The 63,269-nt window shown below is 48.5% G+C and overlaps 1 protein-coding gene across 1 annotated transcript; it reads right to left on the bottom strand.

Annotated features, from left to right (window-relative positions):
• Nucleotides 1-9,283: 9,283 nt before the first annotated feature.
• Nucleotides 9,284-21,714, bottom strand: lipg (lipase, endothelial). The gene is made up of 10 exons (XM_056273139.1): nt 21,491-21,714; nt 17,845-18,035; nt 17,333-17,512; nt 15,835-15,946; nt 11,887-12,105; nt 11,418-11,660; nt 11,042-11,162; nt 10,635-10,859; nt 10,405-10,509; nt 9,284-9,982 (listed from the first exon to the last, which is right to left on the bottom strand). Exons 1-10 carry the CDS (start codon nt 21,579-21,581, stop codon nt 9,970-9,972), a joined length of 1,500 nt encoding a protein of 499 aa, XP_056129114.1. The 5' UTR covers nt 21,582-21,714; the 3' UTR covers nt 9,284-9,969.
• Nucleotides 21,715-63,269: the final 41,555 nt, after the last annotated feature.

Below are 63,269 nucleotides of genomic sequence, written 5' to 3'. Positions count from 1 at the left end.
TAGGCCAGGTGAATCAAAGACATGTAGGCCAGGTGATTCAAAGACATGTAGGCCAGGTGAATCGTCTGTGCTAAATTGTCCCTAGGTGTGTGTGTGTGTGTGTGTGTGTGTGTGTGTGTGTGTGTGTGTGTGTGTGTGGGCCCTGTGATGGCCTGGCGGCCTGTCCAGGGTGTCTCCCCGCCTGCTACCCAGTGACTGCGGGGATAGACTCCAGCATCCCCATGACCCTGAGAGCAGGATAAGCGGTTTGGATAATGGATGGATGGATGGATGGATGGATGGATGGATGGATGGATGGATGGATGGATGGATGAGACAAGGTTCAGGAAAAGATGAATGAATTTGAGAGTACAGGAATGGGCTGGTACAACGGTAAGTAAACCCAGTGTAGATGTGAAACCAGTATGGGGAAAACCACCCAGATAAGGGGATCTCATGTGGCGTGATGACTTATACGTAAAGGGACAGTTTGGTTTCAGGGGATTTTTACTGTGTTCTACTTACACAGAGGCAGACAAGCTCGTGGAGGCCATTTTTACGTCTGGACATGCAGTTTGAAGACATGTTGAATCACGAGTTTAGCTTAGCACAATTGGTAATAGCAGCTAGCATTAATAGCATCTTGGGTACTCTCTCCTAACCCCGTGGTTAACGCGTTTTACTCATTGGCTCAGCGTGAACCAACACTTTTACAAGAACATGCAAAATCCTAAAATGTCTTGCTTTGAACTATCTACGTATAGCCATCATACACATGTCCACTGTCTTCCGCCGCAGAGGGAAACGGGTGTGTATTATGGTAAAAACATGTCTTTTTAAAAAGTTCAAAACTATAATCAAATTTTAGCATACTGCATCTTCTTGTGAAAACATTAGTTAAGAAAAAATGTTAATGCTGGACTAATGAGTAAAATCTATTAACAATCTCCTTGGAAAAAGGTGCATTTCCCTTCTTTTGAGGGGAGCTGCTAATCCATCAATTGTGCTAAACTAAATTAAACTAAACTAAACTAAGCTAAACTAAACCAAGCTAAGCTAAACTAAACTAAGCTAAGCTAAGCTAAGCTAAATTAAACTAAACTAAACTAAACTAGGCTACGCTAAACTAAACCAAGCTAAGCTAAACTAAGCTAAACTAAACTAAACTAATCTAAACTAAGGTAAGCTGAGCTAAATTAAACTAAACAACTAAACTAAGATAAAATAACCTAAGCTAAACTAAACTAAGCAAAGCTGAACTAAACTGAACTAAACTAAGCTGAACTAAACTAAGCTAAAACAAACTTAGCTGAACTAAACTAAACTAATCTAAGCTAAGCTGAAGTAATCTAAACCAAACTAAGCTAAACTAAACTAAACTAAACCAAACTCAGCTAAACTAAACTAAACTAAACCAAACTTAGCCAAACTAAACTAAGCTAAGCTAAGCTAAACTAAGCTAAGCTAAACTAAACTAAGCTAAGCTAAGCTAACTAAGCTAAACTAAACTCAGCTGAACTAAGCTAAATTCACCGTTCAGTGTACCTTCAAACTACACAGACAGACACAGAAAGTGTTGGCCCAGTTTGCCCAGCAGCCATGACACATGGTAGTAAAGCCCAAAAACAGAACCCTGCCTAGCTTTAAGTACTGGTTGTTTGAGAGACAATATTCCCTGGGAGTAAAAAGTTTGTTGCTTCATTCAGTTGTTTGTTCAATCATTTATGTGTTAACCTTTAGTCAACCAGGCAGCTCCACTGCAATTAGGAACTCTTTCCCGTAGGAGACATTTACCGGGTCCAACAATCAAGACAAATCTAAAAGCTGCAGACAGAGGACGCACAGGAATGTAGAAACCGGGTCACATAGGAGAGAGTGCATGGTAAAACCGTCCCACAGCTTGGCCGATGCAGAGCAGCACATTCAAAGGGGAGGCCTGTTTGAATCTGGCCTAAACTAAATAAAGGCGGCTCCTTATTGAGTCTGCCACAAATGTGTGCGGTACCACGTCAGAATCGCTGGAAGGAGCCCAACTCTTGTGGTTTTCAAATCATGTCATTTGATTCTTTTCATTGTTGTTTTTTTTGTCAATGAGTGTTTTGTTTTTTTAACAAGATACAACACACATCACTAATCCAGCATAGCAATTACGGTGACAGGGAACACAAGGGCATCCCCTCCAACCCAGACCCAGACAAAAGAACAAATATGAAACCATCCCGATAATGAATACCATCCTCTCAGTCTTTACCCGCTAACAACTTGTCAACACTGAAACAGAGAGAAAAGGGAACTCTGCTTTCTCTAATTCAGGTCACATGTGCGTCAGTTTCCACAAATGAATATGGAGGCCAGGCAATCAAGAAGAGCTGACATGAGCGAGTCTAGATAAGCGTGGAGGAGCATCCTCAGTATGTTCATGTACAGCGTGTGAGTATTACAGACAGCCATGGACATCACTGCTCCATTCACACACTGCGGGAGACACAAAGGCACGAGGGAGGGGGCACACCGTCAACCGTGATCCCCACCAACACTTCATCACCTCGAACAAAACGGAGCCAGATGCCTGCGGTTTGCCTAATAGATGCTCCAGGTCCTGTTTAAATGAACGTGAGGCTGAGACGAGTTACCATGGCAACACCGAGCGCGTCGCTCCTGATGCTCAGAAATAACCAGGCAGGATTCTGGCGCATGACAGGCTCAAAGGATTACCAGCAACAGTGCGGGAAGTGTAAAGCTGGTTTCAAAAGAGAATGGTAAGACGTGGACTTACATGAGACTACAGATATATACGTATATCTCTATATGTATATGTGGTAAGTATGTATCAAGGCAAACTTGTGTTCTGATGGCAGGAGCTTGTATTTCGACGCTTGGAGGTGAATGTGTACTTTGATGTAGGGGCTATAGCGATGAATTTCTTCAAGTAGGCCAATAAAACATCTATCTCTGCTTTGGTTGTATTTCACTGGCTCTTTTAGCCCCACTTACTATGCACTTTAAGGCACTCTTTGATGTCTTTGCGCTGCATCATTTTGCACTGTGGAAATATTAATCCACTACATGTCTCCATATGGGTATCTATCGATCTATCTATGCCAGGTGATGGGGAGTAAAGTATGGTGAAATAACAGCAAGAATCTTGGATTATGTTGCTCAGATATGAGGCAATTAAGAAATGTAGTGCCTAACAATGAACAAAGTAAAACATGACCCCCTTCCTTCCTTCCTTCCTTCCTCCTTTCCTTCCTTCCTTCCTTCCTTCCTTCCTTCCTTCCTTCCTTCCTTCCTTCCTTCCTTCCTTCCTTCCTTCCTTCCTCCTTTCCTTCCAGCGCATTTGAGAGCGGGCTCCCGGATCTGAGGCAAGGAAAAGGTTGGATGGTGACGTTGTGTTGCATGTCTCTTTAAAAAGCCAACCAAGATTTCCTAACGTGGCTACGCAACACACGGCAGGGATCACCTCTTGGTATTTGGGCCACCAAACAAAACAAAGCAGTGAAGATATTTTGTAAGTAGGCTACGGCACATGGTGTCACATGGTCTGACGTTCATAATACTGTCATTCTTCATACTGTCCCGAGAAATCCCCAAATGTTCTTTACTCAAACAAAAAGCCTTTGCACACAAGCTGGAATGTTTCACCCAAAGATTTGGCTCATTACAGATACGACCTCAATGCGGTCTGTCAAATGTTTAAGGAACACTTGGGTTCAGTCCCCCCCCCTCAAATCCTCAAACTCCGATTTGGAGTCGTTTAACCATGACAGGTGTTTTTGGGGGAGGGGGGCATTCAAAAAAATTCAGAGTTGGTGTGCAAAGGCGTTAACACTAGAACGACCGGGGTTTCACTCCTGCCTAACACGACCATGGGCGGTCAAAATGACAGCTGGTTTTTAAACTGTATTCTGTCAAGATAAACGCCCTGCGGCCTCCGCAGTACCGCGCATGCAGCGTCTTGGCCCACGGCTACGTTGGTGTCAGCGTGTGAAGTTCTTATTCTGATCGTCGATTTCGCTCGGCTTGGAGAGCTGGTGCTGGACTGGCTGAGAGAACTTGGTCTGCTGCATCCGATGGGCCCAAGGACCAGGGCCCTGCCCGGAGCTGCGCCCGAAATGGAAACACCGAGAGCGCTCTGACAGGACGCGGAAGCGGGGCAGGTGCTCCTGGCTGGCGCTCCTTCTCTGCACAGTGGACTGAGTAGACTGTGTTGTACTGAGTGGACCGTGTTGGACTGAGTGGACTGTGTTGGACTGAGTGGACTGTGTTGGACTGAGTGGACTGGGTTGGACTGAGTGGACCGTGTTGTACTGAGTGGACCGTGTTGTACTGAGTGGACTGTGTTGGACTGAGTGGACCGTGTTGTACTGAGTGGACCGTGTTGTACTGAGTGGACTGGGTTGGACTGAGTGGACCGTGTTGTACTGAGTGGACTGTGTTGGACTGAGTGGACCGTGTTGTACTGAGTGGACTGTGTTGGACTGAGTGGACCGTGTTGTACTGAGTGGACCGTGTTGGACTGAGTGGACCGTGTTGTACTGAGTGGACTGGGTTGGACTGAGTGGACCGTGTTGTACTGAGTGGACTGTGTTGTACTGAGTGGACCGTGTTGTACTGAGTGGACTGGGTTGGACTGAGTGGACTGTGTTGGACTGAGTGGACTGGGTTGGACTGAGTGGACCGTGTTGTACTGAGTGGACCGTGTTGTACTGAGTGGACTGGGTTGGACTGAGTGGACCGTGTTGTACTGAGTGGACTGTGTTGTACTGAGTGGACCGTGTTGTACTGAGTGGACTGGGTTGGACTGAGTGGACTGGGTTGGACTGAGTAGACTGTGTTGTACTGAGTGGACCGTGTTGGACTGAGTGGACTGTGTTGGACTGAGTGGACTGTGTTGGACTGAGTGGACTGGGTTGGACTGAGTGGACCGTGTTGTACTGAGTGGACCGTGTTGTACTGAGTGGACTGTGTTGGACTGAGTGGACCGTGTTGTACTGAGTGGACCGTGTTGTACTGAGTGGACTGGGTTGGACTGAGTGGACCGTGTTGTACTGAGTGGACTGTGTTGGACTGAGTGGACCGTGTTGTACTGAGTGGACTGTGTTGGACTGAGTGGACCGTGTTGTACTGAGTGGACCGTGTTGGACTGAGTGGACCGTGTTGTACTGAGTGGACTGGGTTGGACTGAGTGGACCGTGTTGTACTGAGTGGACTGTGTTGGACTGAGTGGACCGTGTTGTACTGAGTGGACTGGGTTGGACTGAGTGGACCGTGTTGTACTGAGTGGACTGTGTTGGACTGAGTGGACCGTGTTGTACTGAGTGGACTGTGTTGGACTGAGTGGACCGTGTTGTACTGAGTGGACCGTGTTGGACTGAGTGGACCGTGTTGTACTGAGTGGACTGGGTTGGACTGAGTGGACCGTGTTGTACTGAGTGGACTGTGTTGTACTGAGTGGACTGTGTTGGACTGAGTGGACCATGTTGTACTGAGTGGACTGGGTTGGACTGAGTGGACTGTGTTGTTGGCCTTTCTGTGTTGCACTGCTATGGGCGGGGGGGAACGGAATTTCGTTTCTTTTGTGTACCTACACAGTAAAACCCGAGTGTTAATTTAACTCTGAGAGTTTCCAAATGGATCCTTTGGGTCCACTTTTACACTCTCAGAGTTAAATTAGAACTCGGGTTTTTACTGTGTACTAGTACATAAGATGAAATGACAAATACATTGTTCCTGGTTCCTGAGTTGAGATATTAATGCAGTGCATATGTTAGTATGTCTGTCTGGAAACGACTGGTACCAAAATTAACATTTTAACAACTATAGTACTATTTTTAAACAAATTAAACTTTGAAGAGGCATGGTCAAACTTGAATAGTACCATTGAAAAAGTGAAAATATTACCTAAAAGACAAAACGGAAAACACATATTGCTAATCTAACAAACGTAGCAAGGCCTATAAAATGTGAAATGTAAAATAAAAATAAAAAATGAAAATAAATATTGAAACAGCCCCAAACAACGACCGGAACTTAAAAACTATTCGTCGGCGTCGGCGTCTCTCGTGTCTAAGGACCCATTCCAAGAGATTAGGCTGTGCTTGAAACGAAGACACAGCCCTTCATGTCATCACGGAGGGCGCGAATCATCTGGATGAAGGCGCAGACATCCACGGTTTTTGCAGCAGAGTAGGTAGGCCATCATGATGGTTTGCAGAGGAGCTGGTGGGAGTGCTGTCTCCATCGATGACTGATGGCTACGTCGTCCCTCGGAATTATTACATTGTCCTCTGCTTTCATTGGTGTTGGTGCGGTCTTGATGGGCCCGTAGATGGCACAGGTAGCAGAGAAGAAGTCGTGGAAGTGGTTCTGGTCTGCATAGCCCTGGATCTCAAGGGCTTTACTTTGCCACCAAGCATCCTTCATGGAGCGGAGTTGAGCTTGGGTGTTTGACTTCAGTTTCTTGTAGTGCTCTTCTTTCGTCTTGGAGGTTCTATCTTTCTCCCAGGAGCGACGAGCTTGATTCTTTGTGCTGATCAGATTGAGAATTTCCTGGTTGTTGTTATCAACCCAGTCCTGGTGATGCCTTTTGAGAATACCAATTTCGGTTTCAGCTACAGCGAGGAGAGTCATTTTTAGGTTTATCCAGTTTGATATGGGGTTGTTTTCGACGAGGGCAACATGCTTCAGGACTTCCATGATGTTATTACGGAAGCTTCTTCTTACACTGAGATCTTCAAGCTGTCGGACGTCGATTTTCTTTAGTGGAATGGTCATGGCAGGGTGTCTAGGCTTGGGTTTGAGTCACAGATGGAGCTTGGAGATGACCAGCCTATGATCGGTCCAACAATCATTAGCATTCGGGAGTGCCTTGGTGACATGGACGTTGGATCGGTCCTTCATGCTTACAATCACAAAGTCAATGAGATGCCAGTGGTGGGATCGCAGATGCATCCAGGTAGTTTTCTGGCTCATTTTGAGTTGGAAGATAGTGTTTGTGATGATGAGGCCATGTTCTGCACAGAGGCCAAGGAGAAGGTTTCTATTTGAGTCAACTCCATGCTTCCCAATGATGTTGCTCCATGTTGTACTGTCTCTGCCAATGCGAGTGTTGAGGTCACCCATAAGGATGAGCTTGTCAGCCTCTGGAACGGTGGAAATAGTTCTTGATAGGGTGTTGTAGAAAGCTATTTTCGCCTCATCGTCAGCATCAAGAGTCGGAGCATAAGTGCTGATGGCAGTCAGGAAGTATCCATTTTGGAGTGGTAATCTGATAGAGATGATGCATTCATTAATGGAGACAGGTGTTAGATTCAGGTCACCGACAAGTTTGGATCTGATCGCAAGGCCGACTCCCTGAATTCGGCAATCCGTTTCTGGTAATCCTTTCCATATGAACGTATATCCGTGACCTTTTTTTTCGAGTTGGCCTTCATCTGCAAGTCTTGTCTCTTGGAGAGCCGCAAGATCGACGTTGAAGCGAGAGAGTTGTTGTGCAATTAGGGCAGCTCGTCGTTCTGGTCTGTCAGAGTCATTCCAGTCAAGAAGAGTCCTAATGTTCCAGGTTGCAAAAGCCAGTAGTGTGAAAACTTCCTTATTTCACCCGCAAGAAATTGATTTCCTACTGAACATGGTATTCCAGTCAGGAGACATGGGAAACAGCTGTTTTAGCCCAAATTTTCAAAGGCCTTCCCCTGATTGGGGGGAGCAGCGCTGTCCCTAAAAAGGGCTGCTCCATCGCAAGGTTGCTGCCGAGTCCACACAAAATCCTTGCCACCAGTTGTGTACCTTTGGCGCTAGGAGCTTCCAGGATGATCAGTCCCTTGTGGGGGGGGGGTAAAGCCATTCGCTAAAGCCTTGATTAAAGTGGTGATCAGGTCGCGACGCTGGTCCACACTGCTTGGCCTGGGAGGATCTAGTTCCATGGCAACACAAGAGTGAAGACGATGGGATCCACCACAGGTTGTACCAAAGTGATGGTCGGATTGGGAATCCGGACTGCCCACTTGTTAGGTATTATGTTTGAAGGATCACACCGTGACTCTGTATCAACGTCAACTCAACGTTCGTTTTACTCTCCATTTCAAAAAACCCTTACAGCAGACTCACCCAATCGATTCAAGAACAACCATAAAGGCATCACATATCGATTGCAGCACAATAGAACAGTGCTGACCCAAATGCAGCGCTGATGACCCAGTGTGCAGACATAACACTAGGCACTTATGAGCCAGGGATGTGTGGGAAAGCTTTATAACCGCCAGTCTACGGTCCCGTTAGGCTTTAGCCAGCTGAGTGCTGCGCAGGTTGCGCCAACTCCGCAAGGGAAGTCCGGTCAATACCGCGAGGAGGGGCCTATCCGGGGTTTGTCCCGCATGCAGGGGTCGGGAGCCTGAACCTTTCAGCCTACATCACGAGACTCCAGCTCCAGCAACCCCAAAACTACTAGAACGGGTTTTAAACTCTATATTCTGTCAAGATAAATACCCAGTGGAGATATTAATGCCTTACATATGTTAGTGTGTCTGTTAGGAAACTAACTGGCACCACATTAACATGTTAACAACTTTAATACTATTTCCCAAACAATTTAAAATGGCGGCTGTCCAACGCCTGTAGATACTGCAGCGCCTCGGCGGTGGTCATGCTGCGTCTGGAGCCAGACATGTTGGACACCATCACACATCAAGTTTAGACTATTTCTCTGCGCTGGAGGGCGCTAGTGTGTTCCTAGGACAGAGCAACGCACTTCACGAAGGAAATGACGCCACCAACACACGTCATAGATACTGACGTGACGCACACCAGCACGCGCAAATTACGAGCCGTCATGGTTGTTTTGGTAGATTTTATAACTTTTTTTTGCAATTGATCTAAAATTCATTTTAATGTAAATATAGTATGTCGTTTAGGAGCATTCAGGGGATCGGCAGGTCTGTATCCCCCGCCCCCACAAAGTTATTAAACTTTGAAACTCCAGAACCGTCAAAATGACGGCCTTGGTCCTTGCCGCTACATAATGGGCGAGCACCAAACACCAAGGGTGCTTTTAGTACCTTCCCGACATGCGGACAAGTCGATGTGGGATACGGTTTAAAGGGAGTTCAGAGATCCTGCCATGTCGAGTAACCTGAGCATGCTACCAAGCACGATTCAAATGGGGGGGGGGGGCAAAATGGTCAAAACATCAAACCAAACACATGGGTAAAAAAACGAGTCTAAAAGCAAGCTAGTACAAATGACAGGTGAATTTTTATTTTCCCAAATAGTTATTTACATTATGTACAGAATCCCCCCCCCCCCCATACAATACAACACAGAAACTCTGAAAGACCATGTGCAACGAGTTCATTTCATATCCTTCAGTTACAGTGTATCAATAATCTCTCTCAGCAGAAAGGCACGCTTCTTGGTCACAGGCCCACTCTCTCTCTCTCACACGCACACACACACACACACACACACACACACACACACACACACACACACACACACACACACACGGGGAAATGCATTCAACATGTGCTTCAGTATTGGGTGTGCTTAGATAAATAGGCTTGGTCTTGCAGTGCTTCCATTCTTCATAAATAAAATCTCGTTTTAAAAATGTACAGTAAAGCGACTACATTTGCTGGTGTATGTCCCACCGACACGGATCTGTAAACTACTTCACTAATCCAAGTTGACAGCTATAGTCCATATAAAAAGGAACATTGTTTGAATCTGCAGGCAATCCAACGCTTTCAGGCCCTCCTCATGTGCCGCCCGCATGCTGTCCCTCGCCGTGCAAGCCCAGAGTCATTGTTACCACGGACCAATGGAAACCGTCCAGGTGCATAAAGAACCCCCGAAATAGTAGGGCCCCTCCAACTGCGTGCTGATCAATCCTCCAGTCAAAGTGCTCAGATGACAGGAAGGCGGTCCCTTCTTGCTGTTCTGCCCCAGGTCCCCATGGCGGTGCTGCGTTGCTTGTTGGAAGTGCTAAAATCCTTACATCGGCAGCCTGTCAACCAAAAGAAGAGGAATCCTTTATTTGCAAACTATGTTCAGGCCGACAAGGAACTTGGTTTGGCACATTACTCCGGCAGCACACAGCAACAAACAAGATAAAATGATAGCAGGAATGGATATCTGCCCAAAATGCGCACCTCGTAATCAAGTGTAATGTCAGGGTGTAAACTTGGTGCATTGCACCGCATTATTATCTGTTTTAGGTTGGGGCAAGAGGGCATGGTGCAAGTGGTGGATGCCAGGAGTACACGGGCTTGCAGAAGTGAGCATATTTTCAGTTTTTCCAGGACGTTTCACACCAAGAGCCAGCAGTGTTAATAATCCCTGCTGAGCCACCTTAGAAACTGTGACATTGTTCGGGAGTGCCAGTGATTTCAGGGTCACAAGCCTCAACAATTCAGTAAAGCACTGTACCGTTTTCTCGGTTTCACCTCCCAGCCATCACGACATTTCACGTAGGTTATCGACTCCCCCGGAGAAATTTCAGTCTTTGAAGGGTCTTGGGCACAGAAGGTAAACCTATGACAACACACGGAGCAGACACTAATGAGAAAGTGGCCTTGCAGACAAACGTCTCAGCATTTGGCGATGGTTCATTGCAGTAATGGAGGGGCGATGACTAAAAACGCAAGCTTCTAACTTACTTTTTCTGTGTTTCTCCAGCTTTTACACGGAGCCGCCGCACCTCCAGCACAGGCTTGGCAGGCGTGCTATTCCAGGACCAGAAGGACTGCTTGAAGTTTTTCCACACAGAGCTCCAGGAGTCACCTGCCCCCTCCCAGGTCAAACTGATTTTCAGCAGGTCGCCAATGTCCTCCTCGGTAAACACCAAGAAGGTGTTGGTCAGATTCAATCTGATGCCATCAGGGCTGGGAGGCAGGAGGGAGAATAACACACAAAGTCAGGGACCAACAGCTCCTTTAAGGCCCATTCACTAAGCTGTTTGACTTCGCCATCCACGCTCATCAGTATACTTGCAGGGAGTACGTGAAGGTAAAACCTAAGACGCGTATGCTCAATGAACAGATTAAAAAAACGTTTCAGTACTCACACGTCAATAAACATGTTTTCCGTGTCGTTATGGCCGCCGTACAATTTGACGTGGAAGGTGGGGTCTGAGTTGTCGGACTGTTTTCTGTTGAACACGTGCATCTTCATCTGGTAGTGGTAGCCTTCAAGATAAAAACAACATTAATGATTCATCCACCAAGTCAGCAGCAGTGCTCCGCAGGGTTGGTTTATGGTGCAGAAGTATGGTATCATAGAATGAAGACAAGTCACCCGTTATCAAAAAAAAGTGGTGATCCAACTAGTATGACTGTAAAAGCTGCTTATCAGCCTTCCCCCTCAGAAAGCAAACACATTGAAAGGATAATGATAAGGCCAACTCTGAACCAGCACACTTCCTTCTCCTGGCCTTAGCTCACCTCCGAAGGGAGTATCTGCACGTGTCTTCAGGTACATCTTGCTGTTGCGCCTCTTGCGCATCTTTTTGGCATTGTAGCCAATGTTGTTGCAGCGGTTCTTGCGGCAGCTGAGGCAGATGCCCTTCTTGAAGCGGTCGGGGCCGGTGCACTGGAAGGCAAAGCTCATGTGGTCCTTGTTCATCAGGGAGTCCACAAACAGGTGCACGGCACGCTCATGCTCGCACTTGATCACCTCCATGAAATCTAGGAGAATGTGTGGGAAGATTAGACGGGCTAGCCCACACAACAGTAGAAAGTAGAAATTAACCCTTAACGCTGGGTTGTCCAAATTTCATCTCTAGAAAAAGAGGAACACATTCTAACCTGGCAAAAAGGATAACGCCATGTAAGCTAAAATGCATGAGTCTCACTCCTCATTCAAACTCCACAAGCTAATAAGCAGTGAGGCATTCATTTCTTGAACACTTACTCCCCGCCATTGCAAGCACATCCCCCAGTGTACAGCCTGGCTGCACCTCGCCTCCGTTAGGATAGATATCAATGTCCCCAATTGGCTGCTGGATTCCAATACTCATGCCCAAGGCCTCTCGGGTGTAGGTGTGCAGAACATCGACAAAGTCCGCATCATCTGGGGAGAGTCGCCTCTCCTCCTCTACACCTTCAAACATCGGCCCCGCTGGGTCCAGACCTGCAAGACAGTCAGCTATCAGTCCTAAGGTCAAACAAAGGGTGACAATTGTCACTCAAAACATCAGCAGTTTTTCGATATAAAAAAAAGGCACCATTTACGACACTTACTCCCCCCCCCCCCCTCTCATCGTTTTGGCACCAATATCAGTGCTAAAATGATAGCGGTGCCTAAATGGCATCCCCTTTAAAAAAAGCAAATGGGGGGCAGCCACGGCCTAAAGGCTAGAGAAGTGGGCTTGTGATTGGAAGGTCATCGGCTCGATCCCTGGACTGCAGAAAAATGTGAGTGGGGGGGGGGGTGAATGAATGGCACCCTCCCCTCCCTCAATACCCACGGGCGACGTGCCCTTGAGCAAGGCACCTCAACCAACTGCTGCATTGGAGCTGCTCAGTGGCCACCAGTGAAGCCGGCGGTTGTGCTGGGCAGCTCCCTGGTGCCAACCTGTGGCACTGGGAATGTGTAGCAGAAAAAGAGCATACGTGCTCAGTGTACTGCCCTGGGCAAATAAATAATATTGGGAAAAAAATGGCGACAAAAGAATGTCTTATTGCAAAGGCAAAGAAACTGAACAATACCAACTTACATTTTATCCCTAAATGAATACAAAACCTCATCATGTGTTGCGCACTGTGTCGTTAGAATCATTTTGGGTAAAGTAGCCACACTTGACCGTTTTGCACTGGCATTTTTTCTTTCCTTTTTTTTTTAGATCCCCCCCCCCCCGTTCCCTCCCCAACTGTATCCGGCCAATTACCCCACTCTTCCGAGCCGTCCCGGTCTCTGCTCCACCCCCTCTGCTGATCCGGGGAGGGCTGCAGACTACCACATGCCTCCTCCCATACATGTGGAGTCACCAGCTGCTTCTTTTCACCTGACAGTGAGGAGTTTCACCAGGGGGACGTAGCGCGTGGGAGGATCACTCTATTCCCCCCAGTTCCCCCTAACAGGCGCCCCGACCGACCAGAGGAGGCGCTAGTGCAGCGACCAGGACACACACCCACAGCTTCCCACCCGCAGACAGTCATCCTCATAATTGTGGACGTCTCTTGATATGTACCAGGTGAAGGTTCCCCCCGTGTGCTGGCCGGTGCAGGTGAGGGTGTGTGGGCAGTTGTGTGGGGCGGTTGACATGTCTCCGTGGTCAGTCTTGCAGGCATCGCGACAAACATGCCATTGTCAATAGCACACGCCAACAAACAGGAAACTGGTATGACCGCTCCAGTAGAAACAGGAAGTCAATGGACTACAGTTATGCACAAAGTCGATTGTGTCTGTAGGGACGCCCGACCAAGCCGGAGGTAACGCGGGGATTTGAACCGGTGATCCCCGTGTTGGTAGGCAACGGAAGAGACCTCCGCGCCACCTGGACGCCCTTGCGTTGGCAATTTGACAGAGTTTAACACACTAGCTAGCGTAACGGCACCTGCCCTTTCTTATCGCTGACAGACCGCGAATGTGACGTGAAGCCGTGCAAAAGGTTAGTGTGTGAAGCGCGGCTTCCGTTTCCGGTACCTTCCCTTTAGTGTGTGAAGCGCGGCTTCCGTTTCCGGTACCTTCCCTTTAGTGTGTGAAGCGCGGCTTCCGTTTCCGGTACCTTCCCTTTAGTGTGTGAAGCGCGGCTTCCGTTTCCGGTACCTTCCCTGTCAGATTACCAGAAGCCGGTTGGAAACAGAGTGGCCATTTCAATCTGCACCTCGGGCTTGTATTTTGGCAATATAAGGCTACGGTCACGCATGCGCGAAATTAACATTGGCGAATATTTGCCTCCCGTTCACATCCATTCTATGCGAGCAAAGGGGAGAATAAGACATTCGCTTCCGGTGGTGAAAGACATGTGCATCTTTGCTTCGCGTGTTCAACTTTGGTGAACTTTGACCATGGAAGTATTATAGTGACTCTGACTGGCAAATCTGTAGCCAACCAATACCAAAGAAGTGGGTGTGGTTGACCCCCACTTGGCTGTAATTTTCTAGTGGATGGAGGAGGGTTGATGCTAGATCCAACGGGGTGTAGGCACGGAAGTAGACGCGATTGGTTGTTGCGTCGGCCAATAGACAGCGCGGAACGTCGAAGCGCACTGGCTGCCAGCCCGACAGACAGAGCAATAGCTGGGGCGAATTAAGTTAACGTTAGTCAGCTAGCGATAGCAACAGCGGTGGGGTTACGGTTGGGGTTAGAGTACGAGCTGGCCATGTTAAGGTCAGTTGTAAGCTAGCTAGCTAAATGTTTCAGTGCGCTTCGAGGTTCTGCGTTGTCTATTGGCCGACGCAACAGCCATTCACGGCTACTTCCGTGCCTACACCCCATTGGATCTAGCATCAACCATGGAGGAGGCTGACTGCTGCCTTGTCCAATGCTGCCTTGTCTAACCAGCCGGTATTGGACGACATTGCTCGTGAAACCTGCAAACTGCCCCACAAGAGCGACGCTGCCTGGCTGGCAGTGAGTCAGGAGACGGGCACTGAATGTCAATAAATGGAACATGTATTGACAACATCAGTTCATATCATGGTATACAAACTTGTACCCCAACGTTCTTCCTCCGTATTTGTCCATAAAACTACAACATGTACAAGTGAGAACATTGATCTTGCTGTGGGTTCAGTGTGCATTTCCCCGACGCAAAACTAACCACCGCTCGTGTGATCAACAACCGCAGCTATTCAAAGGGACTACAAAGCAGCAAACTCCCATGTGCGTCACATATCACTATATAGAAATGTCACTGCCCACATTCGGGCGACGGTCATGTGACTGCATCTGCGCATGCGTGACCGTAACCTAATGAGGCAACAACATATTGTAACGACCATGGATGACTAAATTCGCTAGCCCTTGGCTAACGGGCCGGACCCTTTAGTTGACGGGTTGGCCCGTGGTGCGGGCGACCCGGGTTCGCTTCCCGGTTGCGGCGGATTCCCGGCTGCCTCCTGAATTCGCTACAATATTGTAACGTGCATGGATAAGTAGACACGTTAGTCCTTGGTTAACGGGCCGGACCCTTTAGTCGAGTGGTTAACGTTGTCATCCGCGGTGCGGGAGATACTGGTTCGCGTCCCGGCTGTGGCGACAGTTCCCCGACTGCCCCCCCTGAATTCGCTGCATTGGTGTCAGAAGTGGGGTGGTGAGACCGTGAGGTCATCGGAAGCGCGTGCGCCCAGAGGCGTGAGGGAGCTGATATGCTGATGCGCTTCCCAGGGGAGGGGGGGGGTAGTGTAACATGCATGGAGAGGTAGACACGTTAGCCCTTGGCTAACGGGTCGGACCCTTTAGTTAACGTTGTAGCCCGCGGTGCAGGAGCCCAAGGTTCACGTCCTGGCTGTGGCGATTCGCGGGGACGCGCATCCCGAAGGAGGGGGATAGTGTGACGCGCACGGATTTACAATATTGTAGCGAATTCGGGGGACAACGCCATCCCACTTCTGACACCAATGTAGCCGGGGACAACGCAACCACAGGAAGTGCCGCAGCCGGGAAGCGAACCCGTATCGCCCGCACCGCGGGAGACATCGCTAACCGCTAGACTAAAGGGTCAGACCTGCGAGCAGCGGCCAGCGTGTCTACTTATCCATGCACGTTACAATATGTTGTATTTCGGTCCGGCAGGTATCGGCTGTACAGGTACCGGTGCCATAGTGGTACCGAGTTTTGGTACCAGATCCTATTTAGGAGTATTAAAAAAAAGCAGAGGCCCAAAGCAGAGCTCCCACTTCCGCTTTTACTTACCGGTGATCCTGCCGATGGTCCCTTGTACGAATGTTCCTGCGTAGCCTGCTACATGGGCCCCCAGACTGTAGCCAATCAGGTGCACGTTCTCCAAGGGTAGCTGTTGCTCATCCTATCAAAAGGAAACAGACCCGACACTCACATCAGCAGCTGCCACCATAAATGCCAGCCCACACCGTACAACTCCGAGGGCTCAGTCAGCAACAAGCTGCCGAATTTGCAAACAAGCCAAGCCCAGTTAAGACGATAACAAGCGAAGAATATGCGCACCACTTCCTTCCATGCAACAGCACCTCCACCATCTGTCTCAGTTTTGTCTCCATGAAATACGTTCTTTGTTAATGCTTACAACTGTGTGGCGGTTCGCCCAAATCCCCTCTCCGCTCACCATTCGTGCCCTGGCCCAATTTCGTGACAGTACTCCTGAATGGAATTGTTGGCTTTGTCCCAATTGCGCCAAGTAACCCCATTTTGCTACTCTGTTCCTTCAATGTGCACCGAGCACTGATTTAAATGCTTTTGGGGGGGGGGGGCAAGAACAGACCATATCCCAAGTTTGGAAGAATAACACACATCAGATATAGATAAGGATTTTCAACACCAAGTCATTTACTGGGGGGTGGGGGGGGGGCATCGTGTTCAGCTAGACCCTGTCCTCCTGTATGCTCTGATGGGAGGGTCCCTCAGTGTGTAATCGATGTCCCGAGGACCCCCAAGCACTCCTGGTGACATTCACCTCCTGTTTTACCTGAGCTATGGAGAGATGCTAATCTGAACTCAGCAGCACATACATGATCGCTTCAACTGTGGTTTGGATTTTCAAATATTCAAGTCATCCTACCACCAGAGCACCCCCCCCCACCTCTACTTACTAAGCTGCCAAGATGGCTCAGATCACCACCATTAATCATGTATATGCCCTCACCGGCAAAATCCGCCTTGGACTGAACCAAAGGGGATTCATTAGATCTGTGTATGCAGTATTAATTAAACACGAGTGCAGTTCGCTAGCAAAGGATCTTCGCTATCTCAGCTATCAGAGCACGCACCTGCATGAGGCGGCTGGCGCTCAGTGTCATGTTGCAAAGGAAGGCTCGGTTTTATCAAAAATCACACAACGCTGTACATTCCGACTTTCTAACATGGCAAAATAATGCAGCACAGCCAGGGACGACTGGATACCGGTTCTAAATCATCATGTCAGCCGCCTGCTGCCCAGTGACTGCTGGGCTAGGCTCTAGCATCTCCGCGACCCCCAGAGCAGGATAAGCGGTTTGGATAATGGCTGGCTGGCTGGATGGATGGATGGATGGATAATGGCTGGCTGGCTGGATGGATGGATGGATGGATGTCAGTCATATGTGAGCTCTCCAATTTAGCCATGCAGCCAATTTTCATCAAGTGTCAGGAACAAATGGAATTTTTTTAGAATTGCCAATGTAAGCAATCAAGTCTAACAAACTAAGACACACACACACACACACACACACACACAAACCTGAAGCCAGTTGAGCATTAAGGCAATGCTGAGGCCGACGCTGTGGGTGTGGTTGACTGCATCGGGGTACAGCTGCTGTGCCAGGGGTATCCAATCAACGACCACCACATTGGCCTCGCTCTCCCGCTGCATCACTGCAGAGACCAGTTTGTACATCCAGCTCTCGAACATCCCACTCATCTAGAGGAAGAGGACAGGAATCAGTCAGTCGTCCTAATCACCCACCCCCCAAAAACAAGAAGCCCACACCACCCCCACATGCACTGTCTGCTTTTACCTCTCGACCTCTGTCACCCCAACACACTTCAAACTGCGACACCCACATGAAACATTCCACCAACCAGAGAAGTCCACACGGCAGGAAGCACGTGAAGACATAGGGGAGATGGAGGTGTACAGAGGAGGAGATGGAGGTGTACAGAGGAGGAGATGGAGGGAAGCAGCGACTGGTGTGGACGGATGAGAATAAGTGGGGGAAACTGGTCAAAACGCAGCGCTGTAGTGTCCTTTACCGTCCAGCCGTGGATGATGAAGATGGTCTTGGCTGTGGCGTTGAAGCCACACTCCTGCAGACCCTCCTTGTTGCCCACTTGCAGGTAGCAGCCTTCCTGGTCAAAATCCAGACTCTTGCGCATGTTGAACTTGATGTGGTCTTGGACAGATTTGTTGTCGTTCGACAGTTTATTCAACCCATCCTCTCCATCTGGAAAAGAAAAGAAAAGTGGCATGGGGTGGTTGTTAATAAAAATCATGAGGGGCGTGTCGTCGGGCACAATTCCCCGATTATTAAATAAGCTGTGCTTCCTTTCCCGGGTCTACCCAGGCACTGGGATCTGAGCTGCAGCCGGTAAACTGTGCCCAAGACAAAACGCTGGCTTACGCGGACCACCTCAGGAGGACTGGATGGCAGGAAGGCCTTTAACCTGTTAGTTCCAGTTCCGGTTAACACATGTGGACCGTCTGCTGGCCGGCCTCCTCCGTGGTGCCGCCACAGCTGACAGCTGCGTATTGTATAAGACGTCATATTATTGGAGCCGGCTTTGCCAGCACGAACCGATGTGACCTCTGTAGATGGGGCAGATGCTAAGTATTGCAGTGTCCTCGAGACTGCTGGGGTGGGTGTAGAGGGTTGTTGCATGGGTGTGGGTGTGGGTCTTTGACACAGTGTTACTTTCTCATCCTGTTACGAGAATCAGAAACTTTAGTCGTCCTCGAGGGAAATCGGGTAATCAAATTGGGCATCATTTTGCAAGTGTACGGGACAGAATTCTCTTGTTCATGCACATTTGCCCTTTAAAAGAGAGACACTTGGGGTGGGGGGGTGGGGGTACACTTTAACCACTTTCTCTGGGCAAGTTGATTTAGAGACGTGGCTCCTTTCACCTCCTCTCGTTTGCAGCGTTTTATGGGAGGATTCTAGCAGCTGTTAACAAGCTCCAATCTATCAGGCTAGCGCTCTCACACAGCTCCAGGCAGCCCCAGACGTGCCAACATGGTTTTGGGAGTCGGACCAAGTCAGCTTTTTGTATTTCCGTCGGAGCTTCTTTTAACCTTCACATCTCGGATCACACTAGTGAGCCACGGAGCTGCTCGCCGGTCACACTGAGCCAGGTCCGTACTATATCTGAGCCTGGTCAGTGCTATATCTGAGCCTGGTCAGTACTATATCTGAGCCAGGTCAGTACTATATCTGAGCCAGGTCCGTACTATATCTGAGCCAGGTCCGTACTATATCTGAGCCTGGGCCAGGTCAGTACTATATCTGAGCCTGATCAGTACTATATCTGAGCCTGATCAGTACTATATCTGAGGCTGGTCAGTACTATATCTGAGCCAGGTCAGTACTATATCTGAGCCTGGGCCAGGTCAGTACTATATCTGAGCCAGGTCAGTACTATATCTGAGGCTGGTCAGTACTATATCTGAGGCTGGTCAGTACTATATCTGAGGCTGGTCAGTACTATATCTGAGCCAACCAATCAACCAAGCTGCATTTCCTCCAGCGCGTTACATATGCCATCCCCACGTGTTGTTCTGCCAGTTAACGTTCGGATTGATGATAAATGGCCGTGATTAAAAGAGGATGACGTGGACCCGGGCAGAACCGGTTGTCCAGCCACCATCCTGCGCTCCAGCGTGCAGCACAGTTAACTACACCCGATCGGCGTAAACCGGATGCCAGAGCCTGGAGAGCAGGAGAGTTCGGATCCTCCAGCTGAATGTCCTCGGGAAGTTAAGGAAGGAAGTCGGTACTCGGTATCTGCCGGCGGCGGACCTAAGCGGCGACACGCGGATTCAGCGGAACTCCGGTTCGACGTGGCGCTGTCCGTTCCCATTCATTGGCGCTCTTCCGTGCGCGCCCGCTGCCCGGCTCCTCCGCAAGGACACGTAATCGGTCCCAAATCCAGCCACGCTACTCCGTCCCCCTCCCTCCCTCCCTCCCTTTAATCCACACCAGCTCACATCTGAGACGCCATTAAAACCAGTTAACACCGCAGAACACGCCGCTGAGCGCGCCACCCCCCTCCCCCCCCCGCGTGAATCAGGAATCGCTCATCTAACTGGACGGAGGAGGGGAGGCGCACTTACCCAGCCGACACATGTAGGCTACATCATTACACGTAGCCGACTTCATTACATGTAGGCGACATCATTACGTGTTGACTACTTCATTACATGGAGGCTACATCATTACGTGTAGGCTACATCATTACGTGTAGGCTACATCATTACACGTAGGCTACATCATTACGTGTAGGCTACATCATTACATGTAGATTACATCATTACGTGTAGGCTACATCATTACACGTAGGCTACATCATTACGTGTAGGCTACATCATTACGTGTAGATTACTTCATTACGTGTAGATTACTTCATTACATGGGGGCGATTTCATTACATGTAGGCGACATCATTACGTGTAGACTACTTCATTACATGTAGATTACTTCATTACATGGAGGCTACATCATTACGTGTAGGCTACATCATTACACGTAGGCTACATCATTACACGTAGGCTACATCATTACACGTAGGCTACATCATTACGTGTAGGCTACATCATTACATGTAGACTACATCATTACGTGTAGGCTACATCATTACACGTAGGCTACATCATTACGTGTAGGCTACATCATTACATGTAGACTACATCATTACGTGTAGGCTACATCATTACACGTAGGCTACATCATTACATGTAGATTACTTCATTACATGGAGGCGACTTCATTACATGTAGGCTACATCATTACATGTAGATTACTTCATTACGTGTAGGCTACATCATTACATGTAGGCTACATCATTACATGTAGATTACTTCATTACATGGAGGCGACTTCATTACAGGTAGGCTACATAATTATATGGAGGCGACTTCATTACATGTAGGCTACATAATTATATGTAGGCTACTTCATTACATGTAGACTACATCATTACATGTAGGCTACATAATTATATGTAGGCGACTTCATTACATGTAGACTACATCATTACATGTAGGCTACATCATTACATGTAGATTACTTCATTACATGGCGGCGACTTCATTACATGTAGGCTACATAATTATATGTAGGCTACTTCATTACATGTAGACTGCATCATTACATGTAGACTACATCATTACATGTAGGCGACTTCATTACATGGAAGCGACTTCATTACATGGAGGCGACTTCATTACATGGAGGCGACTTCATTACATGTAGACTACTTCATTACATGTAGACTACATCATTACATGGAGGCGACTATGTAGGCTACATCATTACATGTAGACTACTTCATTACATGTAGGCGACTATGTAGACTACTTCATTACATGTAGACTACATCATTACATGTAGGCGACTTCATTACATGGAAGCGACTTCATTACATGGAGGCGACTATGTAGACTACTTCATTACATGTAGACTACATCATTACATGTAGGCGACTTCATTACATGTAGACTACATCATTACATGTAGGCGAATTCATTACATGGAGGCGACTTCATTACATGGAGGCGACTATGTAGACGACTTCATTACATGTAGGCGACTTCATTACATGTAAGCGACTATGTAGGCGACTTCATTCCAGCCAAGATGCGCAGAGGGAATGAGCCATTAATGAGTAGCGGGTATTTTCTTACCTTTCAGAACCGCATTCTCTCCGAGTCCGGACGCCAGCAGCACCAGTGCCCAGTGCAGAAAAATCCACAATGAAAGACGGGTATTATTCATGTCTCAGCCTCGAACCGGAGCCGGGGAGGAAAGGTGGGATTTGCAGCTGTAAGGTGGGCCGGGAGTGTTCGGTTCCCCCTGTAGGATTGTAGATCCAGTCAGACGGGCGCAGCCGGCCGCTGTGTTCCGTGTGCGCGCGGTAGGTTGTGTGAGCGTGCATCAGGAGTGTCATTAGTTTTAAATAGTTTCTCCTCTCAGTCATCTGATCATCGGCTGATCTACCCTGCACGCCATTGGTCAAGCCCCCATTTTGTTTACGTTTAAAAGGCGTGGCAAAGCTGAATGAACTGGTAGTAAAGCTTCTCACGTTGCGCCTTTTCTTTTTTTTCCCCCAGCCCTTCCCCTCGCGCTTGTTTGGGGCGTGTGCTGACGTCACCAAGGACCTGAGGCGGCTCCGCGCCGAAAAGTCAGAAACGAGCTCGCAGCGTCCGTCTGTAGAGTCAGAGGTCAAACTTCCACGTGTCTCACCTGTAGCCGACTAGAAAGCCCCGGAAATACGCAGGTCGTTGTGCTCCCAGCTCCCATTAGATGGATAAATCAATAACCGTCCGGATAAAAACCCAGCCGTCCTCCCGCACCACGCGGCCTCAGATGACGCCATGCCTCACACCGCAGACTCTACCCCGCATGGTCTCTTCACAAGATCGCATCGTTGCTAATCTTCTGGACACTTCTACACACAATTTGTACAAGGAAATATATTCAATTTGGCCCCTTATCAAACGTGGGAAAACCCCCCCCCTCTCTCTCTTTCACACACACACACACACACACACACACACACACACACACACACACACCCCTGCAAAACCATGGGAATATATAAAGGAATCCAACCCATGTAGGGGGGTGGGAGTGGGGGGGGGCTGCCCCATCCCCTCCGTGCGGCAGAATGCGCTTGTCCCCTCCGCCTGGCACCCAGCCAATACACCAGCTTAGCTTCGCGGACCAGTTTTCAATGGACGAGATGGAGAAGAATGGACTCACTCACGCAAGCTGTCGGCCACAATAAGTCCTCTGTTGGTACACACTTCCTCATGAGGACATGTCACCTGCAGCTCCCCGGGCCACTTTCACTTCCCATCTTCTACTGCCTCCCTTATCGGGACTCTGCCACCGCCATACATACATGATGGGGCCTCGACCGCTTTACAGGCTCCACCACTGGATCAGGTGGTAATCACAAATAACGAGTCAGTGACCACCATCATAAGGCCAACCTGCCGATACGGTCAAGTCAAGTCAGCTTTTCCTGTCTGCCGAGCAAGTTGGCACACCATCCACCCACCCATCCATCCGTTATCCCAGCCGCTTATCCCTATCGGGGTCTCAGGGATGCTGGAGCCTATCACAGCAGTCATTGGGCGGCAGGCGGGGAGACACCCTGGACAGGCCACCGGGCCATCACAGGGCCCACACACACACACACACACACACACACACACACACACACACACACACACACACACACACCTAGGGTCAATTTAGTAATGCCGATTCACCTGACCTACATGTCTTTGAGTCACCTGACCTACATGTCTTTGGACTGTGGGAGGAAACCCACGCAGACACGGGGAGAACATGCAAACTCCACACAGAGGACAACCCGGGACCACCCCCAAGGTTGGACTACCCCAGGGCTCGAACCCAGGACCTTCTTGTTGTGAGGCGACCGCACTAACCACTGTGCCACCGCGCCGCTTACAAAAATGTAGGACATAAAGCCACGTTGCAAAAGTAGTAAAGACGTTACAAACAAGTTTGCAATAAGGGAACGGTGTCTGCATTGTGTAGCAGTATCAGGAATGGAAAGCAAAAGGGTTGTGCAGGGTATAAGTACACGCACCTTGTGTCGTACTGCAGAGCCAGCATTCATACTGAAACCCATCCTGCACCAACCTGTTGGGAATAATAAAAAGAACACTAGACAAGATCTGCACAATAGACAACATAAACATATTATCAGAAAAGTCTTATGCGTTGATTCAGTTGACACACCCAGTCTTCACGTAACTCAGGTCAAGCGTGGCACCACTGTACTGTTGTCATGAATGTATGTATGGGGGTTGTGTCAGGGCAAATTAATCCACATGTGAAGAGGTAAAATGAAGTGCGTCTAGCAGGTCAGTCCCCCGCTGGAGCTCTGGCTTGGTGACACGGAACTGGTGAAAGAATGACTGTGTGTTGATGATTGTTCACTTCTGGTGTTTGATTTCAAAAGTGTGTTTGGTTTTAGTAAGACGTGCTTTACGTTACGAATAAGTAGAATGCACTCATCCTTTAATCTGGAAACGATTATCTCCTTCATCCACAACGTTAAAAACCAGTGTTTCAGAAGATGGGTAACAGTCTACTGTGTTTAGCACCTGGACCAGTAAATCTGCTGCTGTGGCCAACGTTGATCCTTCACAAAGCCACGAAGCTCACCATCCCCATTAGCCGGCTTATGGAATGGGCAGCGTAAGGTCAACGCCATCATTTTCTAAATATGTCACTTGATTATTTCTATGGTGGAGTTTTACACACAGCACTCACTTGATCCACATCAGAAAGAAAAACTGTAGAAGATCGGCCTAAAGTCTGTAGAAGATCTACATAAAGTGTGTGGAAGATCTGCCTGAAGTGTGTAGAAGATCTGCCTAAAGTGTGTAGAAGATCTGCCTGAAGTGTGTAGAAGATCTGCCTAAAGTCTGTAGAAGATCTGCCTGAAGTGTGTAGAAGATCTGCTTGAAGTGTGTAGAAGATCTGCCTAAAGTCTGTAGAAGATCTGCCTAAAGTGTGTAGAAGATCTGCCTGAAGTGTGTAGAAGATCTGCCTGAAGTGTGTAGAAGATCTGCCTGAAGTGTGTAGAAGATCTACCTAAAGTCTGTAGAAGATCTGCCTGAAGTGTGTAGAACAGCTGCCTGAAGTATGTAGAAGATCTGCCTAAAGTGTGTAGAAGATCTGCCTGAAGTGTGTAGAAGATCTACCTAAAGTCTGTAGAAGATCTGCCTAAAGTCTGTAGAAGATCTACCTAAAGTGTGTAGAAGATCTGCCTAAAGTCTGTAGAAGATCTACCTAAAGTGTGTAGAAGATCTGCCTGAAGTGTGTAGAAGATCTACCTGAAGTGTGTAGAAGATCTGCCTGAAGTGTGTAGAAGATCTACCTAAAGTGTGTAGAAGATCTGCCTGAAGTGTGTAGAAGATCTGCCTGAAGTGTGTAGAAGATCTGCCTGAAGTGTGTAGAAGATCTGCCTGAAGTGTGTAGAAGAGCTGCCTGAAGTGTGTAGAAGATCTACCTGAAGTGTGTATGAGGTACATGACTATGATTATAGTAATAGCGTGCGACCCCGGCTGTATAGACTCGTTAGCCCGTTGGCTAACAGGTCAGACCCTTTAGTCGACTGGTTAACGTAGTCGCCCGTGGTGCGGGGAACTCGGGTTCGATCCCGCCTGCCTCCTGAGTTCTCCTGAGTTCTATTATTATATCATTACGCAGGTCGAATGGAGTGTTTCAGCCAATTTCATAGTATGCAGTCAACTGGAAATAACGTTGTTTAAGTTGGGTCATGCATGTAATGTGTGGACAGTAGCAAATGGTTGCCCAGCATCAAAAAGACGGTGGTCTATTTTAATTACACAGTCCAGCAGCCATGCTTTGATTCCCATATGCTCGTGTGAGCACAGCAGAAGGTGCCTGACTTTGTGTCCTGCAAGGGAACAGGGGTTGTGTGGAGGAAAAGCCAGTCCCCACCCAGATTCAGCTGCGGTTCAGTGATACTCATTCATGCATCGCAAAGAGACGATACACAAAGGCCACAAGTACAAATAGTCTCTGTTGAGTTATTTTCAGCAAAGTTTTGTTTTTTATGTAAAGATGCAAGTTTTTAAGTAGCACATGTGGCAGCTGTATCAATCAATCAATCAATCAACCAACCAACCAACCAACCAACCAACCAACCAACCAACCAACCAATCATCAATCAATCAATCAATCTATCTATCCATCAATCAATCAACCACACTTTATTTGTATAGCACTTTTCATATAAAAAAATGTAACACAAAGTGCTTCACACATTAAAACAATAAAATCCTACCCCCTCCCCTCACAAAAAATAAAAAAAGGTCGGGTCAAAAAAAAAAGTACAGACACATTTTATAAAAGTGAGGATTTACACTTGGTGTACTTGTCACGTATCAGGAAAGAACCCAAAAGCAGACGGGACAACCAGGTAAGGGAAGAATCAAGTCTTTATTGAAGTGACCGATCTCGGGGGTAGAGCAGGAGTTGGCTCAGTGGCAGGTAGGCAGGCAGGCAGAAGTCCATGAATGGCGACGTTCCAGCGAAGACTGGTCCACAGTGGAGGCCTTTTAAGGGTGAGGGCGATTGCTTGATGGCCAGCTGGCGTGCCGGGGTGAAGGAGGGGTCAGCAGGTGTCAGCTGGTGTAGCAGGTGTCAGCTGGTGTGCCGGGGTGAAGGAGGGGGCAGCAGGTGTCCGCTGGTGTAGCAGGTGTCAGCTGGTGTAGCAGGTGTCAAGGGCGATCGCTTTGATGTCAAGGGCGAGAGGCTGTGACAGTACCCCCCCTCCGAGGGGCGCCACCGGGCGACCTACCAGGCCTATCAGGGTGCGTCCTGTGGAAGTCCCGGATGAGGTTCGCGTCCAGGACAAGGCGACGAGGGACCCAACACCTCTCCTCCGGGCCATATCCCTCCCAGTCCACGAGATACTGCAGGCCGCGACCGCGGCGATGAGAGTCCAGGAGACGACGAACGGTGTAAGCCGGATGATCGTTGATCATACGAGGAGATGGGGGTGGGGGGGCCGGAGGAACTAGAGGGCTGGTAGAGACAGGTTTGAGGCAGGACACATGGAAGGAAGGGTGAACCCGGAGAGTGCGGGGCAGCTTCAGACGGACCACAGAGGGGTTAATGACTTTGACAATGGGAAAGGGACCAATATACCTGGGGGACAGTTTTTTAGCGTGCGATTTCAAGGGTAGATCCTTGGTAGAGAGCCATACCTGGTCACCGGGGGAGTAGTTCGGAGCAGGGGTGCGATGACGATCCGCCAAGTGCTGGTAACAGCCGGAGGCCCTGAGCAGTGCAGCACGGGCTCGCCGCCAGGTCCGACAGCACCGACGGACATGAGCCTAGACAGACGGAACCGGAATGTCTACCTCTTCAGAAGGAAAAAGGGGAGGCTGATAGCCGTAAAGGCATTGAAAAGGGGACAACCCAGTAGCAGACGATGGCAAGGTGTTATGGGCATATTCTACCCAGGGAAGTTGTGAGGACCAAGAGGATGGGTTGGCAGACACCAGACAGCGGAGAACAGTCGCCAATGCCTGGTTGGCCCTCTCGGCCTGGCTGTTGGTCTGAGGATGGAACCCCGATGACAGGCTGACGGTGGCACCAATGGCAGAGCAGAAAGCCTTCCAGACAGCAGAAGTGAACTGGGGGCCACGGTCAGACACTATATCACGGGGAAGACCGTGGACCCGGAAAACCTCCCTGACCAGCAGATCCGCAGTCTCTCGAGCCGAAGGCAGTTTACACAAGGGCAAAAAGTGAGCAAATTTACTGAAGCGATCAACAACAGTCAGTACAACGGTGTTACCGTCGGAAGCGGGCAGACCAGAGACGAAATCAAAGGACAGATGCGACCAGGGACGGTGTGGAACAGGCAGGGGGCACAGCAGACCGGCACTGGCCCGAGTGGAGGGCTTATTCTGGGCACAAACAGGACAGGCAGAAACAAAACACCCAGTTATTTGTCATGGAAGGCCACCAGAACCGCCTGCGGAGAAAGGCTAGGGTACGGGTTACTCCAGGATGGCAGGTAAGTTTGGAAGAGTGAGCCCACTGCAACACGCTAGATCTAACAGCGTCTGGAACAAACAAGCGCCCGGGGGGACCGTTACCTGGGTCAGGCTGAGTCTGTTGTGCTGCCATGACCTCCCTTTCAATGTTCCAGGTGACAGCCGCAACCACACAGGTAGAGGGAACGATGGTGTCAGGTTGGAGCTTGGGCTCAGACACCTCCCCATGCACACGAGACAGAGCATCGGGCTTGGCATTCCTGGAGCCAGGTCTGTACGTCAAAGAAAAATTAAAACGACCAAAAAAGAGCGCCCACCTGGCTTGGCGCGCGGTGAGTCGCTTTGCTGACTGGATGTATTCCAGGTTCTTATGGTCAGTCCACACTATAAAAGGAAGCTCAGACCCCTCCAGAAAATGTCGCCATTGCTCCAGTGCCAATTTCGCCGCCAGGAGCTCACGATTCCCCACATCATAGTTCCTTTCAGCTGGGGAGAGACGGCGAGACAGGAAGGCACAGGGGTGTGTCTTGCCATCCTCACTGGAGCGCTGAGAAAGGATCGCCCCCACCCCAATCTCAGAGGCGTCCACTTCTACAACGAACTGTTTGGTTGGGTCTGGCTGGATGAGGATAGGAGCTCTGGTGAAGCGGTGCTTGAGGGCTTGGAAAGCTGCCTCTGCTACAGGGGTCCACAGGAACGGTCTGGAGGTGGAGGTAAGAGCGGTTAGTGGGGCCGCAATGCGGCTGTTATTGCGGATGAACCGTCTGTAGAAGTTGGCAAACCCGAGGAACCTCTGAAGCTGCTTACAGCTGGTCGGGCTTGGCCACTCAAGAACCGCTCTGACCTTGGCAGGGTCCATTCTCACCTGCCCATCGGCCACGATGTAGCCCAGGAAGGTGACTGAAGGGGCATAGAATTCGCACTTCTCTGCTTTTACGAAAAGGCGGTTCTCCAGAAGCCGTTGAAGGACTTGGCGGACATGCATGACATGCTCTGACAGGTCTCTGGAAAAAAATCAGGATATCATCCAGGTAAACAAAAACGAAACGATCCAACATGTCACATAGGACGTCATTGACCAGACTCTGGAAGACAGCTGGGGCATTAGTGAGACCAAACAGCATCACCAGATATTCAAAATGCCCCAGGGGGGTGTTGAAGGCAGTCTTCCATTCATCTCCGTCTCGAACCCGGACCAGGTGGGAGGCATTGCGGAGGTCTAGTTTAGTGAACACTGTGGCTCCCTGGAGAGAATCAAAAGCAGACGTCATGAGGGGCAGAGGGTACTTATTCTTGACTGTGATGTTATTGAGGCCTCTATAGTCAATACACGGCCAGAGGGTTTTGTCCTTCTTGGCCACAAAGAAGAACCCCGCACCAAGGGGTGACGATGACGGGCGAATAAGACCAGCCGCCAAGGAGTCCTTGATGTACCTCTTCATGGACTCCCGCTCAGGCTTGGAGAGGCTATATAGACGACTGTTGGGGAGGGGAGCGCCCAGCAGCAGGTCAATAGCGCAATCATAGGGGTGATGAGGAGGCAGGGAGAGAGCTTGCTGCTTGTTGAACACGGCTTGGAGGTCATGGTACTCTGGAGGCACCAGTGACAGGTCAGAGGTCTCAGAGCTTGACACCTGACTGGGGACAGACTGAGGCAGCGCAGACTGGAGGCATATGGCATGACAGACGGGACTCCAACTTGAAATTCTGGCCGATGACCAATCAATATGGGGACTATGCTTAACAAGCCAGGGATGACCAAGTATAATGGGAACAAATGGAGAATTGATAACGAAAAAACTTAGCTCCTCTTGATGGTTTCCCGACAACAGGAGGTGCACAGGCTCGGTCTTAGAGGTTATCCGGGCCAGGAGACGTCCATCCGGGGCATTAGCTTCAAGAGGCTGGTCCAGACTCACAATGGCAAGACCTAACTGCTTCACAACACTTGCATCCAAAAAGCTTTCATCAGCTCCAGAGTCAATTAAAGCCAAAAGTTTAGTGGACTGACCTTTACAACTGATGGTAGCTTGCAACTGGGTACGTGGACGAGGAGACAGAGGGCAGACAGTTGGGCTCACGAGGATCTCCCCCCCTCCCTCGTGAGCCTGCTAGTTTGACGGACGGTGAGGGCAGGAGGGGAGAAAGTGACCAGGCTGACCACAATACAAGCAGCTGTTCTCGGTGATGCGGCATTGACGCTCCTCCGGGTTGAGCCGGAAGCGGCCGAGTTGCATCGGCTCCGAAGCTGGGGAAGAGTCACGCCTCGGGCTTTCTCGGAGGACGGCAACCTCAGTCGAGCGAGCTCGGCCCCCAGCGTTTGGAGGTATGGCCCGTGGAAAGTTGTTGTGACCAGGAAAGCGGCGCGTCCTCTCTCTCCTCCGCTTCCGAAGACGGTTGTCCACACGAATGGCCAGGGTAACCAATTCCTCCAACCCTCCAGGCTCGGGGTAGGAAACCAATTTGTGCTTTATGGATTCGCTTAGCCCGTTGGAAAAGCCGGCCTGGAGGGACTCGTTGTTCCATCCGCTCTCCGCTGATAGCGTACGGAACTCAACTGAGTAGTCAGCGATGCTGTGGGAACCCTGGCGGAGAGAGATCAGTCTTTTTGACGCATCCTTTCCCCGCACGGGATGATCAAAAACCTGGCGAAAAGCAGTGGTAAACTCAGCGTAGGATGAGGAAGTGGAGGCCCGCATCTCCCACACTGCTGTAGCCCAATCCAGAGCGCTTCCCCGGAGAAGACCCATGATGTAAGTGACTTTGGCTCCATCCGTGGAATATGACTGGGGCTGCTGGTTAAACACAATCTCACACTGCATCAAAAAAGGGCGACAAAGTCCAAAATCTCCATCATACTTATCGGGCGGGGCAACCCATGGTTCCTTAGCCGAAGTTGATGGCGCTGAGGGTGGCGGAGCTGGAGGGGCGGATCCCGGGCTAGCGGAGGCACTAAGTTGGGTCTGGATTCCGGTGATCTTTGAGCCGAGCTCACGGAGGGCGTCAGCCATCCCCTGTAGTACCTGGCTGTGCTGGCCGAGGACCGATTCCTGGTTGGCTACAGCCTGGCAGACCGTGGCCAGGTCTGTGGTGGAATGGTCTGCTGGGTCCATAGTGGCTGGAACGTACTGTCACGTATCAGGAAAGAACCCAAAAGCAGACGGGACAACCAGGTAAGGGAAGAATCAAGTCTTTATTGAAATGACCGATCTCGGGGGTAGAGCAGGAGTCGGCTCAGTGGCAGGTAGGCAGGCAGGCAGAAGTCCATGAATCGCGACGTTCCAGTGAAGACTGGTCCATAGTGGAGGCCTTTTAAGGGTGAGGGCGATTGCTTGATGGCCAGCTGACGTACCGGGGTGAAGGAGGGGTCAGCAGGTGTCAGCTGGTGTGCCGGGGTGAAGGAGGGGTCAGCAGGTGTCAGCTGGTGTGCCGGGGTGAAGGAGGGGGCAGCAGGTGTCAGCTGGTGTAGCAGGTGTCAAGGGCGATCGCTTTGATGTCAAGGGCGAGAGGCTGTGACAGTACTGTAAAGCACACAGTTGTAACGTCTCATTCAGTAGACGAGAAAGGCCTTGGGTCATTAAAAAAAGATGTTCTCTGCTCACCTGACGTTTTTCTCAGCGGTGAATGATTCTTATAAAATAAATAAATAATAATAATCATAAAAAGGCAACCGAGGCAGTTCTGAGTAGCATAACAAGAACACGGAGGTCAGAGAGCCTCCCTGCCAGCTGGAACTGGCTCTGAACGTACTGTGAAACACTCAAGGACAGGTTATAGTTCATGTATTTTTACTTTTACGGTCAAAATGATGAGCTGATACCGAATAGCATAAATTGAGTCTCCATCCACATCAGCCCATTGTCATGGAAACAGGACAGCCAAGGACATAATACGGTTGGTAAACTTTTCCATTCCCTTCTTCATGAGTCCTAGAGCTCCGATGACCACTGGTGTTGTTTCAGTCTTCATTCCCCACATCCTGTTGATTTCAGTCTCCAGGTCTTTGTACTTGGTCAGCTTCTCTGTGACTTTCACTGAGGTGTTTGTTTCGGATGGTGTTGCCATGTCGATGAGCATGCACCTCTTTTGCTTCCTGTCCTTGATAACGATGTCAGGCTTGTTGGCTTTTATCTCTCTGTCAGTGTGGATGGGCGTGTCCCAGAGGACGGTGACGTCATTGTTTTCAGTGACCCTTCTTGGCTGATGTTCGTACCACTTCTCAGTCGTCTTGATCTTGTAACCCCTGCAGATCTTCCAGGGCAGGTATGCTGCTGCCTCGTTGTGCCTGTACATGTACTCGGTGTTCGCCAGTTCTGGGCAGTCTGAGACAATGTGGCTGATGGTTTAAGTAGTGTATGGAGATACACACGAAAGCAAATTTTTTATTTGCAGTAATATGTATTTAATGTTTGACCTCTGACCCTCGATGTCTATTGGTTGTGTATGTTGTATAAATGTTGTATAATTGGTGCGCCCCCCCTTGGCAGAAGACAGAACAAGAGGGTCACTCGTGTTTCCGTGCCTGCTCAACAGTCGTGTTGTAACGTTACTATGGTCTAGCAAAGAAAAGAGGAAGACCACGATACACCTTCATCCTTGTATAATCCAGTTATCCTGGAGATACACGACAGGTTTTGGGGACGAGGAGGATGGGATCTCCCTCTTTATTGTGATGTGCAGCGGGGTTCTCCCGTCTGGACCGGTAATGTTGGAGCGATGCTAGCAGCTTAGCAGCTAACGTAGGCGATGGCTCTGTGTAGTCCAGATACAGGACTGCAGCTCCACAACACGGCAGAAACCTTCGACCCTTATGAAGAAAGGCTTATGCAGCTCTTGTCTGCTAACCACATGGAGCAAGACAGGAGAAGAGCCGTGTTGTTGTCCGTGGTTGGACGGAAGAGTTGGGCCTTGCTAAAGGACTTGATATCACCGGAAACGTTCAGTGAAGTTGCGTCTGCAACCTTGCTACAGACGCTGCGGGGTTTTACACGCCAGAGAAGAAGTACTGGCGGAAAGGTTTGCTTTCAGAAGCCGCCGACAACAGTCTGGAGAGACCTTTGCTGATTACATTGCTACTAGCTTGGAAGGATTAGCTGCTACATGCCATTTTGTGTGTGGGACGTCTAACGAAGAGCTGCGCCGGAAGTTACTGATGCCGCCATTGGCGAGGGATTAACATGGCGAAAGATGGCGGAATTAACCAACAATTTCCAAGGCACTTCTGGATCAGAAAGCAGGCAGAAGGGACGGTCATCTGTGCATATGTGAGCGGATCATGTCGGAGTGCGGAGACACCGAGAGCCCAGGACTGAGCGGAACCAGAGGGAGGTCAGCGACAGCCACCAGGACTGAGCGGAACCAGAGGGAGGTCAGCGACAGCCACCAGGACTGCGCAGAACCAGAGGGAGGTCAGCGACAGCCACCAGGACCGCTACAGGGGCCTCGGGGAAGGACACGGACCAGGGACCTGTCGCTTCAAAGACTTCCGGTGTCGCGGATGTGGAAAGAACGGACATCTGGAGCGAGCCTGTCGGAACCAGCGCACCGACGCCGGTAGGGACCAAGGGAGGCGGTCTGCTGGACATTCGTCTGCCCGCCCGCCTCGGACCAAAGGCGGCCCGGAGGTGAACTTTGTGGACCAGGCAGACGCGACTCGCGAACCGGACTCGGGGACTGATTCTGAACAGCGAACTGATATGAGACTGTCTTCAGTAGAGACTGAGTGGGAGTATGTGAAACCTTACAAGGTGATGGTAGAATGCAGTGGTGTTAGGATGGACATGGAGGTAGATACCGGGGCAGCCATGACAGTTATCTCAGAGAGCGGTACAAATCCAAACTGGAAGAGTGGAACCTGCATTCATGTGACGTAACATTGAGAACATACACAGACCAACCGGTAGCTTTGTGGGGTAAAATCCTGGTGAATGTGCAATGTGGGAAGCAGAATTTACAGCTGCCTTGCTAGTGGCCCGTGGTAGAGCCCCGGCGCTGATGGGGCGGGATTGGATTCGAGTGCTCAGCTTAGATTGGTCAAAAGTGAATGGCGTTGCTGGATCTGAGCCAGTGGAGCAAGTGTGCTCAGAGCACAGAGCAGTGTTCAGCGCAGAGCTGGGCCGTGCAGAAGGCCTCACTGCATCCTTGCGTGTATCCCTGGAAGCTGTACCAACATTTAGCAAAGCGAGGCCAGCGCCTTATGCACTGCGGGAAGCCGTGGATAACAAGTTAACCGAACTCGAACAACAGGAATGATCTCTCCTGTGCAGCATAGTGAACGGGCTGCGCCGCTGGCGTGCGTTCCGAACAAAGATGGGTCGGTGCGCATTTGCGGAGATTATAAGGTGACGGTAAATCAGTGGCTTGATGTAGACCAGTACCCACTTCCAAAACCGCAGGATTTATTCTCCACTTTAGCAGGTGGAAAGCATTTCACTAAACTTGACTTGACGCAGGTCCACACTCAGCTCGACATGGATGAGAAAAGTCAGCCGTTTCTCACCATCAACACACACACAGGTCTCTATGTATGCAACCGCTTGCCATATGGGGGCGCTAGCGCGCCCGCTATTTTCCAGCACACTATGGATGAAGTATTACCAGGGCTTGATGGCGTGGTGTGCTACTTAGAGGATATGTTGATAACAGGAACAGATACCGCCGCACATCTGCGCAATCTTAACACGTGTTACAGAGACTGGAAGAACATGGGCTGAGGCTTAACAAAGAGACATGCGCCTCCTTTCAGAACAGTGTGGCCTACCTCGGGCATGTACTTGATGCCGAGGGTGTGCGCCCAATTAAAGAGGAAACTGAGGATATTGACAAAGCTCCTGTGCCGAAAAATGTGACAGAATTGAGGTCGTCCTTAGCCATGCTCAGTTACTATGGCAAATTTATACCAAACCTGTCCAGCGAGATTAAGCCTCTGACTGGGCTCCTACATAAAGATAAAGAGGGGTTGGACAAGAACATGTCAAGAGGCGTTTGAGCGTACTAAAGCATAGCTTGTAGCCACGCCAGTGCTTACACATTATGATCCTAAACTGCCTGTAATTTTGGCATGTGACGCTCCGCCTTACGGCATAGGTGCCGTGATTTCACATCAGTTTCCAGACAACAGTGAGAAACCTATAGCCCACGTGTCTAGGGCACTCACTAAAACAGAAGTCAACCATTCTCAGATAGAGAAGGAAGCACTTAGTATCATCTTTGGGGTGACCAAGTTTAATGACTATCTGTATGGACGAAGGTTTACTCTGCTTACAGACCACAAACCACTGCTAAAGATACTAGGGCCCAAGACTGGAGTGCCTACACTGGCAGCAGCTAGGCTGCAGAGGTGGTCATTAATTTTAGCAGCATACCAGTATGGTATACGTTACAAGCCATCCTTACAACATGCAAATGTGGATGCATTACCGCGTTTACCACTACAGACTCAAGAGGCAGACTCAGATTATAGTTCTGTGTTTAGGGTCTCATTCTTGAATAAAGTGCCAGTGAATGAAGATGAGTGAAAGCCATACTTCATAACACTGAACTGATGGTTGAATCTGACTGTGTGATGTGGGGTTTCCGGCTAATCATACCAGAGGTGTTAAGACCACAGATGTTACGTGAATTGCATGAAAATCACCAGGGAACGGTAAAGATGAAGGCATTAGCCCGTAGTCACTTTTGGTGGCCAAACCTTGATTCCGACATAGAGTCCCTGGTAAACAGTTGCCAGACATGCCAGTTAAACACACACCAACCTGCCACAGCTCCTGTTCACAACTGGAGCTGGCCTAAGCGTCCTTGGCAGAGGATACACATAGATTATGCTCAGAAGAGAAAGTTCAACTTCTTAGTGGTCACTGATAGCTATTCACGTTGGCCAGAAGTAGCTTTGATGAGTACCACTACATCTGAAAAGACCACGGAAGTTTTGAGGGGATACCTAGCCACTTGGGGTCTTCCAGACGAACTTGTGTCTGATAATGGACCACAATTTGTATCTGCTGAGTTTGCAACATTCCTGAAAAACAATGGGGTGAAACACATTAAGAGTTCTCCTCACCACCCAGCTTCTAATGGGGCTGCAGAGCGTTTGATGCAGAACCTGAAAACAGCTCGTGGAAAGGGAAAGAGTAGCAACATGACGTTGCAGCACTGCATACACACTTTCCTATTCTGTTATAGGAGGACACCGCAGTCTAATACAGGGAACACACCTGCAGACTTGTTTCTCAGACGTCAATTCAAAACCAGGTGGTCTCTCACCAAACCTAATTTCACACAGAGTTCATGAAACAGAGACAGGACAGTCAACAGTCCAAACAAGCAGTTAAGTTGGCACAAGTCAGACACTTCCTACCAAGACAGAAGGTGTTGGTTGGAAACCACAGGGGAGGGGAAGGTGTCAAATGGGTGCCTGGGTGCATTGTAAAGGCACTTGGTCCTGTCACATATCTTGTGAAGGTGTATGGAAAGGTGTACAAGAGACGTGTCAATCAAATGATCAATACTGAGATGGAGAACTGTAATGTGTCAGATGAATCTGATGATGATCTGAGGGTTGTTCCACATGGGTCACATGCATGTGTAGCAACGCCTGTAGACGTCCCAGAATCCACTGAGAGGGTTGTGCAGCAAGGATCCAGTGATACTGCTCCCTCCGCAGTTGCAGAGGGTGTCCAGCAGAGGCCGCAGCGGCAGGTGAAGCCACCTGATAGATTAAATCTGTGAGAACCCAGTTGTTGTTATAACAATGTCATGTTGAAAAGATGTAAAAAAAAACAAAAAAATAAATGTTGTTGTACTGTAAATATACTGGGTTCAGATTTCAGGGGAGGAGTGTAGTGTATGGAGATACACACGACAGCAAATGTTATTTGCAGTAATATGTATTTTATGTTTGACCTCTGACCCTCGATGTATTTTGGTTGTGTATGTTATGTAAATGTACGCACGCCACTCTGGTGCGCACCCCTTGGAAGAAGACAGAACAAAAGGGTCACTCGTGTTTTCGTGCCTGCTTAACACAGTCATTTTGTAATGTTACTATGGTCTAGCAAATAAAAGAGGAAGACCAAGATACACCTTGATCGTTGTCTAATTCAGTTATCCTGTAGATACACGACAAGTTTCTTCGTACATTCCACAGATTCTGCATTTTGGGTCTTTTCCATCTTTTATAATGCGATGGTGATGGGATCTGGTTGCCAGGCTCTGGTCTTGTGCAGTGATTATCAGGCCCTCCATCTCTGCTTTCAGCCCAGTGCTCCTCAGCCACTGGTGTGTCTTTTGTTGGTCCATCTCTGCATTTTTCATTCTTTTTGGGTACTTCCCGTGCATTGCTTTGTCCACCCAGGTTTTTTGCAGTTGCTGCTGGCCATGGTGTTTTGCCTTCTGCTTCACTCATTTGGCATAGATGGTAGTTGCCTCATTTTCTGTTGGTGGGGTTTCTGGGACATCAAGCTCTTTCTTGAATTGTGCAGCTTCTTTATTGGTGGAGTAGATCTGATGTTTTACTATTCGGAGTGGGTCATCTGTTTTTGTCAGGTATGCATCCAGCTCGATAGTAGTAGTCTTGAAGGCCAGTTCGAGTTGGACTAGGCCTCGTCCTCCTGAAGCTCTTGGTAGGTACAGCCTGTCGACATCTGCTTTCGGATGGTGCATCTTCTCCACGGTCAGCATCTTTCTTGTCTTGGTGTCTAGTCCCTTGATGTCGTTCAGTTTCCAATTGATGATGTTGAAGCTGTACGTCACTACAGGTATCGCTAGGGTGTTGATCGCTTCAATTCTGTTAGCCGTATTGCTTTCGCTATCCAGTACCATACTCACTCTCCTGTGGTACTCTTTGCGGATCTTCTCCTTCATGGTTGAGTGTTGTATGCCGTCTCCTTCATTCACTCCTAGGTACTTGTATATGCTATCTTGGTTTAGCTCTTTGATTATGGTGTCAGTGTCAAGGTCTACGTCTGCAGTCTTGGTAAGTCTTCCTTTCTTGAAAGTGGCTTTGGCACACTTCCGAATTCCATCTTGATGTCGTCGCTGAAGGTCTTGACGATGGTGAGTAGACCCTTCTGCTGATTGTCATCCTTTCTAAACGTCTTGAGGTCGTCAATGTAGAACAGGTGGGTCAGTTTGACATTGTGTGATTTGTAGCCACAGCTGCTGTTGTTCAGTAGATTGCTGAGTGGTGCTACTAAAAGGCAAAAGAGCAGTGGTGATAGTGAGTCGCCTTGGAAGATTCCACTTCTGATGTTGATCAGTCTCGATGTTAACGACCCCTCTGCATGATGGACATTCAGGGTGGTCTTCCAGGTCGTCATGCTCCCCGTGAAGAATTTGACAGTTGTTGGGCAGACTCTGTAGATCTTGAGGCTCTTCTCTAACCAGGAGTGTGGCATGCTGTCAAATGCCTTCCTGTAGTCAATCCATGCTGTTTGTTTAGTCCAAGAGTGATTCTTCCTTTGCGTTTTAAGTATTTATTTAAACTTGCTTGAAGACATACAGTGAAATAATGAATTGCATCCATGAAATAATAACTTAACCTGACTTAATACACGTATACACAAAGCACGAATACATGTAGGCTATGCACGAATACACGTAGGCTATGCATGAATACACGTAGGCTATGCACGGTCAGAAAAACCGTGTGGCTCCACTCTTCCATCTAGGCAACTCGCTATTCCCCTTACTTTCTCCTCCGGAGCGCGTTAACCCAGGAACACCCTTCTCCAGTTCTTAAAGTGACATGCACCTATCTAAGACCACACTGCAAACTTAATACATACATAAAGAAAGTAGTTACCTAAAGTATCTACTACTACTTTTGGCTGCTGCCGTTAGGGGTCGCCACAGCGGATCATCCGTTTCCATTTCTTCCTGTCTTCTGCGTCTTCCTCTGTCACACCAGCCACCTGCATGTCTTCCCTCACCACATCCATAAACCTCCTCTTTGGCCTTCCTCTTTTCCTCTTCCCTGGCAGCTCCATATTCAGCATCCTTCTCCCAATATACCCAGCATCTCTCCTCCACACATGTCCAAACCATCTCAATCTGGCCTCTCTTGCTTTGTCTCCAAACCATCCAACTTGAGCGGTCCCTCTAATATCTACTACTACTACTTTCGGCTGCTCCCGTTAGGGGTCGCCACAGCGGATCATCCGTTTCCATTTCTTCCTGTCTTCTGCGTCTTCCTCTGTCACACCAGCCACCTGCATGTCTTCCCTCACCACATCCATAAACCTCCTCTTTGGCCTTCCTCTTCTCCTCTTCCCTGGCAGCTCCATATTCAGCATCCTTCTCCCAATATACTCAGCATATCTCCTCCACACATGTCCAAGCCATCTCAATCTTGCCTCTCTTGCTTTGTCTCCAAACCGTCCAACCTGAGCGGTCCCTCTAATATAATCGTTCCTAATCCTGTCCTTCTTCGTTACTCCCAGTGAAAATCTTAGCATCTTCAACTCTGCCACCTCCAGCTCCGCCTCCTGTCTTTTCGTCAGTGCCACTGTCTCCAAACCATATAACATAGCTGGTCTCACAACCATCTTGTAAACTTTCCCTTTAACTCTTGCTGGTACCCTTCTGTCGCAAATCACTCCTGACACACTTCTCCACCCACTCCAACCTGCCTGCACTCTCTTTTTCACCTCTCTACTGCACTCCCCGTTACTTTGGACAGTTGACCCCAAGTATTTAAACTCAGATGTCTTTGTCACCTCCACTCCTTGCATCCTGACCATTCCACTGTCCTCTCTCTCATTCATGCATAGGTATTCCGTCTTGCTCCTACTGACTTTCATTCCTCTTCTCTCTAGTGCATACCTCCACCTCTCCAGGCTCTCCTCAACCTGCACCCTACTCTCACTAGAGATCACAATGTCATCCGCGAACATCATCGTCCATGGAGACTCCTGCCTGATCTTGTCCGTCAACCTGTCCATCACCATTGCAAACAAGAAAGGGCTAAGAGCCGATCCTTGATGTAATCCCACCTCCACCTTGAACCCATCCGTCATTCCAACCGCACACCTCACCATTGTCACACTTCCCTCATACGTATCCTGCACCACTCTTACATACTTCTCTGCAACTCCTGACTTCCTCATACAATACCACACCTCCTCTCTCGGTACTCTGTCATAAGCTTTCTCTAAATCTACAAAGACACAATGCAACTCTTTCTGGCCTTCTCTATACTTCTCAATCAACATTCTCAAAGCAAACATCGCATCTGTGGTGCTCTTTCGTGGCATGAAACCATACTGCTGCTCGCTGATCGTCACCTCTCCTCTTAACCTAGCTTCTATTACTCTTTCCCAAATCTTCATGCTGTGGCTGATCAACTTTATACCTCTGTAGTTGTTACAGTTCTGCACATCGCCCTTGTTCTTGAAAATCGGTACCAGTATGCTTCTTCTCCACTCCTCAGCCATCCTCTCACTTTCCAGGATTGTGTTAAACAATCTAGTTAGAAACTCCACTGCCATCTCTCCTAAACATCTCCATGCCTCCACAGGTATGTCATCAGGACCAACTGCCTTTCCATTCTTCATCCTCTTCATAGCTGCCCTCACTTCCTCCTTGCTAATCCGCTGAACTTCCTGATTCACTATCCCTACATCATCCAACCTTCTCTCTCTCTCATTTTCTTCATTCATCAGCCCCTCAAAGTATTCCTTCCACCTTCTTAGCACACTCTCCTCGCTTGTCAGCACATTTCCATCTCTATCCTTGATCGCCCTAACTTGCTGCACATCCTTTGCAGCTTGGTCCCTCTGTCTAGCCAATCGGTACAAGTCCTTTTCTCCTTCCTTAGTGTCTAATCTGTCATACAACTCACCATACGCCTTTTCCTTTGCCTTTGCCACCTCTCTCTTTGCTTTACGCTGCATCTCCTTGTACTCCTGTCTACTTTCTTCATCTCTCTGACTATCCCACTTCTTCTTTGCCAACCTTTCCCTCTGTATAATTTGCTGTACTTCCTCATTCCACCACCAAGTCTCCTTGTCTTCCTTCCTCTGTCCTGATGACACACCAAGTACCTTCCTAGCTGTCTCCCTCACTATTTCTGCAGTGGTTTTCCAGCCATCTGGAAACTCTTCACTACCACCCAGTGCCTGTCTTAACTCCTGCCTGAACTCCACACAACAGTCTTCCTTCTTCAACTTCCACCATTTGATCTTCAGCTGTGTCTTCACTCGCTTCCTCTTCTTGGTCTCCAAAGTCATCCTACAGACCACCATCCGATGCTGCCTGGCTACGCTCTCCCCTGTCACCACCTTGCAGTCTCCAATCCCTTTTAGATGGTGCCTTCTACATAAGATATAGTCCACCTGTGTGCACTTCCCTCCACTCTTGTACGTCACCCTGTGTTCCTCCCTCTTCTTGAAATATGTATTCACCACAGCCATTTCCATCCTTTTCGCAAAATCGACCACCATCTGTCCTTCCACATTTCTCTTCTTGACTCCATACTTTCCCATCACCTCCTCATCACCTCTGTTCCCTTCACCAACATGTCCATTGAAGTCCGCTCCAATCACCACTCTCTCCTCCTTGGGTACCCTCTCCACCATGTCGTCCAACTCATTCCAGAATTCTTCTTTTTCATCCATCTCACACCCAACTTGCGGGACATATGCGCTGATAACATTCAGCAATAAACCTTCAATTTCCAGCTTCATACTCATCACTCTGTCTGACACTCTCTTCACCTCCAGCACGCTCTTGACATACTCTTCCTTCAGAATTACCCCTACCCCATTTCTCCTCCCATTCACACCATGGTAGAAGAGTTTGAACCCACCTCCGATACTCCTGGCCTTACTCCCCTTCCACCTGGTCTCTTGCACACACAGTATGCCTACCTTTCTTCTTTCCATCATGTCAGCCAGCTCTCTCCCTTTACCAGTCATAGTGCCAACATTCAAAGTTCCAACTCTCACCTCCACATGCTTACCCTTCCTCCTCTCTAGCTGCCTCTGGACATGCTTTCCTCCTCTCCTTCTCCTTCGCCCAACAGTAGCATAGTTTCCACCGACACCCTGCTGGTTAACAGTACCGGTGGCGGTCGTTGGTAACCCGGGCCTCGACCGATCCGGTATGTAAGTCTTATTTATGATCCGCATATTTGATTTGGCAAAGATTTTACGCCGGATGCCCTTCCTGACGCAACCCTCCCCATTTGTCCGGGCTTGGGACCGGCACTAAGGATGCACTGGCTTGTGCATCCTCAGTGGCTGGGTTCCAGCGGTCCCTCTAATATAATCGTCCCTAATCCTGTCCTTCTTCACCACTCCCAGTGAAATTCTTAGCATCTTCAACTCTGCCACCTCCAGCTCCGCCTCCTGCCTTTTCATCAGTGTCACTGTCTCCAAACCATGTAACATAGCTGGTCTCACTACCATCTTGTAAACCTTCCCTTTAACTCTTGCTGGTACCCTTCTGTCACAAATCACTCCTGACACTCTTCTCCACCCACTCCACCCTGCCTGCACTCTCTTCTTCACCTCTCTACTGCACTCCCCGTTACTTTGGACAGTTGACCCCAAGTATTTAAACTCAAATGCCTTTGTCGCCTCCACTCCTTGCATCCTGACCATTCCACTGTCCTCCCTCTCATTCACACATACGTAGGTATTCCATCTTGCTCCTACTGACTTTCATTCCTCTTCTCTCCAGTGCATACCTCCACCTCTCCAGGCTCTCCTCAACCTGCACCCTACTCTCGCTACAGATCACAACGTCATTTGCGAACATCATCGTCCATGGAGACTCCTGTCTGATCTAGGATGTGCCCTGATAGGATGCAGCGCAGTCCAACACAACTCTCAGTTTCTGTTTCACTGGGTGGTATACTGCATGGTGTGGTATATACCACACTTTCCCTTCCGTGTGTGTCAATTTTTCATTGGAACACTGCACTGCATAGCCCTTTTGAATAAGCTGTTCCATGAAATCTGTGTATTCCTGTTGAAAGCAGGCATTCCTGATGAACTTCCACTGTAAGTTGTGTACTCACTGTTCAGCCATATTTCGATTATTTGGCATGTTGACCATTTTGCTCTTTAGCGGTAAACATGTGGTGTAATGACCATCCATCAGTTTAGCTGATTCCATGACCATGTCCATGAACTGATGATCTTCTCTAGAAATCTCTACTTCATCATGTTTTCCTCCCTCAGGGAAATCCATTTTGAACTGTTGAAGCCACAGGTTCTCTAAACAGGCCACAGATATACGATTCACTGTTGTTTTCATCGGTTTTCTCATATCTGCATGACTGCAGAGTTCCCTTAAGGGTCCATTCACGGCCCAACCTAGTTTGGTTCTTACAGCGTATGGTCCATTACCAACACTGCTCACCACTTCCCACGGCTCAATAGCTTTGGGTACATTTGCTCCAATGAGCAGTCCAATGTCGACCTCAATTTGAGGGAGATAGATTTCTTTGAGGTAAGACCACCTTTCACGATCCTTCTGCTGAGGTATGTTTTCTTTACCTGTTTTATTGACCTTTGCGTGAAGACATCTGGAAGTTCAAGGAACTCGCCGCCTGACAAACTGTTGACCTCCAAGCCAGACACCACATAAGTGCATACAGGTTTCTCTTCGTTCATTGTTCTCGGAAGTATGTCGGTCTTCCTTCCACTGAGCTTTAACTTATCCATCAATGCCTTCGTACAGAACGTGGAAGAGCTCCCTGGGTCCAGAAAAGCATAAGTTTGCACCACCACACTTCCCTTCTTGGCTTTGACTTGGACAGGAACTATTGCAAGTGAGCAGTCATCTTCTCCGGTCCCAGTAAACTCATAACCATCAGACTCTGCACAGACAAATGCACTCAAAACTGTTTGGCCTTCACACTTATCAGTCCTCTTTTTTGGCTCAGCAACCGTGTCCTTTTTCTTAATGTGCAGCAGGGGGGTGGGGGATGAGCTAAGGAACGCACCTGACAGCTCACCTTTACTTTACAGGCTTTGCTCATGTGACCATGCTTCAAGCAGCTAAAACACAGTCCTTTGCCTCTCAAGAATTCCAACTTGTCTTTGTGTGGCTTGTCTTTTAGTTTACTACATGGCTCTATGGTGTGTTCACCCTTACAGAAGAGACATGTCCTTGTCGTATGTGTGATGGGATTCGTGTGTTCTGTTTGCACTGCATCTTTTGTTTGACGATCCAATGGTACAGCGCTTGTGGTGAACGACTTCTTGATTCCACTTCTTTTCTGTGCTCTATGATCATCTTGTTTAGTTGTGGATCCTTTAGCAGTTGTGCCGTCATTTATATATCGCCAAAGACTGGATGAAGTGCAATTTTGGCCTGTTTGTTTGGTCTGACCTGATAATGAGCAGGTTGGGTGGTAAAGCTAGAGATGTGGTGAAAGTGTCACTCCGTAGTCGTCCTGGAGTCAGTCCAGCAGAGCTTCCTACCACAATATCTGACATCCTCAAGCGCAATTTAAGCGAGCTCACATATGCCAGCTTGTCTATGAAGGACTTTTATGGGAATGTGCCGCGCGTGTCAGAGAGTGCAATGGATTATTGGATCCGACTGAACAAAGCCATCGTTGTTGATGATGAGAGCCTCCGTAGGCGAGACAAGAGTGTTGAGGATCCGAGTGCTGAGGTAGTCATGATGTTTATCACTCATTGCCCTGACTGGCAGTGTATTTCAAGTTCAAGCCCGTGGAGCAGTGGACAGCAGCTGAAGTCCAGGAGAGGTTGGATGGTCATGTGAGGAGTCTGAAGAGCACAGCTGCCCATCCCCAACACGCAAACGTCTCAGCCTGCACACATGAATGGATGGTGCCAGCCCCTCACTGTGGCACACAGCACCAGCCTGAAACCTCTCCACCGGTTTCGTCTGCACCTGCCACTGCATATACTCTTGTTCCCAGTCAGTCTCAACAACCCCCTGTGTTGGCCGCTTAGTTTCCTCCTATGCCCACTGTGTCTGTTACTGATGCGAACGTTCAGCAGGTTACCACCCTATTTGACAAGGTCCTGTCTCTGTGTACGGCAACGCTAGTTACCTCGGGCCAGGCTCCCACCCAGTCCCAGAACTACTCTCACCGGTCTCAGAGTAATTCCCGCCGGTCCCAGATCCAACCCCGCCGGTCAGGAGGCTATTCCAGCATGCCAGAACGCACTCACGCTCAGTCCAGTTCCCCATGCTCAGTGTGTGGTGACAGTGGTCACACAACCTATTCACACTGCAGGTTTCACAGACTTTGTCTCCACTGTCATCAGCCTGGGCACTTTATGAATGTACCCCACGGGCCCCCAGCCCCCAGTTACGCCAGCACAGTCTCCCGCTGCAGATTTAAACTAGAGCGCCCATGTGATGAGAGGGGTAGCAGGGGCAATAGTGATTTAACCCTCAGTAAAGAAGAAGACTTGCATTCACTTTATGTACAGACCTGTAGTGCATCACCTGGAGATGAGAAAGTCATACTGACAGGCTCTCGACGAGTAGAGCAAAGTAGTGAGTTGTTTTATGCTCCTGTTAAGATTGATGACAAAGTTGTGTTGAAAGGTATGCTAGATTCGGGCAGTATGTCATGTACCCTCAGTGAAGCTGCAGAGAGTGAGCTTAGAGATTCTGGGGCTCTACCCTGTCCCCAGCCAGCGCCACCCAATGTTGTCCTTGTTGGTTTTGGTGGTGGTATGACTAGACCAAAGTGCATTTATGAGTTGGAGATCGTTGTTTATGGTTTTAAATTCACTGTTCCATCATTCGTTGTTCCGAACCAAAAGGATGAGTTTATTGTAGGGAGCAATGTTCTCAGGCCTATCATTCAGAAAATGAAGGGGGATGACATGTACTGGAAACCTATCTCCTGAAGCAACACTGACCCTGACTGTGAGCAGTTTCTCCAGCTGCTGAGCTGTATTACCCGGTGGTCGGGCCCGGAGGTGCCAGATGTTGTGGGTACTGTGCGACTGAGAGAGGCTGCCACACTCCTTCCCCAGCGCGAGTATGTGGTGTGGGGGAAGCTGCCCAGTGGGTCTCCTATCTCACCTCGGAGCACCGTGATGGTGGATAAGCTGGATTGTGGAGAAGCGAAGGGGTTCGTCCACCGCATCCATCTCTCTGATGACCGCCCCTTCCGCCTCCCTTACCGCCGTGTCCCCCCCGGCCACTATCAACAGCTGAGAGAGGTGCTGTCAGACATGGAGATGAAAGGCATTATCAATAAATCGATCAGTGAGTATGCCTCCCCCCTCGTGATGGTCTGGAAAAAGAACGGAGACCTGAAGATCTACACCGACTTTCGATGTCTCAATGCCAAGACTGTCAAAGACGCTAACCCATTGCCCCATCAGGCGGACTGCCTCGCTACCCTGGGAGGAAACGCCCTGTTCAGCACCATGGACCTGACTTCAGGGTTCTACAACATCCCGCTCCATGAGTCTGACAGGAGGTTCACAGCCTTCACAACACCCCTCAGCCTGTATGAATATAATCGGCTCTCCCAAGGTCTGTGCAACAGTCCTTCCAGTAGGAGCTGATCTGAAGTTTCCAGAAACCTGTCCTGTTTTGTTTATATGCGACAGGCGACAGCGACAGAATGCATGAGAGAAGTTGTCCTGTCTTTCCTACACAACGCAACTGAAAAAATACACCGGTCACATATGCGCGGTCAGAAAAACCGTGTGGCTCCACTCTTCCATCTAGGCAACTCACTATTCCCCTTACTTCCTCTTCCAGAGCGCGTTAACCCAGGAACACCCTTCTCCAGTTCTTAAAGTGACATGCACCTATCTAAGACTACACAGCAAACTTAATACATACATAAAGAAAGCAGTTACCTAAAGTATACGATGTGTAAAAAATAAGTATTTAAACTAATTATTCAAATTTATGATTAAAACAATCATTAACCATTAGGAGACATTTGGCTCCTACACTGTTGACAAGTTGTTTTTCTTCGATTTGACCTCTTGCAATATGGCTTTATTGATGAGTAGCTGGTCTTTGCATCCATAGCTACCTTTCTTACATCCCTTCTGTTCTGCTGGTAACAAGTTGTTTTTGTCGAGGAAGCTATAGGTCCTCTCTGTGATGATGGAGGTGATGATCTTGTACATTGTTGGTAGGCAGGTGATGGGTCTGTAATTCTTTGGGTTCTGTGTCTCCTCTGTCTTCGGAAGCAGGTACGTGGTTCCCCATGTGAGCCATTTCTTTGGATTCTTGATGATATCATTGTAAGCCCATGCAAGGTCTTCGTGAACGCTGGGCAGGTTCTTGATCCAGAAGTTGGCAATTCTGTCTATCCCTGGTGCCTTCCAGTTGTTGGTCTTGTTGATGGCAGCAGTGGCTTCAGTGGTGTTGATGTCTGACCATTCTTGTTTAGCTCCTCGATGCTCATGTTGGGGATGCTCTCTCTGATCTTCTCTCGTATGTTTTCGAGTTCCAGGTCTGTTAGTCTTTGGTTTTTAATGATGTCGCGCCTGACATTGGAGAGTTTGTTGGCATCCAGATTCAATCTGTTCGTGGGGTGTTTTTCTCGCCAGATGTTGTAGGCAGCTTTGGACGGTGACGTTACTGTTGGGTTTAGTGAAGCAGTGTAGAATGCTTCCATGACATCTTTATACTCTTCCCTAAACCATTTCTGTCTTGTTCTTTTTGTTGGGTTTTTAGTTGTTGTACATAGAAGGCCACTGTGAGGCGTGTCCTCAGTGTGGCGTTCCTCTAGAATTTGGTGGGTAGAGTTTGTTCTAGTGGCAGACTTTTCGATCCCAGCCTGGTTCCTCGCTGGGGATCGCAGTCCTTGTTGACCCGCGTGACGACCGATGCGGTATGGTGATTTAGTTAGTCGTAATTGTATCATTGTGTTTAACTGGCAGACCCCCTTTGGCCACTTGTATTGCTGGCTGGCCATATTTGCGTTGCCCGGTCCGTGCTATTGTAACCAGGTTAAAATTAATGTTTTTATTTTATTTTGTTTGAGTATGAAATATCACCAAATCCTGTCTGTGTGCTGTTATTTGTGTTTATTACATTTTATTTTATGTCATTTACTTTTATGTATGTTTTCCAACGACCGTCATATACATGTACTGTCGCTTTAAGAGAGAGGTCTTGTGGGTACACGGAAGAGGGAACGCGGGAGAGGCCATTTTTGTTTTGTGGGAGGAGTCTCAAGCAGCAATCGAGCCGAGCCACACGTGTTTCTTACCGTAGGACAGTTTTGCTGGTTGAGGAGAACGTAACCTTGAGTATCCCTGTAAGAAGATACTGCAAGCTGTAGGATAAAATACTTGTTTATCCTTTCTTACATCGGAGTCCCGTGGACGGTTTCTCCTTCTAACGCACACGAGTGAAGTTCGGGCAGTGGTTGAACTTCGACCCCCACGTCCGTAAGAAACACCGCTCCCGCTGAGGACTGGACGTTTGTCGAAGGGTTTGAAACCAAAATAAATGGCAAGGTGGGCCAAATAGAGTCCTGTGTGTCCCCCCCTCCTTCCTTGATCATGATGATGATGATGATGATGATGATGATGAGAGACTGAGGGCCCCCACAACACCTGGGGCCCCACCCAACTAGAACACAACGCAGAGCTGATGATGGAAGTGACGGGCGTGCAGAAGGCTGACCAGCAAAGAACAGCATAGGACTGCCCCCATTACATTGGTGCCGTGACCCTCCTGGATCCTGAGAGTGACATCAGTTGCTCGCCGCGGGAGGCTGCTGTCGTCATCAAGCCCCAGACGTCCTCAGGTATTTCTATAGACTGTACGCTCATGTTACAGTGGACTGGAGTTGAGCTGTGTGGACACTGGACAGTCATAGCTGTGGTTACCATGGACTGGGCTTGTGAACAGGACATATGTATATACTGAAGGAAGAAAAACACACGAAAAAAAAAAAGGAAAAAAAAGGTTAATGTTGATGTGATTGAAGGACTCGTGTGAATAATCTATTGATGTAAACTACTGGATATGTGCATATGTGAATAATCTATTGGTGAATTTGTTGATTGTGTGTGATTGTTTCAATCTCTTAGTGATTTCTAGATTCAATTATTTAAATGAATTGAGCTTTTCACTTTTTTATTTTATTTTTTATTTTATCTGAGTGTTAGAGGTAGGAACATGGCAGAGGGTGGTTCGTACGTAGGTGGGGGTAACATTGCTGATCAGGATCTTTTGGATCGCCAGTGTGCTATGGAGAGGGGGTACCAGTTAGATGTGGGTGGGGGTTTACGGCTAGGTGTAGGTAGGAGTTTCGGGCAGCTCTTAGAGGGCGGGGAACCAGACACCAGAGCACCAGGACATAGAGACCCGACCACATTTGGCCCTCCTCAGTTCACCTCCACACGCTACGTAGAACGGGCCAGGCCAGGTATCAGCGAAGGGGCTGTGCTAGGTAACAGCGAGCAGCCAGTGGGTGAGTTAGCCATGCTCATTACTCGGTTAGCAGAGAAGATAGGAGAGTCAATCACTGCTAAGCTGCAGGAAACACAAATGCTTAGAAACACACACACAGACAGTGCTAGGTCTGCTGAACAGCGTTTGGAGACAGTGCCTAGTGTTAGAGTAGTAATGCAGACAGACGCTAGGGAGCCTCCTATTTTCAGGGGCGATAGCTCTGATAAGTTTACAGTTCATGAGTGGGAGAGCCTTATGACTTTGTATTTGAGGATGCGAGCCATTCCAGTTAATGAGCAGTCACATGAGATTCTAGCTAAGCTTATGGGGAAAGCAGGGGACGTGGTGAGGATAAAGCTGCGCAACACATCTGTCGACCACATAGCGAACCCCCACATTATTTTTGATGTACTGAAGCAACACTTTAGTGACCTCATGTACTCGAGCATGCCCCTGGCGGACTTTTACAGTACGCTGCCCAAGCCAGGTGAGGACGCTATGGAGTATTGGATTAGGCTTAATAAAACAGTGGAGGTGGCTGACGAATGCTTGAAGTGGCAGGGCCGTAGTATTGAAGAGCCAAGCCACGAGGTAAGCATGATGTTTATTAAACACTGTCCAGATCAGTCTCTTGCCAATGTTTTTAAGTTCAAGTCCGCAGGGAAATGGTCTGCTAGCGAGATCCAGGAGAGGCTTGATGAGCACATGCTGGAGAGGAAGTCCCGTGTTGCTGCAGGTGGACAACGTGAAGCAGGCGCGGTAGAGCGTAGGTTCCATTCACAGGTTCATGTCCCTGTAGTCGACATGGCTCCCGACTTGAACACGACCGTGCCGGTGGTGCCATCTCCCGTCCCGGCTCATGCGTCATCTCCTATACCATTTTGTGCAAGGTCTCCTACACAGTCTCCCGCACCGTCTCCCGCACCTGTCTCTGGCGGTGATGACTATATGAGGAGTTTGGTGAGCTTGCTAGACCGTTTGGTCACAATGCAGACTCAGGTTCCAGTTAGCGCTGCAGTCCGGACACCGACGCTGACTCAACCGCCAGCTAACGCCGCAGGGCGGGTGCCAGACGCACCACAGAGGTTGTGCAGGGTTTGTAAGTCTCCGGATCACTCCACATTTTCCCACTGCAGCCAGGAGAACCGATGTATAAACTGTTTGTCTCCTGGTCATTGGAAGAGGGACTGTCCTCACCCTCAGCCGCCCAACCAGCTCCGTTCTCAGCCTGGTGGAAGAGCTGGTCGTCAGTCTCGTCCGTTAAACTACTAAACCCACATCTAGAGAGGGATGGTGTGGGTAATGTAGATGTATCCCTCACTGATGTCTCCGACCTGGCTCACTTGTATGAAGACAAGTGTGCCAAAGCACCTCAGGGTTCGCGTATGGTCATTCAGGCGACACAGAGGATTCAGGCTTTCAGTGACTTGTTCTATGCTCCTGTTCTTGTCAACCAGAGTGTGCAGCTTAATGGCATGTTGGATACTGGCTCTATGTCATGCAGTATCAGTGAAAATGCAGTAGAGAAGCTCCGCTCTGGGGGTGTTTTACCTGAGAAGCAGCAGCCTGAAGAGAACATTGTCTTGATTGGCTGCGGTGGTCTGGAGACTAGGCCTGATGGTTTTTATGACCTCAACATGCAGCTTTATGGTGTTTCCTTTGTCATACCCACTCTGGTCGTGCCCGGTCAGCATGATGATCTGATAGTCGGCACAAACGTCATTAAACATGTGGCCCATGTACTCAAGAGTGGTACTGAGTACTGGGACATCGCGTCCAGACAGGAACATCCGTCTAGTCCTGACGTTGAACAGTTCTTGTCCATGTTCACGAATGTAGAGCGCTGGAGGGGTGGTGCAGTTCCTGAGAAGATAGGTACTGTTAAGCTCACCCAGGCCGTGACACTCTTACCGAGGCACGAGCACTTAGTCTGGGGCAGACTTCCTGCTAAGGTGCCTATGTCAGCTGGAAGCACTGTTGTTGTGGAGCCGACAGACTCCAAGGCCATGCCACGCAGTGTCCTCGTAGGTCGACTTGTCACACCGCTCTGGGGTGATAGGTGGGTACCCATGACTGTTGTCAATCCATCTGACAAAGCCATCACACTGAAAAGGAACTGCAAGTTGGCTGATGTGTTTCCATGCTTGGCGATTGAGGACTTTAATGTTTTCCAGGGACTGCAATCAGTTGCAGGGAGGCATGAGTCCAACGCCACAGATAGTGCCTGTCCCCCTGTCCAGCCGGCTAGGAGTTTGTCAGAGCTCGGACTCAGTGACATTGACCTCAGCTCCTGTCAGGTTAGTGAGGCATGCAAGTCCCAGCTCACTCAGCTGCTCACCGAGTACCATGACATCTTCTCCAGGGACTCTCTGGACTGTGGCGAGGTCACAGGATACACACATCGCATCCATCTGGTGGATGAGCGCCCCTTTCGCTTGCCCTACAGGAGGGTTCCCCCAGCCCACTATCAGAAGTTGAGACAGGTTCTTACTGATATGGAGGAGAAAGGGATTATCCGGAAGTCCTCGAGCGCATACGCTTCACCGCTGGTTATGGTATGGAAGAAGGATGGCGGGCTTCGGATCTGCACTGATTTCAGATGGCTGAATGCTCGGACCTTGAAAGACGCTCATCCCTTGCCACACCAGTCGGACTGTCTTGCCGCGCTGGGTGGTAACTGCCTCTTTAGTACGATGGACCTCACCTCTGGCTTCTTCAACATCCCAATGCATGAAGATGACAAGAAGTACACTGCTTTCACGACTCCCCTTGGGTTGCATGAATACAATCGCATGCCACAGGGCCTTTGTAATAGCCCTGCAGCCTTCATGAGAATGATGATTGGGATCTTTGGGGATCTGAACTTCACGAAGCTTTTGTGCTATCTTGATGATCTTCTTGTCTTCGCGCCGTCAGAGGTTGAGGCTCTGTCGAGGCTCCGCACTGTGTTTCAGAGGTTGAGGGAGAACAACTTGAAACTGGCTCCGAAGAAGTGTCATCTGCTGCAGAAGCGGGTGCGGTTTTTGGGCCACGTGGTTGATGGCGGAGTTGTGTCTGTCGATCCCTCCAAAGTAGAGGTCATCTCCAACATGACAGTGCAGGATCTCATGGAAGGTGATGGGTGCACGCCTTCTGTTCGTAGGATCAAATCTTTCCTTGGTATGGTATTTTACTACCAGCATTTCCTCCCGAACTGCTCCTCCGTGGCTAAGCCCCTGTTCGCCCTTACAGCTGGACAAAAGAGGAGGGGGAGGTCAGCTAAGGATAAGAAGCCCCATGGCAGCTTCCGTAAGCTTACCTCCGCAGACTGGACGGTGGAATGTGGGGAAGCATTTGATCTGTTGAAGACGATGTTACTGGAGTGTGTGGTGCTTGCCCATCCAGACTTTGAGGTGCCTTTCATTTTGTCGGTCGATGCGTCTTTGGACGGACTCGGCGCGGTGCTGTCTCAAGTGCCCCGAGGAGAGTCCAAGGCCAGACCTGTTGGTTTTGCAAGCAAGTCCCTCTGTGCCTCACAGCGGAAGTATCCAGCTCATAGACTGGAGTTCATGGCGCTGAAGTGGAGTGTTTGTGAAAAGTTCAGCCACTGGCTGAAGGGTCAAAGCTTCACCGTTTGGACAGATAATAATCCGCTGACTTATCTCCTAACGAAGCCGAAGCTTGACTCGTGTGAGATCCGCTGGGTGTCTAAGTTGGCGTCTTACACTTTCGATCTCAAACACCTGCCAGGGAAGAAAAACGTGGTGGCGGATGCCTTGAGTCGCGACCCTTTTTCCAAGCCCGTCAGTCAGAGGCTACTTAGGGAGCCCTACCCGGCCCTTGTTCAGGAAGCCGACGGGGTTGAGGGGGACTCTGTGCAGGATGTTTTCAGACTCAGTTGCCAGTCCCAAACAGTGAGTAGTGCGCGATCTGGGTTTGCTTGTGATGCAGCTGAGGTCAGGGCTTTTTGTCAAGCCAAATGTGACTGGCCTGATGCATCAGTATTCACAGCACTCAGTTTGGTCCAGCACGTTCAGCATCTGTCGGGTGGTCAGGATACACTGCCAATGTTATCCACCGAGGAGCTCAGGTTGAGTCAGGAGCAGGACCCCTGCATCTCCAAGGTGTTGCCCTTTGTCGCTGTTCGGAAGCGGCCATCGAGACGTGAGAGGCATGGTGCTGACCAGAAGGTCCTCAGGCTGTTGAAACAGTGGGAGAAGTTGGAAGTCAATGATGGTGTCTTGTACAGGGTGACAAAGGACCCAGTGTCCAAGCAGAGGAGGTCTCAGTATGTTTTACCTCTGAGTCTGAAAGACAAGGCACTGTCTGGCATCCACGATCACGCTGGTCATCAGGGCCAGGACCGTACTCTCTCTCTTGCAAGGCAGCGTTTTTATTGGCCTGACATGGAGAGGGATATCAGAGCATATGTCAGATGCTGTCGGAGATGTGTGTTTGGGAAGACCCCAGAGCCAGCTGCTTGCGCGCCCCTGGAGAGCATTAAAACTTCCGCACCGATGCAGCTTGTGTGTATGGATTTCTGGTCCGCTGAGGACAGTAAGCAGCGGTCAGTCGATGTCTTAGTGGTTACTGACCACTTCACTAAGCTTGCTCACGCGTTCCCCTGCACTAATCAGACAGCGAAGCAGGTCGCCAAGAAACTCTGGGATCATGTATTCTGTGTTTACGGGTTTCCAGAGAGAATACATTCTGACCAGGGCACAAACTTTGAGAGTAACCTGATTGCAGAGCTTCTCAAGTTGGCGGGTGTAGCGAAGTCCCACACGACGGCCTACCATCCTATGGGTAATGGCGGGACAGAGCGTTTTAATCGCACGATGGGGAATATGCTCCGTTCCCTTCCGCTTCAGCAGAAGCAACAGTGGCCTCAGCAGATCCATTCTCTCACGCTCGCGTACAATGCCACTGTTCACGAGACCACGGGTTATGCACCTTTCTTCCTGATGTATGGGTGTGTCCCAAGACTGCCGGTGGATGTTATGTTCAGGCAGGTTTTGCATGATCCTCACGTTGTTGACTATGACTCTTATGCTCAGTCTCTGCTTTCCTGTCTAAGGAGTGCAATGGAGATCGCTCAGAAGCACTCCACGGCTGAGCAGCAGCATCAGGCGCGACAGTACAACAGACATGCCAAGGGCACTGTCCTGTCTGTCGGGGATCGTGTTTTGGTTGCGAACCAGAGTGAGCGAGGGAAGAGAAAGTTGGCTGACAAATGGGAGAACGGAGTGTACACGGTTGTCGGTGTCAACCCCAATATCCACGTCTACAAGATTCAGGATGCAGAGGGGCACACCAGAGTGGTGCACAGGAACCGTTTGTTGGAGGTCAACTTCTTGCCCCTTCCTGAGTTAGATCAGGGTGAGGAGTCCAGTACAACCAGTCAGTTGCTTGACTGCGCAGAGTCCGATGAGGAGGACAGTGCAGATGGCCTGACGGTCTCAGGGGATGCAGTGGGGCTAGCAGTCTCATCACTTGGAGACTCGCCTAGATCTGAGTGGGCAGAAGCGGAAGAGTTCATTCCGTCTAGTCTGGTAGTCAGTCCTGTGGGGGCCACTGCTCAGACTCCACCCAACACACACGCACCACACAACACACATGCACCACACATAGAGGCATCACACTCACTCGATGTTGGTGTTATATCTCACACTGATTCGCACACAGAAGCACCACACTCACTCGATACAGATGTTGCAGCTCGCACTGTCTCACGCACACAAGTAGAGAGCGATGGTCGGGTTAGGACACGCATAGGGAGGGTGGTGAGGTCAGTGAACAGGTTAATAGAATCTATGGCTCAGATGCCATTTCTACGGAGTGTGAGGGTTTGAACTTTGATGAAGGTTGGAGTCATTCAAACTAGTTTAATGTGAGTTATTAGGTGTCTATCAGACAGGGTTGTTTTGGGCCAAGTGCATGGTGTGGCGTATCAGGCGTCACATTGATCTAGGGGAATACTGAGACTTGATCAACCTCATTATTTTCTGAACCTCGTAACCGAGGTAGCTCCTAAGTTGACTGGAGGACTAGGTCCTTCTTTTCACTTGTGCCAGTAGTCAGTGATGGGCTTTTCCTTTCCTCTTTCTCTTTTTATCCTGCTGTCAGGATGTTGGTGAATTTCAGGAGGGGTGAATGTAACCAGGTTAAAATTAATGTTTTTATTTTATTTTGTTTGAGTATGAAATATCACCAAATCCTGTCTGTGTGCTGTTATTTGTGTTTATTACATTTTATTTTATGTCATTTACTTTTATGTATGTTTTCCAACGACCGTCATATACATGTACTGTCGCTTTAAGAGAGAGGTCTTGTGGGTACACGGAAGAGGGAACGCGGGAGAGGCCATTTTTGTTTTGTGGGAGGAGTCTCAAGCAGCAATCGAGCCGAGCCACACGTGTTTCTTACCGTAGGACAGTTTTGCTGGTTGAGGAGAACGTAACCTTGAGTATCCCTGTAAGAAGATACTGCAAGCTGTAGGATAAAATACTTGTTTATCCTTTCTTACATCGGAGTCCCGTGGACGGTTTCTCCTTCTAACGCACACGAGTGAAGTTCGGGCAGTGGTTGAACTTCGACCCCCACGTCCGTAAGAAACACCGCTCCCGCTGAGGACTGGACGTTTGTCGAAGGGTTTGAAACCAAAATAAATGGCAAGGTGGGCCAAATAGAGTCCTGTGTGTCCCCCCCTCCTTCCTTGATCATGATGATGATGATGATGATGATGATGAGAGACTGAGGGCCCCCACAACACCTGGGGCCCCACCCAACTAGAACACAACGCAGAGCTGATGATGAGAGTGACGGGCATGCAGCAGGCTGACCAGCATAGAACAGCATAGGACTGCCCCCGTTACACTATGTGGAGGAGGGGTTGAACTTCTCCGGACCTTATTATTATTATTATTATTATTATTATTATTATTTTATTGTTATTATTTGTAGCTAACCCAATTCTAAGTTTAATTCTAAAGAGATTTCACTGTTGAACAACCACTTAATTCATATTAGTGCAGGTCTAATGTTTTAAATATGTATTACAGTATTTCCTGTTTTGTTTGGTTTGAGGGACTTTTATTCTGAAATTACGAATTGATTCTTAGTATTTCCTATCGTGAACGAAAGAAGGAACATTAACGGTGAAAGGAAATCTCATTAAGTCGAATTTTATTGCGTTAGCACCCTCCGAAGAGGCACAAGGTTAGTGTTCTTTGTATTGTGTTGTTGTGTGTTTTTTGTGCTTTGATGTAAGTTTGAAGCCTGAAGGAACTTCATAGCTCTTCTAAGTTGAGTATCTGAACAGATGTGAGCTAATGTTAAGCTAGGCTAACGCTTGAAGATACATGGCTATGTAGTTAATGTATTTCTGTTTGAGCTTTATATCTAGCTCTTACGGTGGTTTGGAGTTTTTAAATAAATGAAAAATCATCAGTTGAAGTGTTGACCATCGTTCGGTGGGGATGCTACAGTAAGAGCTTGACCTGCCCCTGCTACATCACGCTGCCTACGTCATCCAAGGCTGGCGCGGCGCGGCACGGCACGGCACACAAAGCGCAGTGAGTTGCAGCACGTTGTGTGATGGCCAAGGGAGACGGAAAGGATAGCATACAGCTACACGCAAAATGGATGACAGTACGGAACAGATAAATAAGCTACAGACGGAAATACAAGAACGTAGAAGTTTACTGCACCAAGGGGAATGTGAAGACGTGTCTAGGCAGGAATTAAAGGAGATAAATGAAAGTAAGGAAAACCGACTAGCTGAGCCTCAGCATGAAATGGGTAATGATGAGCTAACTTGACCACGACGTTCAGAACGTCCTCCCAAGCCCACGGAGAAAATGCTAGCTCACCAAAGGGAGGAACTAAGTAAAAAGGAAAAAAGACTGCTTAGCCTGTATGAACAATGGGACATTCAAATCAGAGCATCCAAAGAAAATTTAAAGAAAGACATATCAGAACGTGAATTGGCTACTATGGCAGACACCATCGAAAAAGGAATGGATGAAGTCATGAAAACTTATGATGAAAGAAGAGAGCGAGTTACAAATTGATGCATGCGAGGCTGTAAGTAAAGACATTGTGAAAATAGTCTTGGAACGCCTATCAGCGATAGATGGCGAGTTTGATGAAGAGTTCGAAAGGCGCCGTCTTCGTCACCTACAAGCCCATGACTATGCTCACTTCATATATGGTACTGCCTCTCAGTCAGGAGCTAGTCAGCGCTCTGAATCCATGAGCATAGCTGCAAAAAGGGCTGAGGCAGCTGCAGAGCTTGCTGCAAAAGAAGCACAATACAAAATAATGCAAGAAGAAAGAAAGCAGTAAAAATAAGAATGATGGAAGAAGAACAAGAAAGGAGCTAGACATACAGCGATCTGAATTAGAGTGTCTACAAGCAGAAAAGGACATGGAGGCTGTTCGTGCTAGACTGGAGATCTATAACTGAGAACTCAAGCAGCAAAGTGTTAGTCAGCCCATACAACAGAATAACAGACAGCTTACTTTCAATGCACTCATTGACCATCAAAATCCTTGCATTGATAGGCCATCACCCCTACTGATGTATCCTACCTGGCCCAAGCAATTCAAGAAAGCATGGCGACAAATAGACTCCCAATTCCAACTCCCACAGTGTTTAGTGGCGATCCAATTCACTACATCGAATGGAAAGCCTCATTCAAGTCTCTTATTGACCAAAAGAGTATTTCCTCTGCCGATAAGCTCTATTACTTAAAGAAATACAACAGTGGCCCTGCTCATAAATGTCTTGAAGGCACTTTTTATAGAGATGATGATGAGGCATACAGAGATGCATGGAATAAGCTCAACCAACACTATGGTCAGCCTTTTATCATACAACGAGCTTTCAGAGACAAGCTGTCAAAATGGCCGAAAATACAGCCCAAAGATGCAGAAGGTTTAAGAACATTTGCTGATTTCCTTAATGCCTGTCTACAAGCGATGCCTTATGTGAAGGGCCTAGAAATATTAAATGACTGTGAAGAAAACCAAAAGCTGATGCATAAAGTTCCTGATTGGCTGGCATCCCATTGGAATCGTAAGGTCACAGTAGCACTTATGGACAGTTAAGAGTTTCCCACCTTCAAAGACTTTGCTAACTTTGTCACCCTCAAAGCAGAGATAGCATGCAACCCAGTTACTTCACTACATGCCCTTCACTCATCTAATTCATCCTATGACAGAAGAAGCACAAAGGAATCAAAGGGAAACAAAGCCAATGTCTTAAGCATCCAAACTGCTGTAAATGGTAACAAATCAATATCAAGCGATGGAAAATCAAGACCTCCATGCATGTGGTGCAAAAATGTCAAACATCAACTACCCAAGTGCCCAGACTTCATAGAAAATTCCTTAAATGATCGACGAAAGTATGTGAAAGAAAATAAGCTTTGTTATGGGTTTCTGAAACCAGGTCACAGTGCCAAGGAATGTCGTCACCGCCACACTTGTGATGTATGCAAGGGAAGACACCCCACCTGTCTCCATGATGAGAACTACAGAGGGCGTGAAGGTAGAGAAGGTCCTGTATCCACTGTGAACTCAGCTTCAAGCATTCCAGATGAAACCACAGCAGCAATGGCACTCAGCGTCACCAGAAGGGGTCAGTCATGCAGCACTTCTATGATTGTTCCTGTGTGGGTGTCCATGGCCACGGACCCATCAAAAGAACAGCTTGTTTATGCATTATTGGACACTCAAAGTGACCGCACATTCATCAACAATGAGGTGAGCACTGAATTACAAGCAAATACCCAACCTGTGAAGCTGAAACTTACCACTATGCTTGGAGAGAGCATGATCATGAAGTGTGAAAAGGTATCTGGACTTAGAGGGTGAGAGGCTACAATTCATGCATCCACATTGATCTTCCTTCTGCATATACAAAATGCTGTATTCCTGGGAACTGTGATCATATACCCACTCGTGAAACTGAAAGAAGATGGCCTCATTTAACAGCAATCGCTGATACAGTGCCACCCCTTCTCACCTGTGATGTTGGGCTCTTAATTGGGTTCAATTGTCCCAGATCATTAACACCCAGACAGGTATTAGCCGGAAAAGACAAAGAGCCCTATGCCATCCTTACAGATTTAGGATGGAGCATTGTGGGCTGCTCAACACCAAGCTTAGATGGAACAGACACCAGCCTGTGTCACAAAGTCTCAGTAAAGGAACTGCCTCCAGTAATGCCAGTGGATGTGATCAGCGCCCTGGAGTCAGACTTTAAGGACATCAAAGGAGATGACAAAACGGTCCCACAAGAGGATCTAATTGTCCTGAGCAAACTAAAATAAGGCATACAACTAAATGATGAGGGACATTATGAGATGCCTTTACCCTTTAAGCAATGGCCACACTTACCTGATAACAGAAAACTTGCTGAAATCAGACTCAGCCATTTACGCCGGAAGTTTTACAGAGATGAGAAATATAAGAAGGACTACACGACATACATGAAGGAAATCATAGAGAGAGGTGATGTTGAAGAAGTAAGAGAAGATGGAATAACAGGTGAACGATGGTACATCCCTCATCATGGCATATACCACCCTAAAAAGCCTGACAAGCTGCGTGTTGTATTCGACTGCTCTGCGAAGTGTGGTGGCACAAGCCTCAATGAACATCTTCTTTCAGGGCCAGACATGATAAACAACCTCACCGGTGTCCTTCTACGGTTCAGACGGCATCCTATAGCTCTTATGTGTGATATAGAAAAAATGTTTCATCAGTTCCATGTGCCAGACCAAGATCGCAATTACTTACGTTTCCTGCGGTGGAAAGATGGAGATGCAAGCACACAACCCCAGGATTACTGAATGAAACTCCATCTTTTTGGTGCAGTATCGTCCCCTGGCTGCGCGAATTATGGGCTGAAGTACCTAGCCAATGAAAACAGACTCTCATACCCAGTAGGATCGCAGTTTATGGCAAGAGACTTTTACGTGGTCGATGGAGTCACAAGTACGGATACCATGGAAAAGGCGATTCAGTTGGCACAGGAGGCAAGAGAAATATGCGCCAAGGGTGGTCTCCGTCTCCACAAATTCGTCTCAAACAACCATGCTGTCCTACAGAGTATACCCCCATCAGAGCGGGTGACAAATGCCAAGACAAAGGATTTGACTTTCTCTGACACACCAGTAGAGCGAGCTCTAGGGATTCACTGGAGCATAGACAGGGATAGTTTCAGATTCAACAACACTTTGACAAACCAACCAGGGACATGTAGATGTATATTGGCTACTGTTGCATCAATATTTGACCCTCTTGGCTTCCTCGCGCCATATGTCTTTACTGGGAAGAAGATCTTGCAAGAAATGTGCCGTCAAGGTGTTGGCGGGGATGACCCCTTACCAGAAATGTTGAGGCCACGGTGGGAGAGCTGGCGATATGACTTTGCCAACCTAGAGAAGATATATATAGTTCGATGTTACGTACCTGTCGATTTTGGAGAAGTCATTGAAACAGAGTTGCACCACTTTTCTGATGCACGCACAAGCGGATACAGGCAGTGTGACTTTGTCATGAACGCGCCACACTCCAGCCATGCAGGTGGTGTGTGGGAGCGCCAGATCAAGATGGTCAGGAGTGTCCTGAACTCCACACTATCACTTTCTCACAACAGACTCAATGACTCTGCACTACGGACACTGTTCTATGAAGCCGTGGCTATAGTCAACAGCAGGCCTCTCACGGTGGCTAACTTGCTCAGTCCAGACAGCCTGGAACCCCTCACCCACAATCACCTCATCCAAATGAAGTCCAGCCCAGCATTGCCTCCACCTGGCACATTCCCCAGAGAAGACTTATACGGAGCAAAGAGATGGTGACGGGTGCAGTATCTGGCAGAACAGTTCTGGAGCCACTGGAAATGAGAACATCTTCACAGCATAATGACAAGACAGAGATGGCACTCGCCGAGGAGAAATCTGCAAGTGGGTGATGTTGCAATGGACATTGATGAACTGTCACCTAGAGGTGAGTGGAAACTTGCAAGAGTCATAGAGACTGTCAAGGGTAAGGATGGACTCATAAGAAGAGCAAAAATCTCAATAGGGGATAAGAAACTGAGCAAGAAGGGTGAGCGTCTGGGTAAGCTTTCCATATTAGAGTGTCCAGTGCAGAAGCTAGTCCTGTTGTTAGAAACTTCTTATGCTCATGACTTTAATCAAACATTGTCATTCTTTCTGTGAAAATTATTCTTAGTTCATGCTGTTTAATGAAACACTCATAATTTTGGTGGGAGTGTAGCTAACCCAATTCTAAGTTTAATTCTAAAGACATTTCCCTGTTGAACAACCACTTATTCATATTATTGCAGGTCTAATGTTTTAAATATGTATTACAGTATTTCCTGTTTTGTTTGGTTTGAGGGACTTTTATTCTGAAATTACAAATTGATTCTTAGTATTTCCTATCGTAAACGAAAGAAGGAACATTAACGGTGAAAGGAAATCTCATTAAGTCGAATTTTATTGTATTAGCACCCTCCGAATAGGCACAAGGGTAGTGCTCTTTGTATTGTGTTGTGTGTTTTGACGTAATTTCGAAGCCTTAATGAACTTCGTAGCTCTTCTAAGTCGAATATCAGTTAACAGATGTGAGCTAATGTTAAGCTAGGTTAACGCTTGAAGCTACATGGCTATGTAGTTCATGTATTTCTGTTTGTGCTTTATATCTAGCTCTTACGGTGGTTTGGAGTTTTTATATAAATGAAAAATCATCAGTTGAAGTGTTGACCATCATTCAGTGGGGATGCACAAGCCAGTGTATTCTTAGTGCCGGTCCCAAGCCCGGATAAATGGGGAGGGTTGCGTCAGGAAGGGCATCCGGCATAAAATTTTGCCAAATCAAATATGTGGATCATAAATAAGATTTCCATACCGGATCGGTCGAGGCCCGGGTTACCAACGACCGCCACCGGTACTGTTAACCAGCAGGGTGCCGGTGGAAGCTATGCTACTGCTGGGCGAAGGAGAAGGAGAGGGGGAAGGCATGTCCAGAGGCAGCAGAAGGGTAGGAGTGTGGAGGTGAGAGTCAGAACTTTGAATGTTGGCACTATGACTGGTAAAGGGAGAGACCTGGCTGATATGATGGAGAGAAGAAAGGTAGGCATACTGTGTATGCAAGAGACCAGGTGGAAGGGGAGTAAGGCCAGGAGTATCGGAGGAGGGTTCAAACTCTTCTACCATGGTGTGAATGGGAGGAGAAATGGGGTAGGGGTAATTCTGAAGGAAGAGTGTGTCAAGAGTGTGCTGGAGGTGAAGAGAGTGTCAGACAGAGTGATGAGTATGAAGCTGGAAATCGAAGGTGTATTGCTGAATGTTATCAGTGTGAGGTGGAAGAGAAAGAAGAATTCTGGAGTGAGTTGGATGACGTGGTGGAGAGGGTACCCAAGGAGGAGAGAGTGGTGATTGGAGCGGACTTCAATGGGCATGCTGGTGAAGGGAACAGAGGTGATGAGGACGTGATGGGAAGGTATGGAGTCAAGGAGAGAAATGTGGAAGGACAGATGGTGGTGGATTTTGTGAAAAGGATGGAAATGGCTGTGGTGAATACATATTTCAAGAAGAGGGAGGAACACAGGGTGACGTACAAGAGGGGAGGAAAGTGCACACAGGTGGACTATAGCTTATGTAGAAGGCGCGATCTGAAAGGGATTGGAGATTGCAAGCTGGTGACGGGAGAACGTAGCTAGGCAACATCGGATGGTGGTCTGTAGGATGACTTTGGAGACCAAGAAGAGGAAGCGAGTGAAGGCAGAGCCAAAAAACAAATGGTGGAAGTTGAAGAAGGAAGGCTGTTGTGTGGAGTTCAGGCAGGAGGTAAGACATGCACTGGGTGGTAGTGAAGAGTTGCCGGATGGCTGGACAGCCACTGCAGAAACAGTGAGGGAGACAGCTAGGAAGGTACTTGGTGTGTCATCAGGACAGAGGAAGGAAGACAAGGAGACTTGGTGGTGGAATGAGGAAGTACAGCAAATTATACAGAGGAAGAGGTTGGCAAAGAAGAAGTGGGATAGTCAGAGAGATGAAGAAAGTAGACAGGAGTACAAGGAGATGCAGCGTAAAGCGAAGAGAGAGGTGGCAAAGGCAAAGGCGTATGGTGAGTTGTATGAGAGGCAGTGTTGTAGTACTCGAGTCCGAGTCCTGGACTTGAGTCCGACATGAGTCCGGACTTGGACTTGAGCACTGATGACTCGAAGTCGGGCTTGGACTCGAGCATTGACTGCATTTGGACTCGGAAGTTGGAGATGAGGACTCAGAGTTGTTAACTGATAAAGACTTGATTTTTTTTTTTATAGTAGGCCCTAATTTGGCATAAGATATTGATAGCTATATTAATACCATAACAAATTGTGAGTGTATGTGTGTGTGTGTGTGCGCACGTGTGTGCATGCTTGCGAGTGCATTTGTTTGGCTATTGTGTCACAAAGTAAATAAACTCCCTTTGAAGTGGTGACGGCTGTGTCACTTTTGTTTCATGTAGA

This window comes from Lampris incognitus, chromosome 1 (genome assembly GCF_029633865.1).
Source record: "Lampris incognitus isolate fLamInc1 chromosome 1, fLamInc1.hap2, whole genome shotgun sequence".
In the NCBI taxonomy this organism is placed as follows: Eukaryota; Metazoa; Chordata; class Actinopteri; order Lampriformes; family Lampridae; genus Lampris; species Lampris incognitus.
This window is presented reverse-complemented; position numbering and strand designations above follow the sequence as displayed.

Coding starts and splice junctions, on each gene's coding strand:
- lipg (XM_056273139.1), bottom strand. CDS start 21,581: ATGAATAATACCCGTCTTTCATTGTGGATTTTTCTGCACTGGGCACTG. Junction 17,513..17,844: donor TCATCATCCACGGCTGGACG/GTAAAGGACACT, acceptor CTCTTCCTCTAG/ATGAGTGGGATGTTCGAGAG. Junction 11,661..11,886: donor TGTGCTTGCAATGGCGGGGA/GTAAGTGTTCAA, acceptor ACATTCTCCTAG/ATTTCATGGAGGTGATCAAG.